This window comes from Labrus bergylta, chromosome 15 (genome assembly GCF_963930695.1).
Source record: "Labrus bergylta chromosome 15, fLabBer1.1, whole genome shotgun sequence".
Taxonomy (NCBI): Eukaryota; Metazoa; Chordata; class Actinopteri; order Labriformes; family Labridae; genus Labrus; species Labrus bergylta.
Genome location: NC_089209.1, coordinates 28,221,133 through 28,293,221, shown reverse-complemented (window position 1 = coordinate 28,293,221; position 72,089 = coordinate 28,221,133). Strand labels below are relative to the sequence as shown.

The 72,089-nt window shown below is 40.0% G+C and overlaps 3 protein-coding genes across 7 annotated transcripts; all 3 read right to left on the bottom strand.

Moving 5' to 3' along the window:
* Window positions 1-559: 559 nt before the first annotated feature.
* LOC109994039 (zinc finger protein 665) lies at window positions 560-16,561 on the bottom strand. 2 transcript variants are annotated; one of them, XM_020647201.3, is made up of 2 exons: window positions 16,258-16,561; window positions 560-5,170 (listed from the first exon to the last, which is right to left on the bottom strand). In XM_020647201.3, the coding sequence occupies exons 1-2, from the start codon at window positions 16,298-16,300 to the stop codon at window positions 2,994-2,996; spliced, it is 2,220 nt and encodes a 739-aa protein (XP_020502857.1). In that variant the 5' UTR covers window positions 16,301-16,561; the 3' UTR covers window positions 560-2,993. The 2 variants fall into 2 exon arrangements, with proteins under 2 accessions (XP_020502857.1, XP_020502858.1); XM_020647202.3 differs by having other exon boundaries at window positions 560-5,167.
* Window positions 16,562-24,320: 7,759 nt separating this feature from the next.
* LOC109994035 (zinc finger protein 420-like) lies at window positions 24,321-37,089 on the bottom strand. Of its 3 annotated transcripts, none has more exons than XR_010668758.1 (3): window positions 36,651-37,089; window positions 25,668-30,637; window positions 24,321-25,229 (listed from the first exon to the last, which is right to left on the bottom strand). XR_010668758.1 is itself a non-coding variant. In XM_065963778.1 (2 exons), exon 2 carries the CDS (start codon window positions 30,578-30,580, stop codon window positions 27,095-27,097), a length of 3,486 nt encoding a protein of 1,161 aa, XP_065819850.1. In that variant the 5' UTR covers window positions 30,581-30,637; window positions 36,651-37,089; the 3' UTR covers window positions 25,328-27,094. The 3 variants fall into 3 exon arrangements, 1 of the variants encoding a protein (XP_065819850.1); XR_010668759.1 differs by having other exon boundaries at window positions 25,668-30,634; XM_065963778.1 differs by lacking the exon at window positions 24,321-25,229 and having other exon boundaries at window positions 25,328-30,637.
* Window positions 37,090-40,670: 3,581 nt separating this feature from the next.
* On the bottom strand, window positions 40,671-50,617 carry LOC109994032 (zinc finger protein 665). Of its 2 annotated transcripts, none has more exons than XM_029279943.2 (2): window positions 50,328-50,617; window positions 40,671-45,426 (listed from the first exon to the last, which is right to left on the bottom strand). In XM_029279943.2, the coding sequence occupies exon 2, from the start codon at window positions 45,287-45,289 to the stop codon at window positions 43,082-43,084; it is 2,208 nt and encodes a 735-aa protein (XP_029135776.1). In that variant the 5' UTR covers window positions 45,290-45,426; window positions 50,328-50,617; the 3' UTR covers window positions 40,671-43,081. The 2 variants fall into 2 exon arrangements, with proteins under 2 accessions (XP_029135776.1, XP_065819856.1); XM_065963784.1 differs by lacking the exon at window positions 50,328-50,617 and adding an exon at window positions 46,432-48,190.
* Between the last annotated feature and the right edge of the window lie 21,472 nt (window positions 50,618-72,089).

Below are 72,089 nucleotides of genomic sequence, written 5' to 3'. Positions count from 1 at the left end.
GAGATGACAGTGGACTTGAGAGAAAACATTCTGATAAACAGTCACAGTGTCAGACCTGTCAAAAAACCCTAGAACCAAACTTCACTGTGAATGTACAAATACGTGTATATATATATATATATATATATAAATAATTGAATTTAAATGATCAATCTATGCACACCTGTAAATACTGTAAAACTCTAATTCATGTAAATAAAGCCACCTGTCACATAATGACATGTTTTTATTATCATGTTTACATGTTTGTACATATTAGTCTTTATTTATTTGTGTTTATTTTGTGTTGTACTTTTGTACATAAGAGAGCACAGTTCACTAAATGTAAATTCATTGTGTGTGTAAGCTTACCCAGCCAATAAAGCTGATTGTGATTCTCACTCGCATGAAGGTGATTTCACGTCAAAAAGAGGGATGTTGCCAAAAGACGCGAGTCCGAGACTACATTGGAAAGCAGTTGCCAATAATGACAGTGAAAAGAAAGCTCAACAAAGACCGTTTTTCACCTGCTGCAATATCGTCCACTAGGTTGTCAAACACATGACCCTCAAGCCAGATATACTGTACTAGAAATGTTTTATTTTTTTCTCATGATTTAAAAAGTGTACTTTCATACTGGTGTCAAGAGTATGCACCCCAAATTTCCCACAATACAAAGGAAAAAAAGTCAAATTACAATTACAAAGTATTTACAGAAAAAAGGGCATGGTGACGAAATAGTACAACAGAAACAAACTTAGTCACACAATGTAGTTTAAATGAGGCTTTGGTAAATAAAGAAACCCTCTACTGTCTCGGTGCTCTGATCTTTAGATCCTATTTCCACTCCAAAAATAACATCGGCATCCCGTCCACACTCCAACATCAAGGTGTTATCAGAGTGTGCTGTCAAAAAGGATTTCTATAAAAACTGTAAAACTTACTCAGCCAACATGGAAAAATAAACAGTCGTTACTTTGAACCCATGACCTACAGGTTATTTCATGTTATGTGATTCTTTACTGTTTAGGAGGAGGCTTCAGACGAGCTCGGAGCTTTCTGCTCCTTCCTTCACTCTATATTGTCTATCTTTGTTATTGGTGGATTTGTTTTCTGTGCAAAAATAAAAATAAACTAAAAAAAAAAGCGTTACAAGGGAAAACAAGAAGCGTGAATCGGATGGTGGACGTTTTTAAGTCCTGGACTCAAGCTGTTTTTGTAGAGTTAGTCCAGAACTTCAACACCTCCTCTTACATGTTTCCATGCTGTCATGTTTCCACACCGTCGTCTTTCCATGCCGTCATGTTTCCAACTAAGTGAGCAGGCTAAGAAAGCCCACTTCTTTTCTGTTTGGAAATGACAAGACAAAGCAGAAATGAAAATCTTCGATGAGCAGAGAGACTGAAAACTATCCTCACTTGTGAACGGGTGTCAATAGAAATCAAGGACTGGACAAATGACCAGAATCCTTACATTGTTCTTAAAGTCTTAACTGTGACCTACAAACTGAGCTTAAAGAAACTCAGGGTGGGAGGTCTGAGAGAAACCTAAAACAGGGTACCAAAACATTCAATCCAACACTGGATTAACAGTCAATTCCCACACCATGTCACATTTCAGTTTGGGCTTCAGAGGACACAAATATTGTTTGGTTTTATCTTTTACCTTTGTCCATTTGTTTGCAGACATTTTGGGAAGAAGTGAAAAAGTGACTTCAAAAGTAATTCATGGACCTTACAGCACTTTTAGGACACAAAAAAAAGCTCTGTGATGAGGGATCTACACGGAGACTTAGGCATGTCTCAGAATGGAAAGCAACTTGGATGTAGTTGAGCTATTCTGCCAGTATCATGCAGGTCATGGTGGCCATCATCAAACCTTCTACCTCCTCCGGTTGCTTCCTCTTCTTTTTGTCATCAGACTGAGCGGGGTGCAGCCGGAGGGTGATGTTGACACAGGTCATGTTATCACATCCTGTCCCGTCTCCAGATGTCAGGAGCCAAACTGTGGTCCAGCAGCTCTTCCATGATTGATGAGAGGGCACATACTTTGCCAGTCTTGTCTGGTTTGATCCTCTGATGAAGTCCACCACCTCCTGACTTCTTAACACATTCCAGATAACCATGGCGATGACCATGAAGTCGTGGTCCTTGTTAAGTGTTCGAACTTTGACATCTGGCATCAAAGAGAGCAATGTTTTCAACTGAGATATCTCACACTGGCAGCTGCACTCAAATCTTTAGATTGACACCTCATTTGACCAATTCTGACATTACTTTCTTTGTTCACATCCTACAACAGCCAATCAGAGTTTAAAGGAGGTGCCTGCTTCTGTCCTGATGTATCTACATGGTGCCAATTTCAAGCCACTGTGCTGATGACTGACATTTCTTACATATTTTTTGTCATGATGCTTTTGATGTTGTGTGAGTCACTTTGAATTGCCTTGTTGTTGAAATGTGTGACATAAATAAACTTGCCTTGCCTTACACATACTTGTACTCCAAATGGTTCAAGAACATTATTTCATTTAATCTGGGATAGACGTTTTAGGCAACCTTAGCCTCTGGATTTTATGTTTTTAATTACTACAAGAGCACAAAATTGTTAAAAGAGAACTAAGTTTTTCATACATTTAGCCTGTTCATTTCGCACAAAATTGATGCATTTAACTTTAAAATGTGCACACTTTTCTCAGAAGTGCATGCCCCCGGACCCCCCTAGGCAGTTTGGTGTCCCCCCACCATACTCTCATAAAATCCTGTGGGAAACACTGTAGGCTTATGCTTTGAATGAAACTAGATAGAATTATAGTCTATATTTCTGATGATCTGAACTTAAATTGGCTGGTCTGAGCCATGAAACTCCCAGGCTGAAAATGAGTCCCTCTCCGGCCCTGCATATTGATGTTGGAACAAATAGTTCAGCCCCCATGGCGAGTCATTAGGACTATTCCAGCCTGCGACCAAATTTGAGTGTCCCAACATGACTATGAGTGCTCCTTGCTTAAATCCTTAAGTGCAAACAGAGCAGCTGAAGGGTTTCTCTTCGGTGTGAATTCTCACATGTTTGGTCAGAGTCGCTTTCTGTTTAAATGTTTTACCACACACAGAGCAGCTGAAGGGTTTCTCTCCTGTGTGAACCAACATATGTGAGGTCAGATTTCCTTTTTGGTTAAATCTTTTACCACACACAGAGCAGCTGAAGGGTTTCTCTCCTGTGTGAATTCTCAGGTGTCTGCAAAGATTCCGTTTATTGTGGAATGTTTTACCACACTCAGAGCAACAATGGGATTTCTTATTAGTCTTCAGTCTCTTACTTGTGATGTTTTTCACAGAGTTTAAACCTGACTGATGTTCTGTTGTCTCTTTCCAATCAACATCACTGTCCGGAGTCTCAGGTTCAGAAGAGTCTTCGATCTTAACCTCAATCTCTGGTTGTAAATGTCTCTCTGGATCTGAGTCCCTCTCTGGTTCTGCTCCATCAGTTTCTGTCAGTCTTTTGTCCTTAGTTTGGTTTTGATGAAGCTCTGATGCCCCTCTGTGATTTGCCATGTGATGTGTCAGACTTTGCTTAAAGTTAAAGCTTTTACCACAATCAGTGCAGCTGAATAGTTTCTCTCCTGTATGTATTCTCATGTGTTTTAAAAGATATGATTTATCAGTAAATCTTTTATTGCACTCAGAGCAGCTGTAGGGTTTTTCTCTAGTGTGAACCAACATGTGACTAGTCAGGGCCACTTTTTGGTTAAATCTTTTACTGCACTCAGAGCAGCTGAATGGTTTCTCTCCTGTGTGTATTCTTGTGTGTGTGGTCAGAGCACATTTTCTGTTAAATCTTTTACTGCAAAAAGAGCAGCTGAAGGGTTTATATCCTGTGTGCACTAATATGTGTCTGGTAAGATTCCGTTTATTGTGGAATGTTTTACCACACTCAGAGCAGCCATGAGATTTATTATCAGTCTTCAGTCTCATATTAGTGATGTTTATCACAGAGACTAAATCTGAGTCATGTTCTTCTATTGTGTCTTTCCAATCATCACTGTTGTCAGTCTCAGCTTCTGAAGAGTCATCCTTCTTGTCCTGAGTCTCTAATTGTAAATGTCTCACAGGATCAGAGTTTCTAACTGGTTCTGCTCCTCCACAGTCCTCTCTATCAACCCTTGTCTCTGCCAGTCTCTTCTCCTCAGTTTGGTTTAGATGAAGCTCTGATGCCCCTCTGTGATGTGCCATGTGATGTGTCAGATTAAGCTTAAATTTAAATCTTCTCCCACAATCAGTGCAGCTAAAGAGTTTCTCTCCAGTATGTATTTGCATGTGTTTGGTCAGATATGATTTATCAGAAGATGTTTTATTGCACTCAGAGCAGTTGTAGGGTTTCTTTATCGTGTGAACTAACATGTGACCGGCCAAGGCCACTTTTTGGATAAATCTTTTACTGCACTCCGAGCTACTGAATGGTTTCTCTCTTGCGTGAATTCTCAAATGTGTGGCCAGATTTGTCTTCTTTTTAAATGTTTTACCACACACTGAGCACATCAACGGTTTCTCTCCTGTGTGAATTCTCTTATGTGTGGTCAGAGCACATTTTCTATTAAATCGTTTACAGCAAAGAGGGCAGCTGAAGGGTTTCTCTCCTGTGTGCATAAATGTGTGTCTGGTCAGATTCGGTTTCTTATTGAATGTTTTACCACACTCCGAGCAGCTATATGAATTATCATCCGCATTTGTTTTCTTACTTTGAACGTTTTCTACAGATTTCAAATCTTTCCTGCGTTCTCTAGTATCTTTCCAAAAGTCACTGTCAACACTGTCATCAGATCCACAAGAGTCTTCAATCTTGACCTCAGATCCAGAGAGACGTTTACAACCAGAGACTGAGTACCTCTCTGGTTCTGCTCCTCCACAGTCCTCTCCATCAACTCCTGTTTCCATCTGTTCAGTTTGTCTCTGATGAAGCTGTGAGGACTGAGGTTTCTCTTCATCTTCACTCTTCACAGAGACAGGAGTGAAGGGGAACATGGTGGTATCAGCCTCCTTCAGTCCTTGAAGCTGTTCTCCCACCCGACTGATCCACAGTTCCTCCTGTTCCTCTTTGATGTGTGGGGGCTTAGTGTCCTCCAGAAGGAAGCTCCAGTCCTGCTGCTCAGGGCTGAGGTCTCCTTTACTCACCATCAGCTGCTGAATGTCTGCTGGAAGCACGAAAACACAGAAGGACATATCAATGAAAGCTGTTAAACCAAACCTAACACAGTGATACTTATCATTTTAAGTTTTCCCTTAAGTCACAATTAGCACCTGCCAACAGCCAAATAAGGGTGTTTTGTGCAGTGTCAGGTGTATTTTCTCTACCTACAGGCCACTGTGGCAGGTAAATAAAAGTAAAGGAACAGAGTTATTTGTACCACAAAACAAGACCAATTAAATCCCCATCTTCTGCTTGTTCTGCTCTGACTTTACAATCAGAGCCAGGCAGTCCTTCCTCATGTACCTCGAGGGGGTCAGTGTTAACAATGATATGTTATGTACTGAAATGGATTGGCAGTAACTCTAACCCAGCGCAGCATGGATAAGCATTTACATTACAGCGGGTCTACCAGTGACCACTTTCAATTGTAGAAGTCTTTATGCAAGCTTCACCAAGATCAATGATTATTGGCATTAATTTATAGCCCTATCAGAGACATGGTTAAATCAAGAAGGAATAATATTCAAATATAATTCTAATGTTAATAAAGATATTTGAATGCTTAATTGCCATTCGAATGTGTCATTTTGTTATAAAAAAATAATTGGTCAAAATGTTTTGGATAACGAGTGAAACAATTCACAGAACAATTATGTTTTTAGAGTGCATAGCCTACTACGGAACCAACGTCAAAATGGCTTCAAGCTGCAAACAACAGGAGCTTGTCACTTTAAAAAAAGTAGCGTATGGAAAGTTTTTGGATTTCTGTCAACTAACTAATAACAATAAAAGACATTGTCTTCTGCAGAATATGCAAGGTTCGTATGAATATGTAAGTTTTTGAGCCACCTGACCATCACTGGTCAGAAAACTCTATGACACTACTTAAAGGGATACTTCACCCATTTGCATTAAGCTTTGTATCATTTTCCCCTGAGATGGGAAATCTTTGTATTTCCAAGTCTGAAAAGGAGCTTCCAGTGATGCAAAATGACGATTTTTGAGTCACTGGAAGCTGTTGCGGTTAGCGGGGTGAAACTACAACGCAGGTTCCTCATATTTTTGACTGTTGCTGCCAGGAATTTCCAAGATCAATTCTGGAAGAAATCTCTGAATCAGTTGAGGAAATGGTCTTATGTGTTGAAGTAAATGTCTGTAAATGTTTTTATTACTATATTTCTACTGTTACATCAGTATATCAATTCAATTCAATCAATTCCCCTACCATTATATTAGGGGGGCTTTTTGTGCCTTTATTGTAGAGATAGGATAGTGGATAGAGTCGGAAATCAGGTCACATCACTAGCCACGATGCATATTTGACTTCACAACACATTTTATAGACACAGAATGGGAACTTAAAGACATAGTTCTTAAAACAGGCGAAGCACAGAAAACCCACACTGCTGAGAATGTTGCCCAGTGCATCAGCGACATCCACGGGGAGAACATGAGTTTCGAGTCAGTCACCACAGACAACGCTGCTAATTACACTAACGCAGTGGAGAAGCACATACAGGTCTTCAATGTCCCATACATGATTACCCACAAGATTACTGTGGCTGTGAGGAAAGGGCTGGCAGTGCAAGCGATGGAAACTCCAGTCAGCAGACTAAAACTACAGCACTCCATTTCAATATGTGGACAAAAGACTGTTATCTCCTCAAAGCTAAACAGAAGCTGCTCGGTGGGAAACCTGCTAAGCTTATCAATGACTGTCGAGGACATCTGAACAACAAGCTCCGGCAGTCATGGAGAAGAAACTTGCTCATCTCAAGTCGAGTACCACAGAGTGGACCCTTATGGAGCGGGTCAAAGAGGTGCTCAAGCGTTTCACAGTGTCTTATCAACCAAACGATACCCGACAGATTCAGCTCTTCTCCCTTTTAAGTTCACCCTTCTGTCCCGCCTCCAGCCATCCCCTGATGATCTGCCAGCAGTCAGTGAAATGAAAGCAAAGATTTCAACAGATCTTAAGAAGCGATACAGTCATCACAACGAAACCCTCAGGCGAAACCATACAGCTAGCTACATCGACACGCGTTTCCATCGCCTAATTCATTTGGTACGAGACCATCAGCAGGAGGTACGTGAAAAAGTTTAACGGGAGCTGGCTGTGATTGCACGGGGGAAGACGAGGGGGGAGCGTCTGTGGAAACGGAGGGGACACCAAGGCAGGTAAAAGATGCTCTCAGTGCTATGAGGGAACTCTTTGGCAATGAGTATCGCCAGGGAGACTCTTCAGGTGCTACAAGAGGGAGATCCCGCTAGCCCCTAATAGCAACCCATTGCTGTGGTGGAAGACGTCAAGAACCAGGTACCCCCACCTTGCCCAGCTGGCGCAGCGCTACTGAAGCACCCCGAGTACCTCTGTCAGAGCTGAAAGAGTGTTCTCCACTGCTGGGAATATAGTCAATGAAAAACGCTCTGCACTCGATTCAGAAAACATGGATCCGCTTGTTTTTGGCCAACAACCTTTTTTTTAAATTTATTTAACCAGAAAAAAAGTCTCATTGAGATTAAAAATCTCTTTTACAAGAGCGTCCTGGCCAAGACAGGAAGCAGCAAAATTACAGGGTTTCAGACATAAAACACTTAACAATGAACAATAAATACAGGAATCACAAAAAGAACCATTCATCAGAATCTGTCATAAGTCATCAGCAACAAAGCGATCAAAAAGGGCAATACGAGTTAGCTAAAACATCTACAGTCAAATATTTCTGCCTCCAGATCATTAAGACGACCTTTAAAAACATTCAAGGAAACCAGCTCCTGAAGATTTAAAGTATCTTGCAACCGATTCCAAGAAGAGGGAGCAGCATACCTGAACGCCCTTTTTCCTAATTCGGTACGGTCTTTAGGGATGGTTAGAAGGTGTAAATCCTGCGAGCAAAGATGGTAACTTCCATTACTTTTTTGAAGTATGTAGCTCTGTAGGTAGGATGGAAGCAGACCGAGAATACCCTTATAAGCAGTATATCACAGTGTCATCAGCATAAAAGTGGAAATTTGCATTAATAACATTTTGATCAAAACTATTGATATATAAAATGAAGAGTAGTGGTCCCAGGACTGATCCCTGGGGCACGCCTTTGGATACTACAAGGGAGCTAGAAGTGATGCCTTCTGCCTGCACGCACTGAGATCTTCCAGAAAGGTAGCTTTCAAACCAGCAGACTGCTTTGTCTGATAGTCCTATGCTATTAAGTCTTTGCTTCAGTATTGCATGATCCACAGTATCAAAAGCCTTTGATAAATCAATAAAAAAGCACTGCACAGTTGTGTTTGTTGTCTAAAAATTCTATAAAATCATTGACCACTTTTAAAGCCGCTGTAGTTGTGCTGTGTTTTTTCCTAAAGCCAGACTGAAAGTCAGATAAGATATTGTTTGATAGTAGGAAATATTTCAGTTGCTCACTCACAATGGACTCCAGAACCTTAGCCAGGACCGACAATTTGGAGATGGGTCTAAAATTATGTAAGACTGTAGGGTCCCCCCCTTTCAACAAGGGAAGAACAAATGCAGATTTCCATATAAGAGAAATTTCATTTCTGTCCAGGGAGAGATTAAAAAGATGTGTAAAAGGTGGTGCGATAAAATCAGCTGCCAACTTTAAAAAGTAAGGTTCTAAGTTGTCAGGACCTGCGGATTTTTTTGTGTCGAGGAGTTTGAGGGCTTTGAGCACTTCTGAGACTGTAATGACTTGAAAACTGAAGGACTGACTACCTGTAACATGACAGTCAGAAAAAACAGTGGGGGAATTTATATGCCTATTGCTAAAAGAGTCAAACAAGGACCCAGAGGCTATAAAATGTTCATTAAAGACACCAAGCATTTTGGACTTATCAGTGACTTTAAGTGAGTCCTTAACAATGCATGGAGGAAGCTCAATTTCATTTTTATTTCCAGCCAGGGATTTAATTGTCTTCCAGAATTTCAAGAGATTGTTTAGGTTGCTCGAGGTTTCTGTGAGGAAATGATCAGCTTTAGCTTTCCTAATTGCAACTCAGAGCATTGCGCATTTGCCTGTAAAGCAGCCAGTCCAAATCCAGACCTGATCTCCTGGCTTTTGCCCATGCTATATTTCACTCATGAAGTGAGTTAGATAACTCTGGAGTGAACCATACATTATTTCGGCCTTTAACTCTGTACTTTCTGAGGGGAGCATGCTTGGCCACAATTTTAGTGAAACCATCATAAAATAATTTCCATGCACTTTCAACATCAGGAATATGATGCATTTTCTGCGAGTCAAAATTAAACAAGTCATGAAAAAAACCCTTGTTCATTAAAATGTTTCATGTCATGCTTTATAATGATGCTTGGCTTGGTTTTGGGGATTTTTGTATTTCTCACTGAGGCAATAACACAGTGGTCACTAATGTCATTTGCAAAAACAGAAGCGGTTGTGTATTTATGAGGAGTGTTTGTTAGAATAAAATCTATTAGAGATGATTTTTCTGGACATTTAAGATTGGGTCTAGTGGGGCTATCGACAATCTGAAAGAGGTTTAGTAACAGTAAGCTTTAAAATCATCAGATACTGGTTTTAACCAGTTCCAGTTAAAATCTCCAAGAATGACAATTTCATTAAACTTCAATTCTGTTAAAAGCTGCATCAGGGTAGATAGTGCACTGCTGACAGCTGAAGGTGTCCTATAGCAACCAACAACAGTTATATGGAGAGATTTCGATATCTCAAGATCAAGAGCCAACAATTCAAACTGCTTACTCTCTGACTTGGAGAGAAGCACATTTGCATGAAACTTGATTTTTATAAAAATTGCAATACCCTCTCCCCTTTTGGGCCGGTCAGTCCTAAATATATAACCATTGATACTAATATCCTTGTTCAGAACAGATTTACTCAACCAAGTTTCAGATAGAACAATTACATCAGCATCTGTTGAGTTCGCCCAGATACGAATCATGTCCATTTTAGCTATTAAACTGCGTACATTCAGATGGATGAAACCAAGACCAGACCTTGATTTAAAGTCGGCAGGAGTGTTAAAATTTATAGCAGAATCTGGACCTGGATTGGGTTGCACATTCCCTGAAATCAGCAGCAACAGAACAATAAGACACCTCTGTTTAAGTGATTTGGAGGAGGTATCTCCAATACAAAATCACAAACACAGTTTATGGAAATGGTAAAATTGTCTTGCAAAGCCATTATACTGATGAGACGGGACAAGACCACAGTGTCAGATGAAAAAAAAACAAAAAAAAAAACGATTTAACGGGTAACGATTTAACCAGCGCACAGCCAGATGCAGGCGTTCCCTGGTATGTTTCATTAGAGTTTGTGAGCACTGCACGGGAGTTGTCGGTCCCGTGCCCGTGGGGGCTTCGTCCTATGCCGCACAAAATTAACAAACACAGTACAGTAAAGAGCAACAGCATTTTTATTGACTGAAGTGGAATTTTAGAAATCCAGGCCAGTTCAGTAACAATCCGCTCCGTTTTTTCCTTGTCTCGAGTCAGATGACGTCGTTGTGTTGCGTGACGTCTCGCGTAAACAGGAAATCAACCCAGGCAAAGAAATGCTGTGGATAGATACAGTAAAATCAGGACCAGTCGGTTTCTAAAAGCGGATGGAACTTAATTTTAAGCACCATGAAAACCATGGAAGAAGCACTTTCCTTTATCATGAGAGGTTTAGGCCCATCAGAATCATTCGGCGTGTCGGCATTCCGTCTCCAAGAGGTGGACAGGCTTCAAGCACACGGGGCGATATGATATTGATATTTTACAAGACTTTACAGAGATGAAACGGGTTATGACTCAGTCAAATACACAAAATGACACACAGACGCACTGACAGGTGTGCTACCATCTTGGTTGACCACCTCCATGGAACTTTTGAAACAAAAGCAAGTAAGCCACTCTCTCGCCAATGTTTTATGATTAGGATAGTTATATTTATTTTCGTAAAACATGTAGGCTAATTTAATTTGTGAATCCATGTCCACTTGTTCAAAAAGGTTTGTTTGTCCAGTTACAATTGAACGTTTGTGTTTTTGCAGTTTGCGACCATGGCGAGTGTAATAGGCCTACTAACATGAAATAGTATTACAGTCTATACCTACTCAGCCTGCACCACGTTTAAATGATTGGTCACAGTATTCAACGAATGAGTAGGCTAGTTTTTGTTAAATTGCTGGACTATTTCTGATATCAACATTCTAGAAGTGCAATTTAATTTGTGTCTTGGACTTGATAACTTCTGTTTGCCTAATAAAAACATATCCAAATGTGGGAAATGCATATCCAAGTGATCGTTATTCTCTGCAGAACCTTCATTTTCTTTACTTAGGCTAGAAAGCCATCACCTGTTGGTAATCCCAAAATGTTTATTGGTACCACAATGTTACGACAAATCATGAATGTGGATCCTATATTGTTTGCTTTGCTTTGATTGGTTAAATTGTCCTCTAGTATCGTCTAGTGGACAAAACATAAATAACAACTACATGCTGCTAAGCACATGGGCCATTGACATGCGGTATGGCAAAAGGTTTGCCGGAGTAATTAGTAAAATTGCCTTTACTGTAAAAGATAAACAATACAAAATTTTAGCATTAAAATATTTGAATATTCAAAATGATAAAGCATACAAATTCAAATGGGATTATAGAGGAATATATGCAGCCCCAGTGGGGATTTCAATATACAGTAGATCTCCAAAATACATCAACAGCAACAGTAATTGCTAATATTTGTATAAATGTTGTAAAAAATACTGCCAGAAGTGGCCTTTTAATTAATGACATAATGACCATTTACCAGTGAAGGCGGTTGGAATGGAGAAGGTCAAATATTGTTTCACAGAGAAGTGAATGAAATCTATTGTAGCAAAATCTAAAAATAAGACATCAACTGATAGCGATGGGATTGATATGTTTATTGTGAAAAATACTATCGACTGTATAATTAAACCAATTAGCCATTTTTTTCAATCTTTCTTTTCGTATAGGTTGTTGGAGCCATGGATGGATCCAAGTATCTTTGTAGTATTTATTTAAGGCTAAGGTAGTGTGTTATATAGTGGTGTTTTGGGTTATTGATTATTATATCATTTATTAGGATTATATTAAGTAGGGGCATATCGGGTCACATGGGTATGGGCGGAGATGTTGTATTGATTTAACTCACCTGTTAACATCAGGAAGAGAGAGGGTGAGCTGGGTCACTGTATTTTTTGTTGACTCCTTTTGTGTCTGGCTGACTGTGATTATGAGTTAATTCATGTTATCATAAGTTGATTATATTTTTTTGTTAATAAAAAGTCAAACTTATTTTACATATCACAGTATTCTTTTGAAAGCTTGCAGACAAGATATTAGGCCCAACCTTAGCCTCTCAGGAAAGCCGCTACAGGTTATTCTGCTTTTTAAAAGGGGAGGCAAACACAGCTTTACTAATTACAGACTAGTTTCCTTATATCACAATTTTCAAAAGGTACTTGAAAAAAATTTTGCACAAAAATGTGAACATTATATTGAAAAAAAATAATTTGTTAAGTGAGAGTCAGTTTGGTTTTCTGGAAAAAACGGTCTACAGCTTTATTGAAAGATTGAGTTACAGACACTCGTAGTTCTGTTCAGTTCAAAGAGTTAAGTATTTTTAACAGTTAGTTTGTAGTTGTAGTTTGTAAGAACAAAGTAGGAGATTTAATCTTAAGCATCAGTTTGCACAGACAACAGATCAAACTGTCTTAAAATAATGACATGATGAGATGTGTGAAGATATTTCCCTTTAAGAAAATGTACAAGGAGAGAATTATTAGACTGTATGAAATTGGCAGCTTGTTTTGCTTGTTTTCCTCCTTATTTAAGGAATGGAAGTGAAGTCAAAGACTCTCAATTGTCAGATATGTTTTATGTGGCCATGGTATTGGTTACCGAGTGATTGTGACTGGACAGACCACTCGGATATTTCTTGTTTTATTTCGAGTAAGGGGCCGGCAAAATAAGATTTATTCTTCTCCCTGCTCCTTTCCGAACATGGACTGGGATAAATTGTGAACGTTGTGTGTTTTGACATGTGCAGAACAAATAAAAACTTTTATGTCCCCTTACTACCACGTGTGTAGTCCTGTAACTCTGGGCCGTCTAATTTGCGACATGGAAGCAACAGCGGGAGCAAAGTTTTGGAAACTTAACAGACACAAAGCTACATTATTTGATAATCCAAGGATATCTGGGTGGTGACTGGCTGCTATATTCTTTCTCTGTGTTTGTGTGTGTGTCATAAATGGTGGAGAAACAAATCTGGCTTGATCCGTGGTCCGTTCGGATCAACCTGACGGTTCGGGCCTCACATGACCCGCGGATCGATGGAAAATGTTGAAACATGGTGTAGCCTTAAAGGTGCACTGTGGAATTCTGGTAGAGAAATGTAAAAGTTGAAGAAGTGTACAGATTCTGTGGTAAATGTTGGTAACTCTGCACACAAACTGTCCTCAGAGGAAAAATTTGGTCCCTGTGACAGAATGAAGATAAAATGCTACACTAGAAGTTATGGTGGAGGGCCCGAAACAGTAAAAGCGTCACTCTCCTGACAGTGTACGAGGACCCATTTTTTCCTTTGAGTAAAGTTTGTGCATTTAGTTCAGAAAATATACCATGGAATTGTTGAGTCATGGAATTGAAAAGTTCTCCAACTTTAAAATTTCACACCAAATCTGCAGAGTGCATCTTTAAAAACACTGGAGATATGCCTTCTAACCTATACAGCTCCTCCTGGAAAGATCCGGAGTTTTCTGCAAGTGTCAAAGCCCAACAGGGGTAGGGTATCCACATACTTGTTGGAATGGAGGGGTAGGGCCCTTTAAAAAGAGACACACTATTATTTAACATTGTTATTCACCCTATTGATGACTGTAGGAGCCAGAATGTCTATTTTCACCTCGCTTGATTCTTTTTTGTTAGATTTTGCTCCTTATATGGGGTTTATATTATTTCCAGTATTTAGCAGTGGGCCTGGATAATTGAAAGGCTCAAATATATTTTTCGGCTCCAGAGGGATTTTTTTTCCCCCACTTCCTGTGGTGTAAATATTGCGCATGCGCACATCGCGACGACGATACTGAAACGATATATCGTGCAGCCCTAGTACAAACCCACTTAGTCTCATTTTGCAATCTTAAACCACCATAGATGCATCAGGGTCTTGAAGGGTTGTCCCATTTTGAAGGGAGATACATACTTCTTCAAACCTCCCATCCTTTACTCAGTGTTTCAAGAACTACTTCTGAAAAAATGATTCCCCCAAACAAAGACACGGGCAGTCATTTCAGGTCTTCAAAAGAGAGAGAAAAGAGCCCTTAAATTGTGCTGCCTTTAAGCCCTGTGGCCTATTATTTGTCCTGACAACAACATTCTGAGATTAGGCAATATGTGACTGCATAGTGAATAAGCCTGTATACCTTTAAAACGTTATGCCTCTTATGTCTGCATGTAACTCATTTTAACTGTGATGTGTAGGCATACATTTGAAAAAATAATTATGAATGTGTGCATACTAGTTCTATTGGAACCAAATTCTGGTTTGAATACAAAAGCTAAAATCAGTCCTCGAGAGTGTCCTCAGTTGGCACCAAAGCGTAATAAAACTACATATATTTGCAGTCACAGACTTATGGAACCCCCCCACCTGACAAAAAAAGAGGCTTCCTACCACTGCACACTACGGAGAAGGTATTAGTCCCAGTGGTCACCTTTGTTTTAACCTGTCGTCATTGCACATTCTTTTCTTTTTTTTAAACTAAAGACAGTCCTTGTTGAATGTGATTGATTGGACTTCATTGTCTGAAAAAGTATGACATTTTGTTTACATCACAGCTGCTTCATTTGAAACCTAAAAGATTTAAGACAAGATACAAAAATATAAACATCTGACAATATTCAAACACCAAACTCATTTTTAAAGGCTTGCAATGTCATTTGATCTGGGATTCAGCTCCATTTTCAACATTAGGATTGAGTGGTGTACAAAAGAGTATTTCGCACTGACCTGATTCAAACATGGGAGCCTGTATCTCTGGTTTGATGGTAACATTTCTAAATCTGTGTTCAAGGCATTGTTAGGGACAGAGACGATGCTGTTAGCCAGCCTTAACATGTTTTTACAGTAGACTGATTCAGAGTTGGACTAACTTTTGAGCAGATTTGTAATTGTTGGAGCAGTTTAGACTTTAATGTAGTGGACAGTGAACCATGTGGTGTTGCAGCTCTGTAGGACACTATCAATCACACAGAAGTATATATATACATATATATATCATCAATCATTACACCCAAATATTTAACACTTGATCCATTTCCCCATTATGATTAACAATAGGGCCTTTGTGAACAACAGAAACACAAGTTCCTCTGTTGAACTTACAGCTGACGAGGAGACAGCCCGGGTTGTTCTTGTACAGAATGTAATGGTTTTAAGATAACCCAGAGTGGATTAATGCTGTTAGACGCTCCACTGTTCCTGTGAGGGAACAAAAGAACAGACTTCTCCTCATCCTGAACATTACTGACTCATAAGACTGACTGAAAGTGTAAAGACTCCTGACAGGGATCCTGATACTATCGTTAGCTAACGCTAACTAGCCAATGTTAGCTAGTTAGCGATCACTATGCTTGATGAAGAATGTCGACCCTTCGCTTCTCAAACAGCAGCATTATTGACCCAGAAACATAGAAAAATGCACAAATACATCTGGACTTTCATCCTACAGCAGTGTAAGCAGAGGGATTATCCTCTAAATATAAGCAAACATCCCTGATGTGACGTTCAGGTGTTACGGTAAAAATGTGACCATGTTAAATGATGTCTTTCAGACAAATCAAAGTTACCCCACGCACCTGAGGCTGTCACATCTCAACACTGAGGAAGATACGAGGGCCCGTTCAGTTCTGCTTACTGTCTTAGTATAGGCTACCGGGATAGATAGTAAAGTCTCAAGCAACGTTTCCTTAGCAGGAGCTAGCTGCGGCTAACACTGTTAGCACACTGCTGTGTGCGTCTGTTAGCTAAAGGCTATGAGCAGTAAACACGTTTCCAGCAGTGGAAAGAAAACCTACCTGCTCTCTGCAGCTTGATTTCAGGTGTTAAAGTCACATCCATCTTTCCTCTGTCGGTGGAGCTCCTCTTCGTATCCACATGTTGTTGTTTCTGATATATCTCTGATAACCGCAGCGAGCAGCCGTCTGAATAAATCTTTAAGATCCTGAAACCCGTCAGAGTCAAAGAAGGAGAACTCAACTCAACGCTGAAGTCTTTTCTAACATATCTCTGATAACCTATAACCCTAGTTAGCACAGACACACAATGCTAACTGTGAGAGGGCCGGGAGATGGCCTGGTGATACTGGTGAGTTCCGGTTACGTTACGTTCCCTGCACTTCTTCGTTGGTTTTTAAAGGCGGTTTAGCATCCAAGAAGCTGCATTACCGCCTCGCTTTTGGATATGAAATAATACTACAGCCTTTATATTCTAACTCGATTAAACTTTGAGGAAATAACACTTGAGGATTTGGAAGAGAAGGACCACCTCTTAAAGTATTTCTGCTTTTTGGTGACATACAAGTAAAAACTGTTTCTCTCTGACAGACTCCGACTCTCTGAGACTTGAAGACTCTTCATAATAACATGTTAACAGGAGAATTAGAAAGATGTTTTTCATACTAATGATGAATAACTCCTTCACCTTTTACCTTCACCTTTTACCTTATCCATGAACATTTTCAGACTTTAATAGTGTCAGGAGTGCAGTGTGTGAGTCTGTGAGTATGAGATGGTATAAAAGCGAAGAATGGTACACACTAGGATGACATGATGACCACGAGCTGGCCTGATGACCGAAGGCTCTACCTCCCATAGTACATTTAGAGACCGTAGGTACCACGAGCAGGCCTGATAACCGAAGGCTCTACCTCCCATAGTACATTTAGAGACTGTAGGTACCACTAGCCTGCATTCTGGGACTGTAATGTTCTTGAAGGGTAGTTCGGCACTATTAGCTCCTTAAGATAAGATGGTGCCTGGCCATTTAGAGCTTTGTAAGTAAGAAGGATCTTGAATTCTATTCTAGATTTCATAGGGAGCCAGTGCAGAGAAGCCAACACAGGAGTAATGTGGTCCCTTTTCCTAGTTCTAGTCAGTACACGAGCTGCAGCGTTCTGGACTAGAGTCTTTAGAGACTTACCAGAGCACCCTGATAAAAGAGAATTACAATAATCCAACATGGAGGTAACAAATGCATGAACTAGTTTTTCTGCATCATTTTGCGACAGGATATGCCTGATCTTAGATATATTACGAAGGTGAAAATAGGCTGTTCTTGAAATTTGCCTGATGTGAGAGGTAAAGGACATATCTTGATCAAATAGAACTCCTAGATTCCTAACGGTGGTGCTAGATGCCAGGCTGATGTCATTGAGGACAGTCACAATACTAGAAAAAAGTCTCTCTGAGGTTTTTAGGGCCTAGCACAATAACTTCAGTCTTGTCTGAGTTAAGTAGCAAAACATCTCCAGGTCCTAACGTCCTTAAGGCACGTTTCTAGTTTACATAACTGACTGGTGCCATCAGGCTTCATTGATACATAAAGCTGAGTATCATCTGCATAACAATGAAAATTGTTTCCTCATAATATTACCCAGAGGAAGCATATATTATGTAAAGAAAATCGGTCCTAGCGCTGAACCTTGTGGCACTCCATGGCTAACTTTGGTGTGTATAGAGGACTTTAGAGGAAATTAGATCATAACTAATCGGTATGTCCAGAGATTTAAATAATCAGAATCCGGTTGATGGAGAAGTGAACAGACGCGTGACCGAGGGTTCCGGCTAAACTTTAGCCTACCTTTCATTATCACAAGCCAACGGCAATTTACCCATCGAACAACATCTGTCAGATACTGTATATAAAGAAGTGCTGTGTCGTAATAAACAACCCAAAGCCGAAACCACAGACAATAATAAGCCGAGCAACGAGCTGCTTGGCTAATCTAGTAAACATGGCTGCCACCTCGGCAATCAGTGGAGTTTCACCCAGCGACCCTGACCCAGTCACCAAGAACGAAATTGAGGCTTTACTTACTAAACAGCATGAAAGCTTCAAAGCCGACATGACTATCCTGATACAACAATCAACAGAATCCCTGAAGTTCTCGGTTGACTCAATCGGACAACAAGTGAATCATTCTCGCTAAAACAAAAGTTTTGGTGGGTTGAAACTTTGAAAAACTTACGGAGATGGAAAACATTGTTAAATCTCTTCAATTACAAACAACGGTACTCCTGGAACGGGTGGATGACCTCAAAAACAGGTCCAGACGTTCCAACCTGAGATTAATCAACATACAAGAAGGAAGTGAGAAGGATGTAGACCCGACAAAGTTTATTTCCGAATTACTGATGAGGTCTGATGGTACCTTTGATAAACCTCCCAAAATAAAGTGAGCCCTCCGCTCCCTTGCTCCCAAACCGGGAGACAGCAACTCGGGGAGACCGATAGACATAGTCAAATCCCTCCAGTACCAGGTGAAGGAGAAAGTCTTAAGATGGGCCAGCCAACACAAAATTACAGCGGCTCCACGTTGAAAGTATAACCGACATCAGCTCCGCCCTGGCAAAAAAACGTTAAAAGCTCCCTCTACCTGAAAGGAATACAATTCTGGCTGCTGCAACCGGCTTGTCTCCAGGTATCGTTTCAAAACAATAACTACTACTTTGACTCTCCACAAAAAGCCCAGTGGATGCACAGCTTTGACACCTGCTTTGCCTGGACTGAATGTGCATTAAACCCAACAAAGACTCAGGAATAGACAGCTTTGGATCATGAACAGATAGTTCTGGACAAGCTGAACATTTAAAACAAAGTTCTTTGTGGCCTCTGAGTTCATACCTGTGTAAATAACCCGATGTGGAAATAATGAGGTATGGGCACACCTTGACAATCAGCAGTTAACGTTATATTAAAATCTATTTCCTTAGACTCCTGAATGGGTGTTTCATTAGCCTATAAACATGTTTGTGTTTTTATTGCTTACTTTTTATTTATTTGCAAGTTAAAACGGCTTCTATCGTATAAGTGATAGCCTACTATTTTACGTTACATTTTAGGTAATGTGAGGAGAGGGGAGGAGGGGGAAAAAAAGAAAAGAAAAACGTTTTCTATGCCATAACTATGTTGACATCAGCGGCATTCCGTGTTTAATACTCACACTTAGGATGTCGCAGAGACACTCCGCTAGAACTATTTTATTTATTTGTTATTTCGCTTGATTAACAAAGCCTAAATATATTTGTTATTGCCGGTGGTCATCACTTAATGGGAATCCCCCCCCCCCCCCCCCCGCACAGGATGATGTCCACCGAGGAAAACTCCTTCCCTTTGTAGTTCCGCTGTAAGTTTTTCTACTTGTTTATTTTTTTACTCTCCCTTCCTCCTTTCAACAAAGCAATATGTGTCTTTCCCATATACAGTACCTTAATGCTAGAATATGGCTAATATAACAAGAAATGGAGGAGTGGAGCGCTGGTGGCGCGGTGGTTGGTGCACACACCCAATGTATGGAGGCTATGGTCCTCCAAGCGGGCGTCCCAGGTTCGGGTCCCACCGGTGGCAACTTTCCTGCATGTCGTTCCCTATAAAGGGATCAATGGCCCAGTCAAGAGAGGTAGAATATTCTCCCAACTAAAACACCTTAAAACCAAAATTGCTTTCTTACAACGACCCATCTAGCCACAAAGGACCATCATAGATTGAAGGCAACATGGGTTGGCCAAGCCTTTCTTTCCAATTTTAGGAGCAAATCAAGGGGCACAGCTATTTTGATACATAAGAAAACACAGTTCACCCGAATATGTCTATGTCATATATAATGTCATAGCTGACCATCAAGGCCGTTTTGTAATAGTTTTAGACCCCCTTAGTAATAACCCGGTTGCGCTTGTCAATCTTTATGCACCTAACTTTGATGATGAGGCATTCATTGGAAAGGTGATTTCATTTCTACCTAAACTCCCACCATCTTATTTTGGGTGGAGATCTTAACTGTACAATGAATCCATTGCTAGACAAATCATGTACTAAGCGCCATGCCCTTTCTAAAATGGCCAAAACATTCTCTTCATTTATGAAAAAATAGGAAGTTTTGACATATGGCGCTTTTTCTATACAAATAAAAAACAGTTCTAATTTTTCAGGTCCAAAAAACATTTTCAAGAATTGATTACTTTTTTATTGAAAACGACTATCTCTCTGCTGTCAAAGGCACGGAATACAGCACTATAGTGATATCTGATCACGCTCCAGTGTTACTTTACCCCTCGTTTACAGTCTTACAAAAAACCTGCCCCACTTGGAGATTGAACATAAATTAAAAAGACAACAAAAAGAACAACTTATGTTTAACATAACCCAATTGGACAACAGGCTGTCAGTATCTCTGTCACCTGAACTAGATCAAATAAGGCACAACCTCCAAATGAATCACAACTTACTCTCAACACAAGAGACTGAAAAGACACTTTTACGATCACATGGATTTCATTATGAGCATGGTGAGAAAGCAGGACGTCTTCTGTCACATCAAATCAAAAGTCAGCTGACATCCCAGCAAATTAAACAAATCAGGACCACCTCGGGCGATCTCACAGTAATACCATGAATAGACATGAAACGTTTTTCAGACAACCTGGAATTCCACCCATATATCCTACGCAAGCAGTTGAGATGGATCAACCGTTAACAACAAACGGAATCACAAATTCTATTAAATTAATGCAAAGTGGCAAGGCCCAGATGGTTACCCTATAGAGTTTTATAAAAATATTATTGACAAAACTGACTCTCTGGACCGGGGCGCCCTTCCTCAAACTCTCACTGAGACTTCAATAATCTAACTACTAAAACCAGGTAAAGAAGATTCTGATTGCAGTTCCTATTGTCCCATCTCCCTCCTAAACAACGAATATGAAATCTTAGCCAAAGCATTAGCCCGTCGGTTTGAACCTATATGCCACACATCATATCACCAGACCAAACTAGGTTCATGAAAAACTGACACTCCTTCTCTAACATTTGCCGACTTCTCAATATTTCTTCCTCTCCAGCATCAAGTGAGACAGCTGAAGTGGTGGTATCTCTGGGTGGAGTGGCCCCAACCTGTTCCTGTTGGGGCTTAAGATATTTTGCATCGGGTCAAAATATATATCCTGGATAACGGTTTCATATTCTTCTCCGAGGGCCTCCATAAACTAATGGGATGAAGTTTCAATATTTTAAACTCGGCAGAGGTTCACACCCCTGAGCTCGTTGTTGTTTGCCACCGCTACGGAATCTCTATCGGTTGCACTTAAAAGCGCCACTTTCAGTCAAGGGATCCTGAGATGTGGCTCGGAACACATACTTTCTCTCTATGCGGATGATTTATTATTGTTAATCTCTGTTTCGATTCCTACAATTCACCAGACAATCGAGCTGCTAAATAGGTTTGGATCTTTCTGAAAAAGTGAATGTTTCCCTGTAAACAATCGAGCCCTTCAGATCCCTGACAGCCACCGCCCCTTTAAGATACTATTATCCCTTCCTGGAAGGGTTAACTGTGTAAAAATAAATATGCTTCCATGTTTTCCTAAATCCTTTTTTTGTACAATAGATAAACTAATCACCTCCTTCCTTTGGAAAGGCAAGACTCCCAGTGTAGTGGCAACTTAACTAAATAAAATAAAATCCTCTTGCCACTTCCTGCAGGACTAGAAGTTTCTGACTCATACTTTCCAAAAGACAAATTTCCAAGTAATCCAAAGATGAAAGAGACAGGACGATTTAAAGAGACAAAAAAAACCAATGTATTGCTCAAAAAAGGTTAAAAAAAAAAAAAAATAAATAAATAAATGCTAAACTCTTATAAATATCACTCGTTTACTAAAAGAAAACCTCTCGGATTCGACCAAAAACTAAAACCATGGCGGTCAGAAAACTGTTGCTCCTCGTCCTGCTCGGTAGAATGCCTTCTCGTCTGAGTATTTATTCACCTGTACCCACATAGCAATTTACGCCAATTAGCTGCGCTTCACGACAGCAGGAACACTTTGCAGCAGCAAGACACGTAAACTGAGCACTTATAACCACACAGACCTACTATAAACACACAATGTTTCAATACGTGATAAATATAAAAAATGTAAATGAATTCTAAAATTCAAAAGCAAAAACTCTATTAATTATACATATAAATGTATGAATACTAAATTATACTAATGGGCAAATGATATTTTTATGTTACCCTGTTGTCCTCAATGGCTCTAACACCCAGGATCAGGACAGAGTTCTTACAAAGGCAGAGATCTGCAGGGGGATTGGCACTCCCTCATTTAAGACATTATTACTGGGCAACTAATATTCACAAAATGTCCCTCTGGGTCCAGGAACCAACATTAAGCTGGTGTGAACTTAAAGCCAAATCCTGCCCCTCTACCTCATCTTGGCTATGCTAACATCAACATCACTTCCCATACGACCAACCCAACTGAGGTGTAACCCAATCGTCACTTCCACTCTAAGAATCTGGACTCAGATTATACTGGCCTTTGGGCTCCAGGGATTATCTAACCATAGCCCAATTCACAACAACCATCTCATCCTCCCTCCTGGCACTGATATCAATCAATCAATCAATTTTTATTTGTATAGCATCAACTCATAACAAGTGTTATCTCGAGACACTTTATAAAAAGCAGGTAAAATACCTTACTCTTTGTCTTTTAACATTACAAAAGAGCAGGTAAAAGACCTTACTCATTGTTATGTTACAAAAAGAAGGTAAAAGACCTTACTTATTGCTATGTTACAAAGACCCGGCCTATCCATCATGAGCACTTTAGCAAAGCAGCAAAAGTTACAGTGGTAAGAAAAAAAAATGGCCTTTTCCTTATGTCAGAGGTCAGGTCTTGTCAGACTAAAGGACCTTTACTCTGATAGCGTCTTCTGTAGCTTCAGCGACCTGGGTGAAAAATGTAATTTCCCACATTCTCATCTCTTTCGATACTTCCAAGTCCGCAATTTTGTTAAAGCAAATAATGCCTCCTTCCCTAACACTCCTCCTAACTCTATAATCGACTCAATCTAGGACATGCCCATGAATCAGAAAGGCCTCATCTCAAAAATCTACACTGTAATACCCCAGCTCAGAGAAACTTCTCTGGACATTATTCAAAAAGACTGGTAGGAGGAACATGGTAAACATGACAATGACTTGTGTAGTGTTTTATCCCGATTGAATAACAGCACGTCTTGTTCCAGACTTAATCTGATACAATTTAAGGTTGTCCATCGCTCCTATTTTACTAACTCTAAACTCTCCAAAATGTACACCAGTATCTCAGACACTTGTAATAGATTTCACATGTCTCCAGCAAACGTCACATGTTTTGATTCTGTCCCCGCTTGCATGGCTGTTCGTAAATTGGGGAAAAATGAAGTACAGCTTGAGGGGATCGTATGAAAAATTTGAATCTGTCTGGGGCCCTGTGATCAATTATATGACCAATATAATCAAATTAAAGACACTACAGGACAGTTAATGCTCTAACTATGCTCTCTATAAATATATATATATATATATAAATATATATATATATATATATACACACACACACAGTACTGTGCAAAAGTTTTAGGCAGATATGAAAAAATGCTGTAAACTAAGAATGCTTTCAAAAATGGTGTTAATAGTTTATTTTCATCAATTAACAAAATGCAGTGAATGAACAGAAGAGAAATCTAAATCAAATCAATATTTGGTGTGACCACCCTTTGCCTTCAAGACAGCATCAATTCTTCTAGGTACACTTGTACACAGTTTTTGAAGGAACTCGGCTGGTAGGTTGTTCCAAACATCTTGGAGAACTAACCACAGATCTTCTGTGGATGTAGGCTTCCTCAAATCCTTCTGTCTCTTCATGTAATCCCAGACACACTCGATGATGTTGAGATCAGGGCTCTGTGGGGCCATGCCATCACTTCCAGGACTTCTTGTTCTTCTTTACGCTGAAGATAGTTCTCAATGACCTTGGCTGTATGTTTGGGGTCGTTGTCCTGCTGCAGAAATTTGGGGCCAACTATACGCCTCCCTTATGGTATTGCATGATGGATAAGTATCTGCCTGTATTTCTCAGCATTGAGGATACCATTAATCCTGACCAAATCTCCAACTCCATTTGCAGAAAAGCAGCCCCAAACTTGCAACGAACCGCCACCATGCTTCACTGTTGCCTGCAGACACTCATTATTGTACCGCTCTCCAGCCCTTCGGCGAACAAACTGCCTTCTGCTACAGCCAAATATTTAAAATTTTGACTCATCAGTCCAGAGCACCTGCTGCCATTTTTCTGCACCCCAGTTCCTATGTTTTCGTGCATAGTTGAGTCGCTTGGCCTTGTTTCCATGTCAGAGGTATGGCTTTTTGGCTGCAACTCTTCCATGAAGACCACTTCTGGCCAGACTTCTCCGGACAGTAGATGGGTGTACCTGGGTCCCACTGGTTTCTGCCAGTTCAGAGCTGATGGCACTGCTGGACATCTTCCGATTTCAAAGGGAAATAAGCTTGATGTGTTTTTCATCTGCTGCACTAAGTTTCCTTGGCTGACCACTGCGTCTATGATCCGCAACGTTGCCCGTTTCTTTGTGCTTTTTCAAAAGAGCTTGAACAGCACATCTTGAAACACCAGTCTGCTTTGAAATATTTGTCTGGGAGAGACCTTGCTGATGCAGTATAACTACCTTGTGTCTTGTTGCTGTGCTCAGTCTTGCCATAGTGTATGACCTGTGACATGAAACTGTCTTCCACAACCTCACCTTGGTAGCAGAGTTTGGCTGTTCCTCACCCAGTTTTAAGCCTCCTACACAGCTGTTTCTGTTTCAGTTAATGACTGTGTTTCAACCTACATGTGACATTGATGAGCATTAGCACCTGTTTGGTATAATTGGTTGATCATACACCTGACTACAATCCTACAAAATCCCTGACTTTTTGCAAGTGTACCTGTAGCGGCGTTCCTGAACATGAAGTCGCTGAGAGGCTAAGGTTGGGCCTAATGTATTTGTCCGACGCGCTTTCAAAAGAATACTGTGATACATAAAAATAAGTTTAACTTTTTTATTAACATAAAAAAGATAATCAACTTAACTTATAATAACGTGCATCAACTCATAGTCACAGTGAACCAGAAACAATAGCGGTCAACAAAAAATACGGCAACCCAGCTCACCCCCTCTCTTCCACTGAGAACAAAAAGTGAACAGGTGCATTAAATTAATACAACTCCGCCCATACCCATGTGACCCGACATCCCCCTACTCAACACAATCCTAATAAATGATATAATAATCAATAACCCAAAACACCAATATATAACAGACTACCTTAACCTTAAATAAATACCACAAAGACATTTATACCAATCCATGGCTCCAACAGTACCTATAAGAATTGATGCTGGCTTGAAGGCAAAGGGTAGTAACACCAAATAGTGATGTGATTTATATTTTTCTTTTGTTTGCTCACTTTGCATTTTGTAAATTGATAAAAATAAACGATCATTATTTATATTTTTGAAAGCATTCTTAGTTTACAGCATTTTTTCACACCTGCCTAAAACTTTTTGGTTCCTGTTTCCCCTGGTATGGTTATGTTATTGTAATGTATATGTGTGTATAATGTATGTGTGAGTACATGTATGGGTGGGGAGGGGGGGTATGTGACATGTTATCAAGAAAAAATGTTTCCTTAATGATCATTGTATATCATGATATCTATCAAATTAATAGAGATATCTCAAAAAAAGATTGAAATAATCAATAATACGCTGATGTGCCACATGCATGATTGTACACAGCAGACACACTGAGGAGGAGCGTGGAGCAGACTGGGCATTCTGCTCCACGTCTCCCAGTCTGTAGAATGCTCTACCTGACCTCGAGGGCACCACATTCTGTGGACGCTTTGTAAAGGATCCTTAAAACCCCTCTTTCACAGAGCCTTTCGCTAGTGTTTTCAGTTTCCTTAGCTGACTTCCTGTTTTGATTTGTTTTTTATTGATGTAATTGTTTATATTTTCAACTCTGTAGCACTTTCAGATTTAAAGTCTGTTACAAATAAAATGTATTATTTTCATTATTACACAATCTTAAACAGTAATATTCAGACAACAATATTTTAATTAAAGTTTTAATTGACACACAAAAAAATATTTACAGAGATACTGAGAGAAACAAACATTTTTTTTAAATTTACCAAACCATGTGACCACTATAGCACATCACACCCCTGCTGTGTGCTGGGTTGCCTCTATTTGGCACACAAAATGGGCAAAGCAGTGTGCACATGCACACTACCATTACAACAGCACTTTAAAGTTATGTCAAATAATGTAACATAATAACTTGAGCTCTCAAGTGAAATAGAGAGGGAAAGAAAGATGGTGGTACGATTTACAGAGTGATTAGGAACAAACCAAAGTTTGGTGTTTACATATTTAAAGGTACAGACACAGAAACAGCCTGCTCTGAGCAGGGCTGAAATAGATGATGATCAAATACAGGATCAGAGTGGATTTAGAACAAGAAAGTTCATAGACATGTTGTGAGGAGCTCTGAGACACTGGTTAAAAAGGAGTACAAATCGTGACTTTTTAAGATTTGTTATGAACTTTGACGCTCCATGGTAAACTGTATCAGAAGATTTAAGGCATTGAGAAGATACATACATATACAAAACATCACCTTAACTTTTGTTGCAAAAAAGTGGCAGAAATGAAGTTGTTGTCTTTGTGCAGAAAAAGGAAAGCAAGACTTTGCTGCTTTAGCAACTGGGCTAAACGAGCACTTTGATCAGATCCCCTTTTGGCATTACATTTTACTGCAATCAGAGGAGCTAAACTGTTTCTCTCCTCTGTAATGTGCCATGTGACGTTTTAGACTCGACCTTTGATTAAATCTTTTGGTGCAAACAGAACAGCTAAAGGGTTTCTCTCCTGTGTGAACTATCTTGTGTCTGTTCAAACTGCCTCTTCGGTCAAATCTTTTACCACACTCGGAGCAGCTGAAGGGTTTCTCTCCCGTGTGAAGCAACATGTGTTTGGTCAGACTTCCCTTTACATTAAAACATTTGTTGCAAACAGAGCAGCTGAAGGGTTTCTCCCCTGTGTGAATTCGCATGTGTTGGTTCAAAAGCCATTTCGTGAGGAATGTTTTGTTACACTCAGAGCAGTTATTTGATTTCTTTTCAGTCGGCGGTCTATGCTCGCCAGTGTTTTCTACAGATTTGAAACCTGGCTGGCGATCTCTTGTCTCTTTCCAAAAATCACTGTCTACACTATCATCAGATTGACAAGAGTCTTCAGTCTTAACCTCAGTCTGTATTTGTAAACATCTCTCTGGTTCTGTTCCTCCACAGTCCTCTCCATCAACTCCTGTTTCCATCTGTTCAGTTTGTCTCTGATGAAGCTGTGAGGACTGAGGTTTCTCTTCATCATCTTCACTCTTCACAGAGACAGGAGTGAAGGGGAACATGGTGGTATCAGCCTGACTGATCCTGAATTCCTGCTGTTCCTCCTTGATAAGTGGGGGTTCTTGTTCCTCCTGCTTTGCCCCTCTGAGTAGCCCTATGTGGGCTATCATGTGTTGGCCCACATTTCCTCTTTCTGTTAACTGGTTCTCACATCCTGAGCCACTGAAAAGTTTCTCTTCTGTGCGATTGTTTCTATGGAGTTCCAGAAGGTGGTTGTTGTTAAAGTTTTGATCAGAGTCAGAGCAGAAATCATGTTTCCTATCAGAGTCAAATTTTGCTGCACTCTCGAAGACATTTCTTAGAGAATCTAAACCTGACTGATTTGGTCTGGTTTCTCTCCAATCTTCACTGTCTTCAGTCTCAGCCTCAGAAGAGTCTTCAGTCTCTGGTTGTAAATGTCTCTCTGGATCTGAGTCCCTCTCTGGTTCTGCTCCTCCACAGTCCTCTCCATCAGCTCCTGTTTCAGCCTCTCTTTTCTCCTTAGTTTGGTTTTGAAGATCTGCATCCTGACCTCCAACACACTTGTGTCTTTTTAACTGTTTGGGCCAAAAGAATCTTAGGTCACGAACAGAGCAGTCGTAGGGTTTCTCTCCTCTGTGATGAGCCATGTGAAGTATCAGAGCAGACTTGAGGATAAATCTTTGACTGCAAACAGAGCAGCTAAAAGGTTTCTCTCCCATGTGAACTTCCAAGTGTCTGGTCAGATGGTCTTTACATTTAAATGTTTTAGCACACTCAGAGCAGCTTAAGGGTTTATCTGCTGTGTGAATTCTTATGTGTCTGGTCAGATCCCGTTTCTTTTTGAATGATTTACAACACTCAGAACAGGTATTTGATTTTTTTGATCTCTTATCTTCAATGTTTTGTACAGAGCTTAAACCTGACTGATGTTCTGTAGTCTCTTGCCCATCAGTGTCTTCAGTCTCCGGTTGTAAATGTCTCTCTGGATCTGAGTCCCTCTCTGGTTCGGCTCCTCCACAGTCCTCTCCATCATCTCCTGTTTCTGCCTCTCTTTTCTCCTCAGTTTGGTTTTGATGAAACTCTGAAGACTGACCTCCAACACACTTGTGTTCTTTTAACTGAGAGGACCAAAAAAATCTTTGATCACAAACTATGCAGCTGTAGATTTTCTCAGATGTGTGGATCTCCATATGTTTTGTCAGGTGTCTTCTCCAGACAAATTCTTGATCACAAATTGAGCATCTGAACTGTGTTTGTCCAACGTGGACTCTCATGTGTTTAATCAAAGATTCACTGTCAGTGAAACCTGTGTTACAAACTGAACAGCAAAAATGCTTCTTCACAGTCTGACAAGCCAAATTACATCTTAAGCTTTCATGTCTGGCAAATGTTTGAGCACAAACTGAGCAACTAAACACTTCCTCTCCTGAATGAATCTTCATGTGCACCAGCAGATTGTGCTGACTGACAAATCCTTTCCCACAGTGAGGACAGTTTAGAGATTTGTCTGTAATCTGTTCCTCAGTCTGGCTCTGATAAGGTTCTGAGGACACACCAACACACATATAGCTGATGAAGTCTGACTCCTGAGTAAACCTTTTCTCACAATGAATGCATCTGAGTTGTTTCTCTCTTGTATGGAAAGATGTATGTCTTGTCAAACAATCTTCTGTAGCAAATCTTTTCTCACAAAATAGGCAACTAAATGGTCTCTGCCCATTGTTATATTTCTGCTGTGTGAGCAGAGTGTCAGTGTTTTTGGATGATTTATTACATGCCAAAGAATCGCAGGAGGAAACCTCTCCACCGTTTTTCAGATAGTTCAGACCTGACTGAAGGTGCTCAGCCTTACTGCATGGTTCAATGTTGACAGTGTTGTGTTTCATGAATTCATGTTTAGCAACATCTTCAGAACAGCCAAATTGTCTCTCGCCAGAACAACGTCCATCATTTACTAAAACTTTATGTCTCTGATAAGTGAAAGCCTTTTTAATGTTTTCTACAGAGTTTACACCTGGCCTATGTTCTTTGGTATCCTTCCAATACTCATCACTGTCTTCAGTCTCATGTACAGAGGAGTTTGCAGCCTCAGTCTCTGCTTGTAAATAACTCTCGGGTTTTGAAGCCTGACCTCCAACACACTTGTGTCTCTTTAACTGATTAGACCAACAGAATCTTTTGTCACAAACAGAGCAGCTGTAGCGTTTCTCACCTCTGTGACGCGCCATGTGAAGTTTCAGAGTAGGTTTATGGTTAAATCTTTTACCACACTCAGAGCAGCCGAAGGGTTTCTCCTCTCTGTGAAGTAAAGAGTGTATCGCCAGACTTCCTTTTTGGTTAAACCTTTTTCCACATTCAGAGCAGCTGAAGGGTTTCTCTCCTGTGTGAATTCTTATGTGTCTGGTCAGATCCCGTTTCTTTTTGAATGACTTACAACACTTGGAACAGGTATGTGGTTTATTTGATCTCTTATCTTCAATGTTTTCGACAGAGGTCAAACCTGACTGATTCTCTCTGGTCTCCTTCCAATCTTCTCTGTCTTCAGTCTCAGCTTCATCAGAGTTTTCAATCTTGACCTCAATCTGTGGTTGTAAACGTGTCTCTGGATCTGAGTCCCTCTCTGGTTCTGCTCCTCCACAGTCCTCTCCATCAACTCCTGTTTCCATCTGTTCAGTTTGTCTCTGATGAAGCTGTGAGGACTGAGGTTTCTCTTCATCATCTTCACTCTTCACAGAGACAGGAGTGAAGGGGAACATGGTGGTATCAGCCTCCTCCAGTCCTTGAAGCTGTTCTTCCTCCTGACTGATCCACAGTTCCTCCTGTTCCTCTTTAATCTGTGGGGGCTCAGGGTCCTCCTGGTCCATAATGTGGCTCAACTCCTACTGCTCCGGTGGAAGCTCTTCTTTACTCACCAACAGCTGCTGGACACAGTGAAAAAAAAAATATATACTGTATATTAGAGAAGATAACTTAACAGCATTTTAAACAAAGCCGGCGCTCATCTCTAACCACGTTGGCTTTGTCGTCTTATTTTTTTGGTGTTGAGGCCTCACCATGAGCTCAAACGAAGAGCAGACAAATTTAGTAAAGGAACAAACCCCCAAAAAAGGCTTTAGTTTTCGAGATACTCCTAACTGAGATAGAACAAAGCACAACCATATTATTTCATAACTTGAACATGTCTAGTTTATGAAACAGATAGTTGTATAAAAATATTTTACTGCAAAATAACTTTTTTTGGATGTTTTATGCATCTTACCAAAAAACGAAAACAGGTCAAATTAGGGCTTCTCCAAAAGGGACAGCTTTAGCCTTATCACATGTATCTCTGGGAATCAGAATTTCACCAAATTTGGACAGGATGTTCACAGATAGTTATTAGTTTCAATTATGCAAAGTTTTTATCAATACCATTTTCAATTTTTGAATTTTTCACACTTAAACACACATGTAGTTTAGGCGGAAATTGAAAATTGAAACAAAAATTCAAAAGGTATGTATATCAAAGTCTGTCATTTTTTAAGTAAGGACACCAAACATTAAAATATGTCATTTTTATCTTCTTTAGACTGTTATCTCAACATAAAAGCAAGTTATTTGACTTTTCACTTGACCCTATGCTGTCACCAGCCCCTAACAGGAAACTAGTGCAGCCAGGATTTCAGGGCGACCTGGTACAATGTGTCCCTATGGATGTGTATGTGGGAGGAGGTGGCCACAAACAATAGATTAAGACTTAACAACAAGACACAATATAATTGTATTCTGTAATGTATATGTAATTAAACATTTTATAGTTATTCCTAATACATTTTGTCTCATTTTCTAACTTACATGTGATTTATATGATGACACTCAGAGTCAACCCGCTGCTTTCAACAATATTGTCACCAATGACATAGTTTCTATTTCATTCTAAAAAATTAAAGCATTGTCTTGACATCAGTTGTGAAATATTAATGAACTTAAAAACAGTATTGATATATATAACCTTGAGTTCTTAGAAATATACTTCATATAGTCTATTTGTATATCGGCCATACGGCCTGTTGTAGTTTTTTTATGTATTTCAGTCATATAAAGATGGTGTGTAGTCACCATATCTCCTGCTTTTAAGAAGAACCCTAGTTACTCCAGAGGATCCACTGGATGAAGGGATAGTTTTTATAATACCCTAAGTATGATAAAGTATTTAAAAAAAAGCTACAATAGCTATTTTTGTTGAATGATTTATCTGGCAACCAATGGAGCTCGGATACAAAACAATTCTTATGATGGCTTGAATGTGTGTAAGGTAAATTAGGATAACAATCATGAAAACATGTTTATAAGAAACTTCTTTATACACTTATTTTACCTCATTATATATAATGACGTTTGATTTTAAATGCTAATTACAAAGGATGATTTCCACTTTTAGACAAAATGACTGTGAACCTGAGAGCTTAACACCGTATAACTAAAAACCTTTGTGTCACACTAAGCATCCCCTGGAGACAAAGTTTGACCTCTTATCTCTTCGCTGATCTTGTCCTGTGCTTGTGTAAGTTGTGTTTACTGATGAAAAATCTCCTTCTGCCAAGTTTGAACCGTCATATGTATCCCTAACTCTGAACCTTGGCTGTAGAAAATGACACCAACCCGCTGAAAGCAGTAATGAATAAGAATAACTTTACAGAAGAAAATATATTCTATCTTAAGGTCTTGTTTGCTTTTGTAAACCATTTAAAGGTATCAGTATAAGTTTAAGTGAGCTCCATAACCAACCAAAACAATCCTCCCAGGAGCTTTAAGAAAACAACTGCTGCAGAAAATAACCATCAACAAATAACACAACCAAATCAGGACAACATAACCAAAAACAACACAACACAACCAAAGACAACACAACCAAATCAAGACACCACAACCAAAGACAACACAACACAACCAAAGACAACACAACACAACCAAATCAAGACACCACAACCAAAAACAACACAACACAACCAAAGACAACACAACCAAATCAGGACACCACAACCAAAGACAACACAATCAAATCAAGACACCACAACCAAAGACAACACAACCAAATTAAGGCACCACAACCAAATCAAGACACCACAACCAAAGACTACACAACCAAATCAAGACACCACAACGAAAGACAACACAACCAAATCAAGACACCACAACCAAAGACTACACAACCAAATCAAGACAACATAACCAAATTATTATTGATGATGATGGTAATGACAATGGTTTTGTTTGATAACCATGAATTTAAGATGGTTTCTATACTGATTGAGCTCCCAAGAACAGCTTTCAATGTTGTGCTTTGCCTCTGTGCACTGCCTGTCAGCATTAGTGTCCGATCTGGCTTAAAGCTGTTCATTTGCACTTACTGACATCGTTTTCCTCCTCTCTAGATCCTCGCTTTTGTTTTACTTACTCTCTAATGTACATTGTTTTGGATAAAAGCGTCTGCTAAATAAATTGTAGAATTGTAGAAATACATTCAACACAATCAAATACAACAAAATAAAGACAAGGCAACAAAAAGTAGACAATACTGACACCATAACCACATGCAGCCAACACAACAAAATGCAAGCCAAGACAACAAAATGCAAGGAAAAGGCATTACCATCTACAGGTAATCCAGCCACAGACAATAGAACATAGCTAAATGTATTTTTAAACAAAAAAGTTGTGTGTTTGGTTATATGTTGTCATTTGTCTGGGCTATTATCTTTGGAGGCAGGGCAATGTTGATCAGACGCTAAATGCTCATCAGACTAAAGCCAGTGAGTGTACAATTGATTTTGATGCCTGCGTAAGGTTTTGCCATCTGCAATCTTTTCTATTGTATATATTTGGTTGTGTTTTCTACATTTGGCTGTGTACCATTTAAAGTACAACATACAGTTTTGTGGTCTGTATTTGTTTGTGGTTTCTTTGATTTGGTTCTGTTGTCTTGATTTAGTTGTGATGTCTTGATTTGGTTGTGGCGTCTTGATTTGATTGTGATGCCTTGATTTAGTTATGGTGTCTTGATTTGGTTGTGGCATCTTGATTTGATTGTGATGCCTTGATTTAGTTATGGTGTCTTGACATGGTTGTGATATTTTTGTTTGGTTGGTTGATTTTGTTTATGGTTATTTTCTGCAGCAATTGTTTTCTTAAAGCTCCTGTGAGATAAGAGGTCAAGCTTTGTTCCCAGGGGATGCTTAGTGTGACACAAAGGTTTTTAATTGTACGGTGTTAAGCTCTCAGGTTCACAGTCATTTTGTCTAAAAGCGGAAATCATCCTTTGTAATTAGCATTTAAAATCAAATGTCATTATATATAATGAGGTAAAATAAGTGTATAAAGAAGTTTCTTATAAACTTGTTTGCATGATTGTTATCCTAATTTACCTTACACACATTTAAGCCATCATAAGAATTGTTTTGTATCCCAGCTCCACTGGTTGCCTGATAAATCATTCAACAAAAATAGCTATTGTAGCTTTTTTTTAAAACACTTTATCATACTTAGGGTATTATAAAAACTATCCCTTCATCCAGTGGATCCTCTGGAGTAACTAGGGTTCACCTTAAAAGCAGGAGATATGGTGACTACACACCATCTTTATATGACTGAAATACATTTAAAAAAAACTACAACAGGCTGTATGGCCGATATACAAATAGACCACAACTGATGTCAAAACAATGCTTTAATTTTTTAGAATGAAATAGAAACAATGTCATAGGTGACAATATTGTTGAAAGCAGCGGGTTGACTCTGAGTGTCATCATATAAATCATATGTAAGATAGAAAATGAGACAAAGTGTATTAGGAATAATTATAAAATGTTTAATTATATATATATATATATATATATATATCAGAATACAATTATATTGTGTCTTGTTGTTAAGTCTTAATCTATTGTTTGTGGCCACCTCCTCCCACATACACATCCATAGGGACACATTGTACCAGGCCTGAAATCCTGGCTGCACTAGTTTCCTGTTAGGGGCTGGTGACAGCATAGGGTCAAGTGAAAGTCAAATAACTTGCTTTTATGTTGAGATAACAGTCTAAAGAAGATACAAATGACAGATTTGAATGTTTGGTGTCCTTACTTAAAAAATGACAGACTTTGATATACATACCTTTTGAATTTTTGTTTCAATTTTCAATTTCCGCCTAAACTACATGTGTGTTTAAGTGTGAGAAATTCAAAAATTGAAAATGGTATTGATAAAAACTTTGCATAATTGAAACTAATAACTATCTGTGATTTTTTTTTTCCAAAGTTGGTGAAACTCTGATTCTGATTCCCAGAGATACATGTGATAAGGCTAGAGCTGTCCTTTTTGGAGAAGCCCTAATTTGACCTGTTTTCGTTTTTTGGTAAGATGCATAAAACATCCAAAAAAAGTTATTTTGCAGTAAAATATTTTATACAACCATCCGTTTCATAAACTAGACATGTTCAAGTTATGAAAAAATATGGTTGTGCTTTGTTCTACCTCGGGTAGGGGTATCTCAACTTTTAGGGCTTTTTGGTTCCTCTACTAATTTGAAGAAAAACTGTTAACATGAAAGACTATTTTCTGAACACCACTCAACCAGATGTTTGACCTCCTCTCTGTAGTGTGTCTCCTGGTTGTCTGTAATGAAGCAACATTGGGAGCAAAGTTTTGGACACAGACTGCTCCTGGTCAGGGGTAAATGCACTTCAGCTTAAAAGACACAAAGCTACAATACTTGATAATCCGAGGATATCTGGGTGGTGACTGGCTGCTATATTTTTACTTTCTGTGTGTCATAAATGGTGGAGAAACAGATCTGGCCGCTCGTGATCCGCGGATCAATGGAAAATGTATAAACATGTGTAGGCTTAATAAACACTAAATCCCTGTGCAGAGTCTCAGTGAAAAGAAGGCAGCGTTTAGGTGTTGCAATGTAGACCCGCTGTATAAATGATTTTTTTTTTTTTTACTTGACCTTCAAGGGGGGCGGGGGGAGCCGGGCCGCCCCCTAATATAATGGTAGGGGAAACACTGCTGTTTGTTTATACAATCATGTATATAACCATGTATATAACCATGTACATAACCATATATATAACCTTATATATAACCATGTATATAACCATGTATATACTATATATATATAACCTTATATATAACCATATATATAACCATGTATATAACCATGTATATACTATATATATATAACCTTATATAACCATATATATAACCATGTATATAACCTTATATAATCATATATATATATAACCATAACCATGTATATAACCATATATATAACCTTATATAACCATGTATATAACCTTATATAACCATACATATAACCTTATATATAACCATATATATATATATATATAACAATTTATATAACCTTATTTATAACAATTTATATAACCTTGTATAACAATGTATATAACACACATATATATATATTAAGCATACAAATGTACAACTGCACATAGCCTCCTTAAGTGAATTGAATACATTGAATAAAACATCATCTGGATAAAAATGTATTTTATCTTGTTATCCATTACATGATCTGTGTCACTTTATGATCATCGTTAATGTTCGTGAACGGTCGGATGCGCGACTCGCTTTAAATGTTGCGGCCGCAAGGAATTGTGGGGCGGTATATCTCATCTCCTTTGGTTAAGGATGGTCCAGTGTATCCTATGCTAAAGGAGGTTATAAAGGAAGCACTGACCCACCTTTCCTTAGCTTTTAGAGAATTCGAACGGCTCTTATCATGGCCGCCACTTAAATGCTTCATTTCACTCAGTTAGGAACCTTCCTAAACAAAAATGACAATTCAAACGCACCCACTGTGCTGTGTGCGCCAATGATCATTACCTAAAGGCTATGAGCAGGAAACACGTTTCCAGCAGTGGAAAGAAAACCTACCTGCTCTCTGCAGCTTGATTTCAGGTGTTAAAATCACATCCAGCACTTTTCTTTGTCGTATCCACATGTTGTTGTTTCTGATATATCTCTGATAACCGCAGCGAGCAGCCGCCGTTTGAAGAAATCTTTAAGATCCTGAAACCCGGACATCTGACACACATCCAAGAGCCAAAGAAGGAAAACTCAATGCTGACGATTTTTAACATTAATCTGATAGCCAACAACGTTAGCAGACATGCTAACTGTGAGAGAGCCGGATAGGACCATCAAACCCGGAAACTGCTAACTACTTTTATGGCGTCTGGCACACCAGTTTATTGGTGCATTACCGCAACCTGCTGAACTGGAGTGAGAATTCTGGCTAAGGAAAACAATAATTATAGCCTATATATATATGCTACATATAACTAACAACAACTAACAAACTACATCCGCTACACTTCTTCTTCTTCTTCTTTGGTTTTAAAGGCGGTTAACATCTAAAATGCTGCATTGCCGCCTCCCTCTGGATTTGAAGTCATACTACAGTTTTTATATTTCTCTATTATAACTTGAGAATTTGGAAAATAAGGACCACCTCTCTGAATATTTAATCTAATTGGTGACATAAATGTGTTTCTCACTGACAAACTCAGACTGTCTAACTGTCTTTATAACCTTGACTAACAGGTTCATGTAGATCATTGATGTGGACCCGCCTGACTCAATTTGATACCCTCATTCAGTCTATATGTGAACGCGAACAGACGCGGACTTCACCCGGAGTTTCTCCTCCAGAGCCTGAGTATTTATCCGCAGAAAGTCCGAGTGGGCTGATGTGAGAACGCAGCAGCATATTGTCCCCGAGAATTCAGCTCGAGCCAATAGGAAGAGATAATGACGTTTAGAGTCTGTGTCTGCTGCACAGACTTTGTGGATGTTGTCATTCCATTGGATTACACATAGCATTGATATAAAGGCAGATATTGTTATAATTACGTCGTATAGCGGATAGCTACTTCCGCGTTGTTTATTTATGTCACGTCTTACCCCGGGACCCCCCTCCCGTCTGACTGTGATAGGGTGCTCCGAATTGTCCCTCCTATCCCCTTTTACTATCCACTTTACCTTAACCCCGGGGAAAACGTCATGACGTTAAGGAAAGGTGTTAGGAGAATTCATAAAGACAGTCAAAAAGATAAATGAACTAAATTAGAATTAGACCAACTTCATGAAGATAAGGCTAGAGGAGCGTTTGTACCTTCTAGGAGGACATGGATGGAGGAAGGAGAAAAGAACACAAAATATTTTTTGAACTTGGAAAAAAGGAATGCCGAACTCTCCTCCTTAAAAGCTTAATACTGATGGCCATATTTATAAAGATGCAAAAGTTTTGTTAAAACTTTATTAAAAAATAAAATTAAAGAAGTTGCCTTTAAAATTATACATTCAATTTATCCAGTAAACCAAATAATCGCAAGATTCAGAGAGCAGGAGGGTGGTTGTGTTTTTTCTAATGACAAGATTTAAAGCATTGTTCATTGTAGTGGCTATTTGTCCAAAAAAAACAACAAAGAAATCTAAATAAACTTATCTAAAAAATAATCAAATGACCACTGATGCACCATGGGGATGTGATGTACGCAGGCAAACGAAATCCAATGCCCATGTAAGAGCTGCGGTATTTTGCTGGTTTATTTGAAGAAAACAAACAAAAGAACAAAGAAAATTGTGGCTCTCTTGCTCTGGTAAAAAACAATAGGCCCACCCAGGTGCATGCTGGTCCTCTACCTGCCTCTTACTTAAATAATCTCCGGTGCCAACAGTATTACCCAAATACCTAACAAAAATACTAATACAAAACTAAATTTACGAAACAAATAACTATCAAAAAAGAAAACATTACTCATAAATAAAGAAAACTTGTAGTATAATTAAATAAACAACACCACCAAAATATTAGTAAACTAAATACCAAAACTAATTCTAACCACAATTAAATAGCTCCAACATTCATTTATTTTCTTAATGTTTGCATATTTGTTTATTTTGGTTCGAGTTAGAGCTCTTCTTTAAAACAAAGACTGGTTTTAACGTTCAATTAAAGGAAAAGCACATCATCTTTTTTATATCAAGAGTGGGACTGACAGTGAACAATTATTCATGTTAAACTTGTTTACTTTGTATGGGAAATATTTTATTTACAAATGTAAATGGAATCAGAAAACACCCAAAATATAACAATTCATAATAGAAATGGAACACTACCTACACACACTACTTGGACTGAAAGACAAAAAAAACAAAGAAAACCCAGATATTTGTGAGAAATTATTACTGTAACCCTGTTTCTCTGTTTTGGTTTTATTTTTTTGATACCTCCATGTAAACAGTTGTACATAGATGTACAGTTTGTCTTGTGTTGTAAATGTCTTTGTCTTGAAACAATACAAAAACAAAAAATTCATAAAGGACTTAGGGAAAGGCGATCTCGTTGCTCTGACAATCCGAAAACATTTCCACTATGCGATGAAATTAATTGCGACGGGCCGGCGGAGGTAAGTTTTTTGATATCCTTTATTAATCCCTGAGGGAAATTCAGAAAATAATGACGTGGGTCCGCCGTGTTGCAACTACAATGTTCAGAAAATGGACTACAAAAAGCGCAAGGAATTGTGGGACGGCATATCTCATCTCCTTTGAAAAAGGATGGTCCATTGTATTCTAAGCTAAAGGAGGTTATAAAGCTCTTATCATGGGTGCACCTTAAATGCTTCATTTCACTCAGTTAAGAACCTTCCTGAGCAACAATCACAACTCAGACGCACCCTACTTCTTCCTCTTCTTCTGTGATGTTTAAGGGCAGCATTACTAACTTTGGGAGTCCCTCAGCTCCTATAAATGTGCACATTTCTAAATGTTCCCTTTCAGTCCTGTCCTTAAGTTGATAAACCATCATCAGCAATTTATACTTGCACTCCTTTCTAGTACATTTTTTAATTTCTTCCCCTCACCCTAGGTCTTTTCATTTCCTCCATCATTTCAGCATCCTTCAAGTGTTAAACAGGTCAGTATAAAGAGACAGCTGTTAGTCAGTGAACTCATCCTGACAGATGTACTGAATAATGTTTTGTTGCTGACATAAGAACCAGTAAGTTGGGAGAAGCTATGACATTTTACTTTAAAGTTAAAGTGTAAGGATCCTTCTTCTCTCCTGATATCTTCTCTTCTTCCTGTCACGTTGTTTCCTTGTAATAAACATAAAATGTAGAGTGAGAAAGACTATTATCTACTTGTGTCATTTTGTGTAGAGTGTCTAAAGTGTCTTTGGTAGAGAAAAGGAGACCAAAAGATCCTGATGCAGAGCGACCACGGTCAGATCAGGTCCAGGTTGATTTCACTGAAAACCTTTAACCCGTAATAAGCATCCTGCAATCAGAAGACAACACAAAATAATCATTACACCTGCATGTATTTGTGTCATTTATTTTACATACCTGAAATAATAGCAAGTTATACAATAAGTAAAGACCAGCTTGACACAATGTCATGTTAACTGTGTTAGTAAGACACAATGAGTTTTATTTATTACAAGCATAAAACTATTTAATCAATAAATAAACAACAAATATTCAGTCTGTGAGTACGCTGGTCAATGCACTGATCTGATACCATAACTCAAAATTACAAACTTTCCAGAGTGGTCCTGGGGCAAACTTGATAACCCTGGTGATGTCTTGGCTCTTGCTGCCCATCTGTCTACACCTGGGGTGTCAAACATAAATCAAGTCTGCCAGCTAATTGATTAATTTGAAGAGTGATCCAAAGGAAACTGGACTTGCTTCAAAAATGGTACAGTACCAACTGCTCAGTGAGAGAATTCAACAGGTTCCCTTCTCCATCAACCAATCAATGTGTTGTTCAGACAGGCCGTCCACAAATGATCCCACGGAGCTCAGGAGCTCCCAGGAAAATATGTGGTTAGTGACTGAGATTTACAGATAGACATGCAGTAATATGATGTACTGTATTTGCACAAAGACATAGAGAGAGAGAGAGAGAGAGAGAGAGAGAGAGAGAGAGAGAGAGAGAGAGAGAGAGAGACAGAGAAAGGGAGAGAGAGAGAGCTCAAGGTGCCAGTTCCTCTGGTAGTCTAAGCCTATAGCAGCATAACTAGGAGCTGGACTACACCAGCACCAGCCCTAACTATAAGATTTATCAAAATGGAAAGTTTAAGTCCAATCTTAAAAATACTGAGTGTGTCTGCCTCCCAGACCTCGGCTGGAAGATGATTCCAAAGAATAGGAGCCTGATAACTGAAGGCTTTACCTCCCATAGTACATTTAGAAACTGTAAGTACCACAAGCAGCTCTGACAACTGAAGGCTCTACCTCCCATAGTACATTTAGAGACTGTAGGTACCACGAGCAGGCCTGATAACTGAAGGCTTTACCTCCCATAGTACATTTAGAGACCGTAGGTACCACGAGCAGGCCTGATAACTGAAGGCTTTACCTCCCATAGTACATTTAGAGACTGTAGGTACCACGAGCAGGCCTGATAACTGAAGGCTTTACCTCCCATAGTACATTTAGAGACCGTAGGTACCACGAGCAGGCCTGATAACTAAAGGCTCTACCTCCAGACAGACAGTACCTATCGTATAATTACAGTTAGATTCAGAATTACAGCTAGTGACTGGGAGACAGGTCTAAGAGAGGCACAGAGAAGCGTGTAAGACTGCAGCTCTGCCTCCTGGTCTGAACTCTGTGTTGAACAGAACAGGAAATGATGCAATACGCTCACCGTAGTATGTAGCACGTAGAGTACCATGCTGTCATGTGTCCAAGAGCAGTTCCATCAATGCTCTTCAAACTAAAATGGAACTATCAAGTGAACTCATGACTTAACTACTAACTCAATGATGATGGTCTCCATATTATTGATTATGATGATGGTTGTGACGATGGTTTTTGTTTGATAACGACGACTTGTAAGATGGTTTCTGTACTGATTAGAGCTCTCAAGAACTGCCCTCAATGTTGTGCTTTGCCTCTGGTCACTTCCTGTCAGCACCTGTGTGTCCAATCGGACTCAAAGCTGATCGTTTGCTTTTACTGACATTGTTCCCTCTTTTTTAGATCCTTGCTTGTGTTGTACTTACTCTCTGATGTACATCGCTTTGGATAAACCGTTTGCTAAGTGAAATGTAGAAATCATTGAGAGGTATTCAATTCAAGTAAGCCACAAAAGGTACAGTCCTTCAAAATCTTCAACCAAGTCCAGCTGCTTTGGATCAAGCTTCAAATTACCATGGCCTGGATGACTGAAAACCTTCACAATCACCTTTTCATCCAGTAGTTATTTAGACTGAAACCAATCACAACCATCAATTCACTGTTCACACCCTGCAAAGGCCAATGAAAGTCATTTTTTTGGGAGTGTTAACATTCAATGCTCACAAATTGGTAAATGTAACCTACGTATATTTAATTATTTTAAAACAGTAAATCCACAAGCAGAAAATACATGTGTGTGTTAGGCCCTATTGATGTTGGCAAAAAAATAGCCCAGCCTCATTCAAACAAACCAAGCCCCTGACCCAATAAGTTAGACTGGTCTACATGGCTGGGTTGTGGGGGCAGGTAGTGTTGGTGTTGTCACTACCTAACTGGTTAACCAAGAGCCATGTGTTCGGTGTGGCTGTGGCTCAGTGGTAGAGCTGGTGGTCTCTCAATTGTAAGGTCAGGGGTTGGATCCCCAGCTCTTGCAGCAACTTGTACGATGTGTCCTTGAGCATGACACTAAAACCCAAATTGTTCCCGCTACTTTGTCGGCGGTGTATGAATGTGTATGAATGGATTAGTTACTTCTGACGGTCACTTTACTCTGCAGCCTCTACCATCAGTGTGTGAATGTGTGAATGGATGAGTTAATACTGATGGACTCTTTACTCAGCAGCCTCTACCATCAGTGTGTGAATGTGTATGAATGGATGAGTTAATACTGATGGTCACTTTACTCAGAAGCCTCTACCATCTGTGTGTGAATGTGTATGAATGGATTAGTTACTTCTGATGGTCACTTTACTCAGCAGCCTCTACCATTAGTGTGTGAATGTGTATAAATGGATGAGTTAATACTGATGGACTCTTTACTCAGCAACCTCTACCATCAGTGTGTGAATGTGTATGAATGGAATTAGTTACTTCTGATGGTCACTTTACACAGCAGCCTCTATCATCATCATGTGTGAATGTGTAGGTGTGACCTACAGTGTTAAAGCCCTTTGAGTAGTCAGAAGACTAGAAACGCGCTATAGAAGCTCAAGTCCAAAAGTCTGGCATAGGGGCATAACTGGGATGAAGAGTTTCTTCACTGAGGGCTTATCCTTGGCCATAAGTATCTTGTGTGTGTTTATTCAGAACTTTCTGGATCCTGGCTGTTTCTGCTTATCCAGAGTCCTTGCCACTAGCTCCTGTTTCTGCCTCTCCTTTCTCCTCTATTTGGACATCATAAAGCTCTGAAGACTGACCTCCAACACACTTGTCTTCTTTTGACTTATTTGACCAATAGAATCTTTGATCACAAATCAAGTTCTGTAAATGTTTGTCCAGTATGTGCTGGGCCATGTGGACTTTTAGATTCTGCTTCAGGTTAAATCTTTTCCCACAATCCGGGCAGCTGAAGGGTTTTTCTCCTCTGTGAATTCTCATGTGTCTTGTCAGATTTCCTTTATCATTAAATCTTTTATTGCACTTTGAACAGCCGAAGGGGCTCTCGTCTGAGTGAATTATAATGTGTTTGATCAGAGCAGATCTTTGATTAAAACTTTTACTGCACTCAGAGCAGCTGAAGGGTTTTTCTCCCGTGTGGACTTTCATGTGTCTAGTCAGATTTGGTTTCTGTTTGAATGTTTTACCACACTCAGAACAAGTGTGTGATTTCTTATTAGTCTTCAGTCCCTTTTCTATGTTTTTCACAGAGTTTAAACCTGAATTATATTCCGTTGTCTCTTGCCAATCATCACTGTCTTCAGTCTCAGTTTCAGAAGATTCTTCAGTCTTGACCTCAGTCTCTAGTTGTAAACGTCTCTCTGGATCTGAGTCCCTCTCTGGTTCTGCTCCTCCACAGTCCTCTCCATCAGCTCCTGTTTGTGCCTCTCTTTTCTCTGCAGTTTGATTTTGATGAAGCTCTTCAGCCTGCCCTCCAACACACTTGTGCCTTTTTAACTGTGGATGCCAAGAGAATGTACGGTGACAAACAGAGCAGCTAAAGGGTTTCCCTCCTCTGTGATGTGCCATGTGAAGTGTCAAACTAGACTTGTGGTTAAATGTTTTATTGCAAACAGAGCAGCTGTAGGGTTTCTCTTTCGTGTGAACCAACATGTGCCTTGACAGATGCCCTTTTTGATTAAATCTGGAACTGCAAACAGAGCAGCTGAAGGGTTTCTCTCCTGTGTGAACTAACATGTGTTTCTTCAGAATACCATTTGCATTAAATCTTCTACTGCAAAGAGAGCAGCTGTATGATTTCTCTCTGTGATGTGCCATGTGACGTGTCAGATTAGATTTATGGTTAAATCTTTTACTGCAAACAGAGCAGAAGAAAGGTTTCTCTCCTGTGTGAATTCTAATGTGTTGTTTCAGGTGCTGTTTAATTTTAAATGTTTTACCACACTCAGAACAGGTATGTGACTTTTCATCAGTCTTTGGTCTTTTATTTGTAATGTTTTCCACAGAGGTTAAACCTGACGGATGTCCTGTTGTATCCTTCAAATAATCCCTGTCTTCAGTCTCCCCTTCTGAAGGGTCTTCAGTTTTAAACTCAATCTCTGGTTGTAAATCTGGATCGAACATCATGACTGGTTCTGCTCCTCCATAGTCCTCTCCAACAGCTCCCATTTCTGCCTCTCTTTTCTCCTCAGTTTGGTTTTGATCAAGCCCTGAAGCCTGACCTCCAAATGTTTCTTCTAACTGATAAGACAAAGAAAATCTTTTGTCAAAAATAAAGCAGCTAGAAGGTTTTTCAACTATGTGACGTGCCATGTGAATTGTCAGAGTTTGCTTATGGTTATATCTTTTATCACACTCAGAGCAGCTGTAGGGTTTCTCTTTCGTGTGAACCAACATGTGTCTAGACAGATGCCCTTTTTGATTAAATCTGGAACCGCAAACAGAGCAGCTGAAGGGTTTCTCTCCTGTGTGAATTCTCTTGTGTTTGTTTAGAGAAGATTTTTGGTTAAATCTTCTACTGCACTCAGAGCAGCTGAAGGGTTTCTCTCCTGTGTGAATTCTAATGTGCCTGGTCAGATTCAGTTTCTTTTTAAATGTTTTACCACAATCTGAGCAGCTGTGTGAAATCTTACCAGTTGTGTTTTTAAATTTCCCCACATAATTTAAACCTGATTGATTCCCTCTGGTCTCCCTCCAATCATCACTGTCTTCAGTCTCAGCTTCAGAAGATTCTTCAATCTTGACCTCAATCTCTGGTTGTAAACGTCTCTCTGGATGTGAGTCTCTCTCTGGTTCTGCTCCTCCACAGTCCTCTACATCAACTCCAGTTTCCATCTGTTCAATTTGTCTCTGATGAAGCTGTGAGGACTGAGGTTTCTCTTCATCATCTTCACTCTTCACAGAGACAGGAGTGAAGGGGAACATGGTGGTATCAGCCTCCTCCAGTCCTTGAAGCTGTTCTTCCTCCTGTTCTTATTTGATGTGTGGGGACTCAGTGTCCTCCTGATCCAGACTGGGGCTCCACTCCTGCTCAGGGGAAGCTCTTCTTTACTCACCAACACCTGATGGACACAAAAAAATCAAGCATGTTAAAAAAAAACCTGCACGAAACATTAAAGCAAATAGGATGGTAGAAGAAATAAAGAATCTGTCTTCATCACTTATTACTTTTGTCTGCTGCACACATCTCTTTAAAAGATTAACAATGGATCACACCTGTTTACCTACAACAACCAGAGAAGATATGCAGGGATTTCTGCATGAATTGAAAACATTATTTCATATTTTTTACAATTGAATATCAATGTATGATATTAGTTGAATTGATTTGCTTTACAAAAGTGTTTAAATTAATTTATGTCTTAAAAGGGGGACGATGTTAAATCTGACACATAAATAAAGCAGAAATCAAGTATAGCCTCTGTAAATGTCTCTGAGTCATGACTGTCTTTTACAAGTGAGAAGCTTTAGTCCCGCTGGCTGTGTTGTTTCCGGAGCCTTTTTTACTGACTTTTTAAACTCTGCCAGGGTACGTCAGTGTACCTCCATTAACTCTGCCAGTGTACCTCCTTTAACTCTGCCAGTGTACGTCAGCACACCTCCTTTAACTCTGCCAGTCTACCTCAGCACACCTCCTTTAACTCTGCCAGTCTACCTCAGTGTACTGGGAGGAGGTACACTGAGGTTTGTATCAAGTTAATGCACTTCAGCACTGATAATGTGAAACTCCATCAGACATATTATTATAATCCTTCCACAACATCCACTAAAGAGTCTTTAAGTAAAGTCAAGGATGTTGTTAGCAGAAGCTAGCTGCGGCTAACACTGTGCTGTGTGCGTCTATATATAACCTTATATAACCATATATATAACCATATATATAACCATATATATAACCTTATATAACCATATATATAACCATGTATATAACCTTATATAACCATATATATAACCTTATATATAACCATGTATATAACCTTATATAACCATATATATAACCATGTATATAACCATGTACATAACCATGTATATAACCTTATATAATCATATATAACCATGTATATAACCTTATATCTGAGACTCCTCAGGAAGAACATCCTGCTCTGTCCCTTCCTGAAGAGGGCGTCAGGGTTGTGAGACCAGTCCAGTTGGACCCCAAGGTACTTGTATGAGTCCACCCTCTCCACTTCCTCCCCCAGGATGATGACTGGGGCAGGGGGCCTCTTCTTCTTCCGGTAGTCCACTACCACCTCATTTGTTTTGCTGATGTTGAGCTTCAGGTGTTTTTTTTCGCACCATGTGACGAAGCTCTCTAACAGTCCTCTGTACTCCTTCTCGTCGTCATCAGTGATGCACCCAACAATGGAGGAGTCGTCGGAAAACTTTTGGAGGTGGCAGGAACCAGAGTTAAACCTGAAGTCTGATGTGAAGAGAGTGAAGAGAAAAGGTGCCAGAACAGATCCTTGAGGTACTCCTGTGTTGCCCGTCACTACATCAGAGACACAGCCGTCGACTCTGACATACTGTGGCCGGCCCGTGAGGTAGTGAAAAATCCAAGCTGTGGTGTCAGGGTGCAGCTGCATATCCAGCAGTTTGTCCCTCAGGAGGCAGGGCTGGATGGTATTGAAAGCACTGGAGAAGTCGAAGAACATGACTCTCACAGTGCTTCCCTGCGTCTCCAGGTGTGACAGGGCTTTGTGGGTCAGGAAGATGATAGCATCCTCCACACCAATGTGCCTCTGATATGCAAACTGCAACGGATCCTGGAAAGCAGTGAGCAGGCGCCTCAGGTGCTGGAGAACCAGCCTCTCAAATGTCTTCATGACATGTGACGTGAGTGCCACAGGTCTGTAATCATTGAGAGCGCTGGGGCGACCTTTCTTTGGAACTGTGACGATGCAGGAGGTCTTCAACAGGTCAGGCACCTTCATCAGCCTCAGGGAGAGGTTGAAGAGGTGCTAAAAAGACTCCTGCAAGCTGCCCAGCACACACCTTGAAGATCCTGGGACTGATGTTGTCTGGTCCACTGGCTTTTCTGATGTTGAGTCTGGAGAGTTCTCTTTGTACCTGGCTGGTAGTGAGAGTGAGAGTGGAACAGTGAGCGGGGTAGGGGTGTGGATAACTGTCTATTGTCATGCAGGTACCTGAAGGGAGGGAGCTGGGGGGTGAAGGGGGGCTGTCCTTTGAAGCTGCTGGTGAGGAGCAGAGAGAGGGGGGGGAGGTGGTCAGGACCTTGATGGGAGGAAGAGCAGAGTCTCCAGCAGAGATGTGAATGGGGGCTGAGGTGGTGGGGGGAGACCTAGACCCACTATTTGAGCTCACTGGGTCGGGGGATGTGTCAAACCTATTGAAAAATAGGTTCAACTCAGCAGAAAATACTGGGTCTCCTTTAATTCTGGGTTCCGGCCTGCTGCAGCCCGTCATCTGCTTCATGCCATTCCACACCTCCTTTGAGTTGTTCTGTCCCATCTTGGCCTCAATCCTGTCCTTGTAGTTGTTCTTGGCCTCTCTCAGCTTCTTCTTTAACTCCTTTTGGACAGCCTTGAGCTCCTCACGATCCCTAGTCATGAAGGCCCTCTTCTTTCTGTTGAGGAGAGCTTTAATGTCTTTATTGATCCATGGTTTGTTATTTGAGAAGCAGCGGACCTTTTTGGTAGGGACTATGGTGTCCTCACAGAAACGGATGTAGTCTGTAATACAGTGAGAGAGGCCTTCAATGTCATCACCATATTCCTCCTTAAACAGTTCCCAGTCTGTGACATTGAGGGCGCGGTCACACTGGCCATCTGTACCGTGCTGTACCCAAGCATGATTGCCCCCCGCAGCGCCATTCCCCCGCTGGCCGGCTACACAGTCACACTACACAGGACTACGATTACCTCTTGTACATAACATTGTAATACAACACATGCACGCTTTATGTTATTGTGAAGCGTGCTCAGTTTACAAACAGGCGGACGAGAGAGAGAGAGAGAGAGAGAGAGAGAGAGAAAGAGAAAGAGACGCGCAGTCGAGTCCGCGTCTGCACATCAGAGAAAAACACAGAACATGACAGATACTTTTCTGACTTTACAGCTTATTTTAAGCCATTTTAATCAGACACAGCAATAAATAAATGAATTGTTCTCCGATGTGCGGGCGTCCGCGCGGACTCACACACGGACTCGCATGCGCGGACGGCCGCACATTGGAGAACAACACCGAGCATGACAGCTACTTTGTGTCTTATATTGTGTCATTTTAGTCAGATACAGCCATGAAACTCTGGATTTCTCCATAATGAAGGCTGTCAGCGTTGTTTACCCGCGTGCTTGTGCTCGTGCATGAAGTGTACCGTGCTGAAGCACACCTCTCCGAAGTGTGCCAAAGCCAAGGAAGTGTACCGTGCCTGAGCACGATACGGAGCGGTCACACTGGACAAAAAAGAACTGGACTTTAGCGTTGAAGCGTGCTTGGGCACGGTACGGATGGCCAGTGTGACCGTGCCTTGAAGCACTCCTGCAGCGCCTCCTCTGTATCCTTAGACCAAACCTTCAAAGTCCTTGTGTTGGCCCCCTGCTGCTTCACCAGGGGCCTGTAGGTGTTCTCAAGGTGGATGAGGTTGTGGTCTGATTCCCCAAGAGGGGGGAGGGAAGAATGCATGCTCCCTTCACGTTGGCATACAGGAGGTCCAGGGTTTTATTCCCTCTTGTAGCACAGTCCACAAATTGTTTGAAGTTCGTCAGGACAGGGGAGAGAGAGACATGATTAAAGTCCCCGCTGATCAGTACGAGGGCGCTGGGATGCTGGGTTTGTAGTCTCGCGATCCTTAGCACACCTCCTTTAACTCTGCCAGTCTACCTCAGCACACCTCCTTTAACTCTGCCAGTCTACCTCAGTGTACCTCCATTAACTCTGCCAGTCTACCTCAGCGCACCTCCTTTAACTCTGCCAGTCTACCTCAGTGTACCTCCATTAACTCTGCCAGTCTACCTCAGTGTACCTCCATTAACTCTGCCAGTCTACCTCAGTGTACCTCCTTTAACTCTGCCAGTCTACCTCAGCGTACCTCCATTAACTCTGCCAGTCTACCTCAGTGCACCTCCTTTAACTCTGCCAGTCTACCTCAGTGCACCTCCTTTAACTCTGCCAGTCTACCTCAGCACACCTCCTTTAACTCTGCCAGTCTACCTCAGAGTACTGGGAGGAGATACACTGAGGTTTGTATCAAGTTAATGCACTTCAGCACTGATAATGTGAAACTCCATCAGACATATGATTATAATCCTTCCACAACATCCACTAAAGAGTAAAGTCAATGATGTTGTTAGCAGGAGCTAGCTGCAGCTAACACTGTGCTGTGTGCGTCTATATATAACCTTATATAACCATATATATAACCATGTATATAACCTTATATAACCATACATATATAACCTTATATAACCATGTATATAACCATGTATATAACCTTATATAACCATATATAAAACCTTGTATAACAATGTATATAACACACATATATATATATATATTAAGCATACAAATGTACAACTGCACATCGCATCCTTAAAACACAATCTGGCTAAAAATGTATTTTATCTTGTTATCCATTACATGATCTGTGTCACTTTATGATCATCGTTAATGTTCGTGAACGGTCGGATGCGCGACTCGCTTTAAATGTTGCGGCCGCAAGGAATTGTGGGGCGGTATATCTCATTTCCTTTGGTTAAGGATGGTCCAGTGTATCCTATGCTAAAGGAGGTTATAAAGGAAGCACTGACCCACCTTTCCTTAGCTTTTAGAGAATTCGAACGGCTCTTATCATGGCCGCCACTTAAATGCTTCATTTCACTCAGTTAGGAACCTTCCTAAACAAAAATGACAATTCAAACGCACCCACTGTGCTGTGTGCGCCAATGATCATTACCTAAAGGCTATGAGCAGGAAACACGTTTCCAGCAGTGGAAAGAAAACCTACCTGCTCTCTGCAGCTTGATTTCAGGTGTTAAAATCACATCCAGCACTTTTCTTTGTCGTATCCACATGTTGTTGTTTGTCCTGTCGGGTGTTGACACCCGGACATTTTACACACAGACGAGTCTTCTTCTTCTTCTTCTTTGGTTTTTAACGGCGGTTAGCATTCAGCGTAATAGGTGAATTCACCCAGGAGTCATGGAAGGAGAACTCAACTCAACTCTGATGTCTTTCCTAAGCTTACTCTGATAGCCTAAAACGTTAGCACAGACACATGCTAACTGTGAGAGAGCCGGAAACTGAAACTCTACGTCACTTCTGCTTTGGAAAGTTTGAAAGGTGGTTGGCATCAAGACGCTGCATTACCGCCCCCCTCTGGATGTAAAAGAATACAACAGCTTTTACATACCCAATATTTCTGCTCATTGGTCACATAAATGTAAAAGGTGTATCTCACTCCGACTCTCTGAGACCTTAATTCACTTAGTGTGAGTCTAAAAAACAAACATTTTGTCCTTTCTATTAAAATGTCTTTATGAAATTGGGTCTAGAAATCATTGAATAATTGGTAAACCAATTAAATAAGATATATCTACATATCAAACGCCACACTACTGATGTAATGCCACACTACTGATGTAACAGTCTTAATCTTTGAAATAATGAAACATATCTCAAGATTTCAAATGATTAAAGGCTTGTGAACATTTAATGACTGTTAAGTGTCATCTCACCTTTTATCCTACGGAGCTTGGTAGGTGACACAAATATTTTATTTATTATAGCCCACGTACATTTTCTATTTCATGCACTCTTTTTATTTGTATTTTACATACTTCAGTTACTCGCCCAAACATCTTTATAAACACAAAACCTGAGTACTGATAACTAAATCACACTTTTTTTGTCATGTAAATAAAGATGGATTTCAGCCCTGTGCTCTTGACCTGTTCTTTATGAAAAGTGCCCTCAGATATCTTTGTTATCATTTATATACCCAGAAATCAATTCAATATTTAAAGACTGGAACTTATCATTCATTCAGCCAAGACTACCCTGACCTTTCTGAACCTATAGAATGTAAGTTATAAAATATTTAGTCTTTCCTCTTCTTGGTCTTATCCAAAACTCCCTTGTAAATGGTAAATGGACTTGAGCTTATATTTTCTAGTCTTCTGACTACTCAAAGCTCTTTTACACCACATGTCACACCCACCCATTCATACACTTTCACACACTGATGGTAGTGATCGCTATGTAGTATCATCCATCAGAAGTAACTAATCCCATTCATACACCACCATTGAAGCAGCGGGAGCAATTCAGGGTTGAGTGTCTTGCCCAAGGACACATCAGACATGTTGCCCAGCTGGGGATCAAACCCTCGACCTTCCGGTTGAGAGGCCACGACAAAACTGAGCCGAAGGAATCCTGATCCTCATTCAAATCAGCACTCGTGTTCTCATAAGAATGGTACTTATCAGTGGCGGTTCTAGACCACTTTCACTGAGGGGGCCAAACTGGGGCCAGTTGTTTTGTCAGAGGGGAACATTAAACCCAGGTGAAAAATAGACAAAGATGATTGCTTTAAAAATATATTATGCCAAATAATAGCGCACATCATTAAACACCACATCATAAAATACCATGATTTATATTTGTTTCAGTTAATATCACATTAGATTGTGATTCCGGTTGTTGAGTCAAATACTGTGTATGTATTATTAGGGGGGCACTTCCTTTTGGAGGGGGGACCAAGGTCAGTGTTACAGGGGCACTGTAATTAATCAATTAAAGTAATTATAATACTGCAGGTAAACACTAAAGGAATGGTATTAAAGCTAAAATCTATTTTCATTAAGATGAAATCCATCAGAAGAACTTCAAATGTTACACCCCTGTACAGTAAAATGGTGATTCAATGGTGTAATGAATCATATTATAGACAACAAACACGCTCAACTCACTTTCAACAAAAAACAACTGGCTGCTGAATCCCCAAAAATATTTGAACAAGAAAAACGATAAGGGCAGCACTCCAATTTTTATATTTTAATTGCCACACGAACGATTCGAGCTGACGCTCTTTTTCAGCGTGTGAACAGGAAATGTTTCAAACATCCACAGGTGTGATCAAACAATCACAAATCACAAACAAGAACTCAAAACAGGAAGTACTCAATTTCGAGTCCTAAAGTCAGTAAAGACCCGCTGTGATCACTTCACTAAAAACGACCTTTAATGTCTAGTCTTAAATTTGGATGAGTGAAATGATTACCTCTGATCATAGCATAACAATGAACCACTAGGGATATGAGAAAGAAAATGTTGACTTGACTAAGAGAGCCTTAAGTTAGAAGACCTTTTATAAAAGTACCTCGGATAAGTTTTAAAAGCAACTGCAATGTGAGAATCACTGATATGTACCAATGTGTATTCAGTATGTTCTTAACAGTCTGGGAGATAGGACGATATGTGGAAACAAATGATACTGCCTCAGAAGGGGTGCTTCTAGAGCTTGATTTAAGTAAGTCTGATCGCTGAACCTGCCTAATCCTGTTCAGGTGATTGAACAGTAGACTGCCCCTATAACCTCTGACCCTGAAGGCATCACAAAGACTCCCAGCATGTGTTTCAAAAGACTCTGTAGAATTACAAAATCTGATTTTGGTGAATAAGGTGGGAACTTCTTTACACACTGAAGTATACAAAAAAACAAACAGATAGAAATCTGTTTTTACAGTTTAGCAGCTATCACTCACCTGCATTCAAAAGAAGTGTGCCTTACAGCCAATTATTGAGGATAAAAGAAATGTATGATTCTACAGAGTCTTTGTGACGCCTTCAAGGTTATAGGGACAGTCTACTGGTCAATCACCTGAACAGGATGATTGACCAGTTGAACAGAAGTTATGTGGACAGCGTGGTGTGCGTCCACACGTTAGTGCCAGTAACTTTCAAAGCTCCACAAACGGGGATCTGCATCCACTAACAAACGTTGATGACAGAGCAGGAGGTGAAAACTATTCGTCTACGCCTGCTGTTACAAAAAGATCAAGTGCAGGGTCTCACTCAAACCCTTTTCACTTGCTGAGGTCAGCTTGTAATGCTGTCTCTGTTAGAACAAGCTTTGGTACTGCTCTCTTTGAAAAAGCCTCGCAGGGAGCGTTTGAGTCAGCTCATTGCAGGGGAGAATGTAACCGGGTGGTAAAAGTAATTTTAATATATTTGATCCACTTAGTTATAAAATGTTATTATGTTAAATGAACATGTTCTGTGTTGTTTTCCTATACATGTGATATTAAGTCACAGAAATTAGTTTTAGATTGGAAGTGGGCCGCCACAGGCAGGTTTAGGTTTTGATCGCTAGTTGGCAGCATTGAGTAGCAAGTCTTTCTTCTTGTTTACTATGCACGTGAAGAATCTGGGGGTTTACCAGATTTAATGGTACTTGTGAAAAGTATTAAACAGTATTAAGTAAAACATATATATCTATCTAAATATAACTGTAGAAAACGTTATATGTCCACTTGGTAACAACATGGTTTGTTTTAGGCACTACTAGGTCGGATGTAGTGGGATTGCTAAAGTAACCTCTCCCTCTGGAACGGGCTGGCTCAGGGTGAAAAAAGAAAATGTGAAATTAAATATCCTAAACCTTTGTCACAAACATTTCGCTTTGTGATGATGTTTTACTGCAAACATCACAACTTCATTTTGTCTCCTCTGAGTGGATGTTTGTGTCTCTACTGGAGCTGAGTGTATCACCACACTCAGAGCAGTACTACACCTTATATGACTGATAGAAACTTCATTATTCCTCAGATATCAAAGCTGACTCATGTTCTCTGGCCCCTCTAATCATCTTCACTGTCTTCAGTCTCAGCTTCTGAAGACTCTTCAGTCTCTGGATCTGAGTCCCTCTCTTGTTCTGCTCCTCCACAGTCCTCTCCATCAGCTCCTGTTTCTGCCTCTCTTTTCTCCTCAGTTTGGTTTTGATGGAGGTCTGAAGCCTGCCCTCCAACACACTTGTGATTTTTTTAACAGTTTAATCTGAGAGAATCTTTGGTCACAGACAGAGCAGCTGAAGGGTTTCTCTCCATGACGTAACATGTGTTTGGTCAGATGCGTCTTTTGACTAAATCTTCTATCACACTCATAGCAGCTGTAGGGTTTCTCTCCTCTGTGCTGTGCCATGTGACGGGTCAGACTAGACTTATATTTAAATCTTTTACTGCACTTAGAGCAGCAGAGGGGTCTTTCTTCTGAGTGAACTAACATGTGAGTGGTCATGCTACTTTTTTGATGAAACCTTTTACTGCACTCAGGGCAGCTGAAGGGTTTCTCTCCTGTGTGAATTCTCATGTGTGTGATCAGATTCCGTTTCTGTTTAAATATTTGACCACACTCGGAGCACCTGTGTGGTTTCCTCAGACTTTTAGGTCTGAAGTTTTTAATAAATTTGCGACTGAATGATAGTTCTTGTAGTCTGGTCAGTCTAAGAAAGTTAATCTCCTATGTGAGTGTTTCCGTGGATCGTCAGACGATGATTGTTGTTAAAGTTTTGATCAGAGCCAGAGAAGAAGACTTGTTTCCTGTCAGCTTCCAATTTTTCTGCCATCTGGGGCACATCATTTCTGAGAGAAATTAAACCTGACAGATCTTCTCTTCCCGCTTTTTCCTTCCAATCATCATCCCTCTCTTTAGTCCTTCGTTTAGAGTTTTCAATCTTGACCTCAGTCTCTGGTTATAAATATCTCTCTGGATCTGAGTACCTCTCTGGTTCTGCTCCTCCACAGTCCTCTGCATCAACTCCTGTTTCCATCTGTTCAGTTTGTCTCTGATGAAGCTGTGAGGACTGAGGTTTCTCTTCATCATCTTCACTCTTCACAGAGACAGGAGTGAAGGGGAACATGGTGGTATCAGCCTCCTCCAGTCCTTGAAGCTGTTCTTCCTCCTGACTGCTCCACAGTTCCTCCTGTTATTCTTTGATGTGTGGGGGCTCAGGGTCCTTTTTGTCCAGATTGGGGGTGAACTCCTTCTGCTCATTCTTCTCTCAAAGATGGACGGCCGTTCAAGACTAATTTACCCAGCATACTCTCTGGATGTCCCCGACGATAGATTTAAAAAAAATCAACAAAAATAATATTTAGACTTTATTTGGAAAAACAGACATCGCCCTATTTAAGAAAGGGGGCGTAATGAACTCACTCGGTTGATTTTGATCCCAGGAACGGTTCTCTAAGATGAAGCGGTTTCAAAACTTGATCATTCAATACGAGAGGTTTTGGTTTAGCTTCTCTTCACAAACCTTTTTGGACTTTGGAGGTATTGAACTTTTAGGGTTTGACTTTGAGATGAGTAAACTACCAATCAAGTTATCCTAACAGAGAGTGAGTTATCATTAACTGAAAGAACAGAGTGTGAGACCTAAACGCCCTACTCAGTTAACCTGTGTCACCCCCATCAGTATGTGAATGTGTATGAATGGATGAGTTAACACTGCTGGAGTCTTTACTCAGCAGCCTCTACCATCAGTGTGTGAATGTGTGTGAATGGATGAGTTAATACTGATGGACTCTTTACACAGCAGCCTCTACCATCAGTGTCTGAATGTGTGTGAATGGATGAGTTAATACTGGTGGACTCTTTACTCAGCAGCCTCTACCATTAGTGTGTGAATGGATGAGTTAATACTGATGGGCTCTTTACTCAGCAGCCTCTACCATCAGTGTGTGAATGTGTGTGAATGGATGAGTTAATACTGATGGACTCTTTACACAGCAGCCTCTACCATCAGTGTGTGAATGTGTATGAATGGATGAGTTAATACTGATGGACTCTTTACACAGCAGCCTCTACCATCAGTGTATGAATGTGTGTGAATGGATGAGTTGGCACTGATGGAGTCTTTACTCAGCAGCCTCTACAATCAGTGTGTGAATGTGTATGAATGGATGAGTTAATACTGATGGGCTCTTTACTCAGCAGCCTCCACCATCAGTGTCTGAATGTGTATGAATGGATGAGTTAATATTGATGGGCTCTTTACTCAGCAGCCTCTACCATCAGTGTGTGAATGTGTATGAATGGATGAGTTAATACTCATGGTCACTTTACTCAGCAGCCTCTACCATCAGTGTATGAATGTGTAGGTGTGACATGCGGTGTAAAAGAGCTTTGAGGAGTCTGAAGACTAGAAAAGAACTGTACAAGCTCGAGTCCATTTACCACCCCCGCATGTCAGGTTCATGTGGGTACCAGCTCACAGAGGAGGAATGAAATGGCTACTAAACAAGCACCAAGGAAAGAAACAATCATGGAGGTAACTTTCAGCAAAGCTGATGTTAAAGCAGTAGTAAAGAACAAAATCATGTCTGCCTGGCCAAAGATCTGGTATGAGTGAAAACAACAGGAAGAAATGGAGAGAACAAACAATCATAAGGAGACTAAGACTATGACACACACAGGGTTAAGCAAAACAACAGGTAACAGGTAAATAATTTAGGTTTGTGTGCGCATGAACAAGATCAAGAAACAGTGGAACCCGTTATTTGATAAAAACACAGAAAAAAGCTAAACGAGGAGCTGAGGAAATATGGGCTATCTGGGGACCTCTAGTAATTTGTAATAATTGCGGAGGTCGTCTGTGATCTTAATCCCGTGGGATCTACCATGTCCGTAATTTGTAAAGTAAAAATTCCACCGCAAATGACCTACCATATTTCTCCAAACACAGAGGTTATGTGATAATATTAGTCCCCTGCGAATCTGCATCTCTGTGATTTGGGGTAGTTTTTTGTTTTTGTTGTGTTTTCTGCACCTTTTTTCTGCCTTTTTCCCGGTCCAGAATTATGCAGGCTGCGTTGGCAATTATAAATGAAAGTTTTGATAGCATTTTGGGTGCAAATTCAGGAGGCTCATCTAGCTACACAGCATGGAGACCCATTCACAGAAAGAGCAAGCTCCAATCCATCAGAAGAGAGAAATCTCCAAAAATGAGAAGATGCAGTATGCATGGAACATTTTTCTATCTTTTACGCATAGATTACGCAGAGCCTGGTGTTATACGAGTAGCGTCTGTCTGTGAATGGCTCAGTGCGACTGAGGAGAGAGAGAACGAGGTAGTGATGTGAAAAGCAGTTCTTTTCAGTGTACTGAATCGGTAGAATCAGTTCAGTAAAGTGATTCGTTCAAAAGATTTGTTCACCGAATCGTTGAGTACTTCTCTGCAGCTCTGTCTGTGAATCAGAATTTAATAAGCTGAAACACGGCCGAACGTTTAGTTCTGCTCGCGATCGTACTGAGAACAGCCAGTGGTGAATAATAAGCCAATGAGCTGAAAATTTAGTTGGAGAAAGCTACAGTTAGCAAACTCAAAGCTGCTAAAACAATCACATTTATTTTCCCCGACCGTTCTGTTCAGTACGTTCAGTACACAAATCACTCACTGACTGACTGGCCGTATCCGAATTGCTAAGTACATACTCAATCTTTCAGTATGCAGTAGGCAGTACGTACTATCCGTGCTGCATACTGTTAGTACACACGCACAGTAGGCAGATATTTGTGCCTAGTTCTTCTGATTCATTCAGTATGGAAGTGACGTCATTTACGTTTCTTGAACCGGCTGCATTCACCCGTTTTTTTGTTTTGTTTTTGTTTAGCTTTATTCAAGAAGAGTAATGCGCATATACAGTCAGGTAAACAAAAAACAATATCACAATGTAAATCAAGTAAAAGACAGATTAAATAACTAAATAACATACAGTACATAAAGAAAAGTGCAAATGAAAGACAGTAAGATACAGAATATAAAATAAACCAATAAAGACGTATTTAAATAGTTAAATCATTATTTAAATAGAGGGGGAAAGGTTTTATAATAATGCAGATATTTGTTACATTTTCTGTTGTTAATTAAAAGTAGTGATTGTCGAGACTTTAACTCTAGATTAAAAATTGATTAAATTAATCCACGCTCGATTGTTTTGATTTGGAGGCGGACGTGACGTGACGATTTACGTTTAATTTCGCACAGCATTGTGGGAGTTAGTATACAATTCATTTCCTGAAAGCACGCATCCGATCCATACTGCATAAAACCCGGAAGTTAGTATCCATACTGAAATGTTCAGTATACTGCGCGGACCCAAAAAATGCATACTGAATGACCACGAAAGTTCAGTATACTGAAACTCCATACTGAATAGTACGTACTGCATACTGAACTGTGACAATTCGGAAAGGGCCACTGACTGAGAGGAATAGAGTGACTCTCGTCAGCTCACGAGAGCTCTGACGTGAATCAGTGAACGAACTGAGAGGAAGAGCGGAGCTCTCGTTCAGTGAACGAACTGAACGAGAGCTCCGCCTCCGAGTCACTCTCTTCCTCTCAGTACATTCAGTGATTCATGTCGGAGCTCTCGTTCAGTTCATTCACTGAACGAGAGCTCCGCTCCTCCTCTCAGTTCGTTCAGTGAACGTGAACGAGCAAGACTGCGAGTCACCAGCCTCAGTCACACACACACACACACACACACACACACACACTGTACTGACTGAAACACGATCGTTAGTAGATGTTAAAACAGTCAGCTGAGTGAAATTGAGTTGGATATAAAAGCCGTTTGTAAACTGACGGCAGCTATAAAAAGCACATACATTTTCGCGACACCTAAATGTTAAATAATATATTTTCTACTTCCTCAATTTTCGAGGCATGAGAGGGAGAAGTAGGGGCGGGCTTTAGCGACACAGAGCTCCCGATCAACTCCGTCCTGTTGGTTCAGTCAGTACGTATCACTGACATGAAAGGAGAGGGAGGGCGGGCTTTGAGCGACTCTTACGGTCTGGAGAGAGAGACGCGAGACGAGAGAGAGGAGAGCGCAACTGAAGTTGAGAAATGAACGACTCTTTTCAGTAAGTGATTCAGTTCAGTTCGTTCACCCAGATGATTCGTTCGTTTTGAACGAATCGTTCATGACCGACACATCACTAGACCGAAGGGAGTGTGTGTTCAGCAGGTGTGTGTGAGAGGCACGTTACTGATGTCGGGGACCGGAGTAGAATCAGAGCAGAGAAACTAGTCAGCATCTGAAGCATAGACTGTAAAAATAATGGACGGGACAAGGGCCCCGGTCTAGTGAAGCTTTTATTTTTAGAGCTACCCCTACTGACTGGCTGCAGTATAGGTCATAAACCCCGCCTCCTCAATGATAACAGATGGGATGTGGGTCAAACTGTAAAGCTAAAATACTCGTCACATAATTTTTTTCCAAACCTAAACTCTGCTGTGATCATTAGTTATTATCACCCTACATTGTGTTCAAGTGCTCATTTTTCTGTGAAGTTTGTTTTAAATAAGTTATTTGAGGTTGAAAAACTGGATTTTACGTCATATTTCACAATGATTGACAGCCGCCGATCTTGCGTAGCTCTCTCTGTGAATAGCAAAAGTTACGTAGTGAAGGAAAGCCGAGACGCCATTGAATGTTTCCGTTCAGTTTTTTCGTCTTTTTTGAGCTGGCAAAATGAGTTGTTCTGCAGTAAACTGTTCTAACCGACCTGTGGGAGCTAAGGGATCTTTGCAGATTTTTCGGTAAGTAAATAAGTGTGATTTATGTGTCATTGGTTAAAGTCGTTATCTAGCTAGCTAACACATAAGCAGTCTAAGTTAGCTGAAATGTTGTAAAGCTAGGTTACTTATCCGGCAGTATTTATCTTTTTATTTTATTTTATTAAATGAGCAAACCTAATAACTGACATGCTATGTTTCTTGATATTGTTATATCGTTATTGTGATTGAAATTGTATTTAAAACCAAGAATCGCAATATAAAATCCGCTCATAGATGCGGTTCATTGACTGTACAGTTATTTTACAGTAAAAATAAATACGTCTGGTAAGGTCTCAAAAAAGTATGTAGGGCAAAAACAAAGTCAAATAATTTCAATCTGGCCTGCATCATTACTAATGTGTACATGTTTACAGTCTGAGTGATAAGTGGGCTATACCGAGAGTAACAGGTTTTACTTTCACCATGCAGGCTGAAATTCATAGTACTATATACGAGGGTAGAATATTTCTCTATGTATCCAGATAAAACGAAAGGTAAGATCTTATTCAATATAATTGTTACTGATTTAAGAGACTAACCGAAACGTGAACGCAAACATCAACAACCTGCGGTGGTGTAATGTAATATTAACCGAGCATCATGCTGCTTAAACTGATAAATGTTCTGCATTGGCTTCCACACACTACCAATTCAACAGTCACAAGTTGATCATATTGTAAATTTATGACGCTCATTGAGAATTTGTTCTAAAAATTGACAAAACCTGACAAACATTGGGTTATTGTGACTGTGTCTGTATTTAACACCTTTGAAAAGAAGGTGTTAATGCAGGAGACCAGTGTTACACACAACATGCTGCTGTTATTGAAGTTAGGAGGAGACATGGGCTCAACACAAGAAGGCATAAAGATCGCGTTTTTCCCCACACATGTTAATATGTTTTAAATGTCATGCATTTATTTTTTATTTCGCTTCAATAATCCTTAACGAAGAGAAACACCAGGATTAAACTACAGGCTATTGTTGCCTTTTTATAGCCAAAGAAAACTGAACATTCACAGCCTCTGCATTCAAAACAAATTTCAACATTGACATTTATGTCTTCCTATTTCCCTCTTTTCACCAACATTATATTTTAAACAGGGATTTCCTTTTTCTCAGGTTTGCGTCTCTCCCCCAGCTCGCTCCCTCCAGTGCGCTCCTCTCCATAATGCGCTCATCTCCTCCCTCTACAGCCCGCTGCTGCTACTCTGTAGGATGCTTTGATTGGGGCACCTCACCAATAAAATACTATTTTATATTTTATAAGCAGTTTGCCACCACACTGCACTTTTACTCTCCAAAGGCATATGAGTATGTGCGTGACAACTTTAACAAAGCTTTACCACACAGTCACACCATCCGCACAGCTGATCCAGGATTTACTGTAGCATCTTTTACAGCACTAAAAGGTCATGTACAGGCCAACAGAGAGAAGGGAAAAGAAACAATCTGTGCTCTCAAATAACAAAGCAGTCTCAAATCTTTTTGAGGAATTCAATCTAATTTTTTTTCACTTTGCATACAGTACATCCTCTGATAAATAAAGTTAAGTACTTTGATTGCATTTCTGTGGTGTTCCTGTAGGTGACTATGATGCAGCCAGACTGAAGCAGCAGGTTGTGAAGGTGGACGCCATCATCTTGTCTTTGCAGTGCTGATTCTGAAGAGAACGCCTTCACATAGGACTGAAAGGTAAAATGATCTCTCATATGATTGGACCATGTTATTGTAACCGCTATCAGCATCAAAGTAATTTTAGTAACAATTTATAATCCTTCCTAAAATGTAAGGAAGACTAGCAGAAGATTTTAACAGCCTCTATGGTTCTGCAAGAAGTTCATGTTTAAATTGTTCTTCTTTCTGTCTACAAGGAAATCAATGCCCAAAGGAAACAGCAGTCCAGACTCTGATTCCAGCTCCAGTGAGGTTCTGCACACAAATTGGCTGTCTGATTATATGAAAATATTTAACATTAGTTTAATTTATCAGGCTGGCCCATGTGATGACAGTTTACAAGAATCTTCAATAGAAAGTGGCAGGAACACTTTTGTCTTAAAACATAAATTCATAAAGCTGATCATATTATTGGATTCATCATGTCTTATTATATATTTTGTTTTTCCTTATAAATAGTTCTCCTGTCATAAAAATAAACTTTAGAACCTGAAGTTTAGCAGAACCTCAGGACAGATCTGATTTCAGGTCTGAGGCATAAACATCACAGTAAAATTCATTATACTTTACATTTAACTCCTTGATTGTTTTTCTCTATTACAGAAGATGCCCTCAGATTCAGATCCATCAGCAACCCCTGACAACATCGAGGACTTGTCCCCTGAGTGTTTCCTGTCCTCTCTCAATGGAGTTCTTCTATTCAGTTAACTCTTGAAAAGAGCAGCACAAAATGCCAGACTGTTTGACAAGTCTGTGATTAAATAAATTGAAATGGAATCTCATACGTATCTTGCTATGCTTATTGGCTTTAAATGTTTAATGTTAAATAAGTTTGAAGGCCATTTATCTCAGACAAGACCAGCTGAGCTCGTCTGTTAGCTTTGCTGTTGTCTTAGCTGTTGTTGGTCAAGAAGAAATTAATGTCAGTTCAAGGCCTTTTCAAATGTGAACTATAAACTTAACTGCTAAATTATTTTACTGTGACCAACACTTTGTTGTACTCCAGTTAATCAGAGACAGTCATATCAGATTTTTAAAAAGTTTATTTAAACATTTTATGAAAATAAATCTTCAATAAACAACCCCTGGCTTCATTAACCATGTGGAAAATAAGTAAGGGAGACCATCAGGTCCAATTGCTGGGACATAGGAGAAAATATAAAAAATAATTTAACAAAGAAATCCCAACAAAAATGAAATAAAGTACAGAGATCCTAGATGATTGTTTGACTGTTAAAATATGACGGAAAAGCAAATCCAACACAACCCTCCAGCATCTGGCCTTTCAAACACAGGGCAACATCATGTTAAGAAAAATAAATTAAATATTGACCTGGATCTTTGTGTTTTATCTGAGGATGACTATGGTAGCCTTCTCACTGTTCACTGTCACAAAGCACCAGACTCTGTCCACCTTCTTCAGTTGTGCAGACGTCGATCAGCTCCTCTGGGTGATGGCAGAGAGGACTCTTCATCTGGGAGAGCTGCTGGTGTAAGGTCATTTCTACCACAGTGGATGAGCAGGGCATCGGGCACAGCTCTTAGTCCAAGCACAGGTGAAAAAAGGAGGAGGTTTTAGATTCTGTTGATTGTAAAATGGAAAAGAAAACATCACCATTCTATTTAACATTTAGCTGGTGTATGACTCAGTGTGATTTTTATTTTAGAAGACTGTATTGTTAACAATAGCGTGTTTTGACAATCCTCTTATGAAACTTCAAAACAATCACAGGATATATAACTTTTAACAGATGATTTTAACTTACACTTCACCTCTGTGGAAGATGTCAGACCAGCTGCTTTTATCTCTTCTTTGCCTAAATGAAAATATAAAAAACAATTGATTTACTGTTCATTTAAATATATTAGAAAAGCATACATGAATCACATTGCAAACTATCAGTTTCTAACAAAATACAACATATCTTACCACCTGTAGCCTACGGTCTGTGGTGCTAACCTAGCTTAAATATAGCTTAAATATAGAACGATTTCAGCAAAAACAGAGGACCCAGCAGCCCACGTATTTTCAATAATGATCAAAATAGCTGGATTTTTTAAAACACAGTGTGTTTAAATATTAGACTTTGAATACGGTGGTTTGTTGTACTTACACATTTCTTCATCGTAGACCGGCAGAGCGCTTTCGGCGTAGCTGGGCTGCGTAAGTCATCATGGCAGTACGCTAAGTGGGCGGGGCGTGTTACCAGGGCTCCTGCCCCCGGACCCTACTGCGCAGACTCTGGCTCCAAATGACGTCAAAATCGCAAGATGGAAGCGCCCCTAAGCGGCGTATTTTGGCTTCAAGAACGTCGAGTGGGAACAGCTACAGTGCGCGCACACTGATTTGAAGTGTATGTACAGTTCACTCTCCGTGTCTGTTTACAACTTATAAATCTGTTTACAAATTAAGTTAAAGTGAGGACTACAACTTCGGCCCTGAAGCAGACCAATCAGTCTCCCCTGTGCGGCGAAGCAGGAAAGGTTAACACTTGACATATCCGGTGGATAATGTCAGTAAATTCGAGTTAAAACACAGACTTCACTTATCCCGTGCGAATGCGCCGCACGAAACACAGACGTGGTGGGGTCATTTCTAAATCACATGAGGTCCCCAGGTAATACTAGTCCCATGTGAATAGAGCTTTAGATATAAAAGGATGATTCGGTATGTTTACATAGCTAAAGGCTCTGCTCCTGGAAACATGAAAACCTACCTGCTCTCTGCAGCTTGATTCCAGGTGTTAAAATCACATCCAGCACTTTTCTTTGTCGGTGGAGCTCCTCTTCGTATCCACTTGTTGTTTCTGATATATCTCCGTCTGAAGAAATCTTGAAAGACCCTGAAACCCGTTAGAGTCACAGAAGGAGAACTCAACGCTGCAGAAGAGCAAACTGGAGGCTACTGAAGCTCGTGCCAGTCTACCGCATGTTGATTATTTTGGGGCAGAGCTTGTTACGTGACTGATGACGTCATATGCGCTTCACAAAGTCGTTAGAATTGAAATAGAAATGTAACAACACATGGCATTTCATTTCAGACATCAGTGAAATAAGGCTCTTCGACAACAGAGCACAAAACAACATTACATAAAATACAGAAGAAGCAGGGGAGGGGGGGTGGGGTCGATTTTAGCCAGGATTGACGTTGACTAGTCTGTTTTGACCATTTGTTGTCTAAGGTGACTCCCAACAGTCATTGTGTTATTTAGAAAGAGATGAATGATTTGAATTAAATACTATTCTTTTTGTTTTGGATGTGTTCAGTTTGAGCTTATGTTCCAGGATCCATCTTCTTAAGTTATCTAGCTCCTTTTTCAAGCCAAATCAGCAGCTGTTGTTGCTGATGCATACACTGTAGTATCATCCACGTATGTTCCTTTAGCGTTTGTTAATAGAGAGGTAAATCATTAGTAAAGATGGAAAACAATAGGGGTCCAAGGCCGCTTCCTGGAGGAACACCACATCCCACACACGGTCTGAGTAAAGAAGAAGCTTGTGGTTGATGACATCACATCCTGCTGTAAAGTCTAACAGATCCTTGTACCAGTCATCAGAGCTGTGCATGGAGAGAGTCCTTTTAGGCATGCTGGAATTTTGTGATCAAATTCTTTTCTGAAAGGTATTCTTGTATTTGATCAAAAACTGCTCTCTCAAACATCTGACTGAGTGCTGGTAACAAGCTTAAAACTGTTTGGACCATTACATGTAGCTTTCCTAATTTTGGGCAGTGGGATAACTTTTTTTCTTCCGTCCAAAGCGGTGGAAAGATGGCTTTTTCAAAACTTGTATTTAGTATATGACAAATTGGGTGTTCAATATAATTGATAGACAATCTAATGAGTTTATCATGTGTATTATCAACCCCAGCTTGTTCATCATTACATGTTAACTTTATTCATTTATTGATCTGTAAAGAGTCTTGTTGTGCACTTTGATCATGTTTTTAATTTTGGCAAACAGATATCCTCTGATCTAGTTTTTACCAGCTCAGACTTATAGCTAAAATAAAATCATACCTCCCTGCCAATGATCTAGAAACAGTAATACATGCATTCATAACATCTCGCCTGGACTACTGCAACTCACTATATGTGGGCTTGGACCAGTCATCCATCCAACACCTGCAGCTTGTCCAAAATGCGGCTGCTCGCCTCCTAACAGGCACAAAAAAGAGGGACCACATAACCCCTGTGCTCCGTTCTCTCCACTGGCTTCCTGTTCGCTACAGGATTGATTTTAAAATTTTACTTCTGGCTTTTAAATCATTAAATGGCTCAACACCTCATTACCTAAGTGAACTACTACATGTTCATGCTCCATCCAGAGCACTAAGGTCGTCCAACCAGCTGCTCCTGGACGTGCCCAAAACAAGGCTCAAAACTAGGGGCGATCGAGCCTTTTCTGTTGCAGCTCCGACACTTTGGAACAGATTACCATTTAATATAAGGCTTGGCTTTTACCTCTAGTTGAGTGTTTTATCCCAGCAGCAGTGTCTATTAGAACTTTTACTGTTTTGTTTTGTGTTTTAATTCACTTTAAATTTTTGCTTTTACGTGTTTTTAAGATGTTTTGGATGTAATGTATTTTGCCTGATTTACTGTACAGCACTTTGGTCTGCCTCGGCTGTTATAAATGTGCTATATAAATAAAGTTGACTTGACTTGACTTGACTTGACTGTTTCCACTTTTAATTCATTACATTTAAAAGGTCAGGATTTATCCTTCATAAAAAAACATTTTAAAAATAGATAAGCTGTCTGGCTCATCTGATAGTTCTCTCTGTAATGTACATACCCTGCTTCTGAAATAGTCTTTAAGATAATTTGTGAGGAAAGCACCTCCATGCTCAATAAAAGTAGATATAGGGAAGGTAGATAAGAAAGACACCACTTTGTGTCACTTAGGAATGTATACCTTGTAAATTTTGATGGATGGTGACCTTTGACCCCTAGGAAAGAGGGTTTTAACAAAGGGTTGATCAGACTCCACTTTTATTTGAGGCCAGTTTCTTTAGTTCGTCTACTGTCTTTAAGTAGAATTAGTGGGTGGCTGTGGAGATAACTCCACTCCACCTTTTAGAAACCCCAAAGACCTTATTTTTGTTAGTTTCCCTGTCCACGACCTCTGTCCTTCAGATCACGCGACCTACAGAGACGTAACACGCACGCACGCACGCACGCACGCACAGTGAAATGTGTAAAGCTGATTTAAAACAGCCTGTTTCAACTCTTACAATACACATACTCTTTAACGTAACACTTTCCACCTCTTCTCAAGTCTCCAAAAGTCTACACACATTTTCTGCTTTACACACATTTCGCAATTCAAAATGGCACTTTTTAAATGCCCTGAACACGGTTCTCTGCATAAGACACAACAATCAAACAAACATAAAGTCACACGTTTGCCATTTCAAAACACTGCCATTCAAAATGATACTACATGAGCTAATTGGCCAATGTATGTGCCACCTGGCCAAACACCTCAATGGTTAATTGTTATCACTTAAATCAGGAAGTAAGCACTATAGAAAGACCACAAGTGAGCACCTTTCTTTTTACAACAACAAGGGAAGAGGTTGCAGAGAGAGGAAGAGGAAGAGGAGGGGGAGAATAAGAGGGGGAGGAAGAGTGAGAGGTAGGAGTAGAGCTGGTAGAGGAGTTCATGGCTAAAGAAGACAACAACTTTCAAATGAAATCAGAGCAACCTTAGTTGATCATGTTATCAACCATGGGCTGACAATGCGAGAGGCTGGACTCTCTGTCCAACTTGAGCCGTTTTTCTGTACTGGTATATGTAGCACTGACTTGTTTGGTGAAAAAATAAATGTTTGAACAGCATGTGTGTGTGTATCTGCAAATATTTCTGTGCATGTGAACAATCTGTAGAATTTTCTACAATTCAAACTATTTTAGTATTATGGCAAAGCATACTAAAGATGAGAGTGCTTTTCATTATGCCCAACAGTGTGTAGTGGGTTAGACAAAAATCTGGTAATATGAATGAAGTGTGTGCCATTTGGTGCAAAAGTTTGATTTTGATAATGCTATATGTAGTTTTGGTTGCAGTGCTTCATTTTGCAGGATATATGAGGTATTTTGCAGTTTGGGTGTGTGGTTTTGTGAATTGTGTTAAGTATTTTGAGAAAACCAGCCTAGTTTGCAAAATTGTGTTTTAGCAATTGGAAAAAACTGTAAGTCAGAATAAAAAACACATTGCAGCCTGATGTTCAAACTGTTTATTATAAATACACACACAGAATGTCACACCAAAAGCAAAATGTTTTCTGTAAACTTTAAAGACCATCACCATAGCCTTTATATTTCTGTAGGAAAGTAGTCTATTGTTTTAAGGACATTACTTTTAGGCTGGCTTTCAGAACATCTAGCTCAAAGAACATCCTTTGAAATACATCAAATGTTCTGATCACTTCTTTTGGTTTGTGAGGTTGAGTTTGTAGACCAGACCCATCACTCAGATCTTGGTACATCCAGGTCTTAAAGGTTCTGGTCCTTCTTTGTGCTGGATCAGCCATTATGGCTCAAACTGTGATTGTTTTTTTCAAAATGAATGACGCTATTTAAAAAGGACCAATGAGCGTGTACTATGCAAACTGTAGGGTATTTAAGCTTCCAGAAGACATAAGAAAAAGCCTTACCATGTCTGAGAAATCGGCTTAATACAGAATGTCCCTTATAACAGAAACCCCGGTAACCATTTTTCAAGAATCAAAGTCCATCCAGGATGCTCCAAAGAAAAGCATGGTGTATTTGCGTCGGACTCAAATGCCGCCTTCAGAGTCCCTGCATGAGGAATGGTCCTTGGAGCCCTACGGACAGAGCGGTAGCTGGGGGTACGTGTTCAAATACAAAACTGGAGATCTTTGTCTGTATCAGTTGGATGGGGGTGAAACACTGGGGCCTTCAACAATGTCAGACACACACACACACACACACACACACACACACACACACACACACGCCAAAAAGCTTTTAACCTTGGAGGTTAAAAGCTTTTTGTGGGAACCCCCACACCAAAGGTGTAAATCCTACAATGAGGGTATATCGTTGCCCAACCTGGATTCACTGAAAACTTTGTGTCACTCAACCATATCAGGGTGGCTGAGGCGGGGGTACAATACACAAACACACCCAACGACCCATCCACTCTCACAGACACAATGACCCATCCCCACACAGCCAGACTGCCAGACCTGCAAAAAACAAACAAACACAAATGTCGAAAAGCTTTTAACCGTGGTGGTGTTCAGATATATAACTAGCCCCACACCCAAAGTGGTCAAATGTGTAAAATAATGAAGACCTGTATATCTCTTCTTCCTAACAATTATTTTAAACTTCTTTATTTAAAAAATCTACAGAAAACTCAAATGCATGTGTGTATTTTAGAAGTTAGAGCTTATGCCGAGATCCATCCAGCACCTCAGAGTTTTGTATCATATCCCGGTAAGTGATCATACCTATTCTCCTGGTTTATTATAAATATATCCTATTTTCTGTAATGGATAGTTGAATTGATTTTTGTTTGTCTTTATATTTCAAGTTATCCCTCACGAGTTTGATTATCTGCCATTCACGCAATCGGACATAGGTAGGCCTACAGTCTGTTTTCTTCGATTCAAAGTTTGTTTCCATCTATTGTTTTTTTATTGTTTAAGCTTGTTTTATTCTGTAAACTACTTACAGATCTTGTGGATGCTGCAGAGGATATATCTCAATCTCTTGTCATCACCCCACAGCCGAGAATGAGTCCGCAGTTACAGCTCAACACATGAAGCTCATCCTTTGAGAGGACTGGTCTCAACTCCTGTCAGACGCCGTGTAACATCTCCTATCAGGGGTCTATCTTTGGAGTCTACTCGACGTAGGAAGCGTCGTAGACCCAGATCAACTGCTACTGCGAGGAGATTGGTCAGAAGTAAGTATGTTTTTCAGTCTTTAGGAATAACTTTTCACACTCACACACACACACACACACACACACACACACACACACACACACACACACACACACTGGAGGGAGGGGTCGTAGACCCCGGTTGGCTGTGAGGAGATTTTTCAGAGGTAGGTTTTGTTTTTTCAGTCTTTGGGGATTACTTTTCACACACACACACACACACACACACACACACACACACACACACACATACACACACACACACACACACACACACACACACACACACACACACACACACACACACACACACATACACACACACACAGTCATTTAGTTATTTTTTTTATTTTTTTTGTCTCAACAGAGGTTGTGCAAAGGAGAAATCAAATATACAGCATACCCCTGGAACCACGCAAGCATCTCCACCTCAAAGGCAGAGAAGAGGCCGAAACCGTCACCAGGAGTGCATGACAAAGTTGCGGTTACTATGTGAAGTCACACAAAATGTAATTTCCTCCTTTTTAGCCATATGTGATAGGATGTAATTTTGAATTTTTTAAAACATGGATGAAAACTTAGATTCAGGATCTTTTCCTCCTTCTGATGCAGTTCAAATACCAAACGAAATACAGATAGCCATAGACCAGTTAAACAATATTCTGACCTCCCCCTGTGAAGCTGACTATTTTCAGGCCTTAGAAGATGATCTCCAAAGCTTAAACCAAAACCCTTTACCCACCCTGCAAAATGAGTCAAACTAAACAGATCAAGATGAGATTGAACCGCAGACTTCCTCCGCCTCACATAATACACCCTTAAACACATCAACCTCCTTACAGAGCACCCCTGCTCCACAGCAGGGAGGGAATTCTACCTCCTTACAGAGCCCCCCTGCTCCACAGCAGGGAGGGAATTTGAGTGAGACGCCGAGGAGGAACACAGCTACCCAAAGATCGTCAAATGAGCTTTTTAATCAACTTGTAATCAGATGCTCCCTCGCTTTCCCTGCATCCAGCAATGTCCCCAATTTTGCTACATTTTATCAAGATGTGATAGAAACACTCGAGGAATTGGCTGACCAGGCAAACTCTGAGGCTGGCCGTAACGATGTGGTTCAACATGAGCTCATCGGTGAAAATGTGCAATGGCATGTCTCAATCACCGTTGACAATGAAGATGAAAATATTTTACCAGCTTTTGTAGATTTGCTAGATCAGTTAGTGTAATCAAACAATGACATTGCAACCGACGAGGGTTTTGAAGCAATCCTTCAGATTGTAAAAAACCCCAATGGTGGTGTGAAACGAAAGCTCGAGAAGACTTTAGACTGTGAATTAATGAATAATAAAAGACGTCACTTGTACGTTGTAGGAAATAGGAGTGATCAACTCTGCTTTGCCATCAGCCTAGCTCATGCTGTTGATCCTGAGTCCACCGATAGACAGTGCGAGATGCGGGGAAGAGAGTGGCAACATCTTGCCGGTCTGGATGATCAGACCCCCGTGACCTTTAGCGACATATAAACATTTGAAAACATTGTGAAACACAAAATTGTGGTGTTTTACAGAAACCCTTGCGACAAAGCCCTTTTGCATTTTGAGACAGCGTTTTCTGACCGTAAAAACCCAGCGTTTCTGTTTTTGCTCCAAAATCACTACTACGGAATAACAAATCTCAAAGGATTTACTGGAGACAAATATGTCTGTACTTATTGTTTCAAAGGTTTCAGTAATGCACACTGGCACAGTTGTAAAGGATACTGTCAGGTCTGCAATGATTCCATTTGTCCTACACAAGAGCATAAACCTGCATTCTGTTCAGACTTGTTTTGACAGACACAAAGAGGCTGAAGCCAGTGTCAGTTAAGTGCGACACGAAAAAAATATGCCCAACATGCAAAAGGTTTTACCATGTTGCTCAAAGTAAAGATAGCACAGTGCATAAGTGTCAGGGGTCAAAATGTAAAATCTGTGGGGAGAAATTCGAGTTTGATGATACTGATCACCAGTGTTACATCCAACCTGAATCTCCAGATACAAAGCAGCCAAACTTGATTTTTTACGATTTTGAAACGTTTGTTATCAACCCACGCACGACAACAAACTTTGTAAACAGTGTGACAGCAATGGCCTGCCATTCATACAGTATGATAACCAAGCAGACACGGCGGTCTACAACACATGCACCCACAAACAAAAGACCAGCATCTAAGCGTAATCTCAAATAATGATGAAACAACTTACCAATGAAGTTTTCATCAGCACTGTTCCTTTCCTGCAGCTAGCTGGGTGCTCCTCTCTAACATGTTTATTTGCTTGGCTAGTAGCGTTTACGTTAGTGGAGCTAGCAACGGGAGGAGACTTGCCAGGTCGAGTTGTTGAGGGTTGAATTGTCAATGAGAAAACATTTTTTATTTAGTTTTTTACACTTTTAATGTTACAAAAAACTGCGAGGTAAACAGAAATAAAGCAGACAGACGACTAGGTTTTTAAAACTCCAGACAGCAGCGGGGGCCCAGCAAAGGGGGTGCTAAGAGGTGGAATCAAT

Coding starts and splice junctions, on each gene's coding strand:
- LOC109994039 (XM_020647201.3), bottom strand. CDS start 16,300: ATGGATGTGACTTTAACACCTGAAATCAAGCTGCAGAGAGCAG. Junction 5,171..16,257: donor AATCAAGCTGCAGAGAGCAG/GTAGGTTTTCTT, acceptor TCGTGCTTCCAG/CAGACATTCAGCAGCTGATG.
- LOC109994032 (XM_029279943.2), bottom strand. CDS start 45,289: ATGTTCCCCTTCACTCCTGTCTCTGTGAAGAGTGAAGATGATGAAGAG.
- LOC109994035 (XM_065963778.1), bottom strand. CDS start 30,580: ATGGACCAGGAGGACCCTGAGCCCCCACAGATTAAAGAGGAACAGGAG.